General features: G+C 48.9%; 2 protein-coding genes across 11 annotated transcripts in view; one reads left to right on the forward strand and one right to left on the reverse strand.

Moving 5' to 3' along the window:
• LOC123143790 (protein SRG1-like) overlaps positions 1-1,721 on the forward strand; it is an 18,230-nt gene extending 16,509 nt beyond the window's left edge. The window contains exon 4 of the mRNA XM_044562776.1: positions 1,189-1,721. Coding sequence (XP_044418711.1) covers positions 1,189-1,431 — 243 coding nt within the window. The 3' untranslated portion in view covers positions 1,432-1,721. The remainder of the gene's footprint in view (positions 1-1,188) is intronic.
• A 1,580-nt stretch (positions 1,722-3,301) lies between these two features.
• On the reverse strand, positions 3,302-28,648 carry LOC123143791 (FBD-associated F-box protein At5g60610). Of its 10 annotated transcripts, none has more exons than XR_006471052.1 (7): positions 27,709-28,648; positions 27,497-27,628; positions 27,004-27,364; positions 25,620-25,933; positions 6,784-6,898; positions 4,003-4,137; positions 3,302-3,876 (listed from the first exon to the last, which is right to left on the reverse strand). XR_006471052.1 is itself a non-coding variant. In XM_044562779.1 (4 exons), exons 1-3 carry the CDS (start codon positions 28,585-28,587, stop codon positions 27,005-27,007), a joined length of 1,377 nt encoding a protein of 458 aa, XP_044418714.1. In that variant the 5' UTR covers positions 28,588-28,648; the 3' UTR covers positions 25,518-25,933; position 27,004. The 10 variants fall into 10 exon arrangements, 2 of the variants coding, with proteins under 2 accessions (XP_044418713.1, XP_044418714.1); XR_006471047.1 differs by having other exon boundaries at positions 25,830-25,933; positions 27,004-27,370; XR_006471050.1 differs by having other exon boundaries at positions 4,037-4,137; positions 27,004-27,370.
• Between the last annotated feature and the right edge of the window lie 42,994 nt (positions 28,649-71,642).

Raw genomic sequence — 71,642 nt, forward strand, 5'->3', positions numbered from 1 at the left:
TGATGTAACTTTGGTGAGTTAATTAAGTTTTTGTTCTAATATAGAAAGAATCCAAGATGTTGCTAGGTCATTTAGTTAGGACCCTGATAAGTGTCACATGTGTGGCGCCAGCACATGGCAGCTTCAAACATTTTTTATGGCAAGTTTAGTGACGTGAGGATGGCAACTTTAGTTGTTAAGCATGACAACTTTCTTTTTATGGCAAGTTTCAGTGTATTTTTTGAGTTTTTTTTTCTTTTCAGATGACAACTTTTAGTTGTAAAAAATGTCATGGTCGGAGTGCTTGGTGCCATACATGTGGCACTTATCATTTGGGTTAGTTAACATCTGAAATTTGGAATGTGTACCCTTCTTGTCTCTATTTACATTAGTGACCTCGTATTTCGTGGTTGAACTTTGATTCTTTATTTCACCAATAATATAATGATCACATGTCATGGTTTAAAATCACACTTGTCCGTCTAAGAAAACTCGGTGTATGTACATTAGTCCTGGCCATGGGCAGCCCGGCCTGAACGGCCCGGCCCGACCTAACCCAAAAATGCCCGACCCGGCCCAGCCCGACGCTGCTCCCAGGCCGGGCTCGGGCCTATATTTTAGGCCCGAAGACTAGGACGGGCCAGGCCCGGGCCCGCTGTTTTTGCCATTTACTAAAGAGGCCCGGTGTTTTTTTGCAGTGGCGGGCCGGGCTTGCCCTGAAAAGTAGGCCCGGCGGGCGGGCCGGGCTCGGGCCTGAGTTTTCTACCTCGGGCTTGGTCAGGCCCGGTCCGGCCCGGTGGATGGCCAGGTATAATGTACACATATTTCTAAAATATTGCTAAGATTTTCTTCGCCACTAGTTTTTGCCATGGTTTCTCTCTATATTCAGTTACGCACATGGAATGGTTTAATACAGTTTCATTGCAGATGAAATGGCACACACAACATCGTTTTGCCTCGTAGAAAAACATGTTTCTTGAGCACATGCCTTAAAAACCCAAACAAAGATTGTATGGAACTAATATGCACGCATAATACTCAGACTCCTAGATGTATAGATTTTAAAAAAATAGACCAAGAAAACATATTTGTTGAGTCCGTGGCATCTTCTCATAGGCTTTGCCGGTGCTTAAATGGCCTAAAGAGCGGCCAGTGTTTTAGAACAGATAATGCTTTAAGCTCAGCACTGACTCTAGTCTCTTGACTCAGGTAATGAGCAATGGGATATTCAAGAGCCCAGTCCACAGGGTTGTGGCAAATGCTGAGACGGAGAGGACCTCCATAGCCATGTTCTACGGCCTAGATCCTGAGAAGGTGATCGAGCCAGCGGCTGATCTGTTACATCAGAAGCAACCGGCACGGTACAAGAAAGTGAAAACCAAAGATTACATGGCCGGATTCTATGAACACTTTGCTCGAGGAACTAGGGTTCTCGACTCTATGAAGGTCTAAAACAATCATCTAGGAGTAACTCAGAAGCAACTAAAATCAAGGATAAATGAAGTATTCTCATTCTGGGTATAAATTCTAGTTGTATTTTGCTAAAGGCAGTCAGTTCTCTTTGAATAAAGGCAAGTGGAATTGTGGGGTGTATACATTATATCCATAAAGGGTTAAATCATGCTATGTACTCACTCTGTTTCACCGGAGCTGTCTCTAGCATCGGGAAAACATTGTTAAAATACCTCCGGGCTAGTTCTTGTAACATTGCACTTTTTACTTATATTTAATGGTTTCATATATATGTCTGATCAGTTGTAGTATGTTACCAACAAAACCGCTGGAATCAAACAAAGATACTCTATGGTCCTGGCAATTTTATCGTCACAATCATCCTATTATGAAACGAAGCCAGCCAGTCAAATGGGTTTGATCAGGGAGCGGAACGCGGGGGCGGGGGCTGCTCACCTAGCGTGGAGTAGTTCAGTTGCTGCCATCTGTAACCCATTTGCCTGGATGGTTTCATTTCATTTTCAAATGGAGTTTCTTTTGGTTGACTCCCAACAGATCCATTTCATTTTCAAATGGAGTTTCTTTTGGTTGACTCCCAACAGATCTGTTGGGAGTCAACCAAAAGAAACTCCATTTGAAAATGAAATGAAACCATCCAGGCAAGTGGGTTTGATCAGGAACTGAAGCAGGGGCGCCCTCAACACTCACTGTCAAGTTGGTTTAGCACCGCTGATCATCAGCTTTGGATCAAGTTGGTTTACAGTTCCACCTCCGCCATCGGTGTCATTATCGCTAAGAAGCTAACTGAACCCGGAACATGCGCAAGCATACCAACTGAATGCAATGGATTACCAAGGTAACTATAACAGTATAACTGATAACATTTGAAAGCGAAATCTTGAGAACCCGCCAAAGTGCGAGTACAAAATCAGCAAAAATGAAGTTTTACCAGAGAAATGATGTGTCTGTAAGTACAACTAGGGGAACCTCATATGTCGTCTGAAGATTTGTAAAGATCAAAACATTCATATTCAAAGAATTATATAATTTGCAAGGCACAAATTATCAAAGGAATGCACAGAAAAAATGGGCAGCGAGAAACTACGGCCTGTGGAAGTTCAGGTGATAAGAACACGCAGTTCAACAGTTCACCAGCTACCCAGATAACCGAATCATCTACCCTACCCACAACCTAGCAGTTGGCAGCTAATGCTATTCGTAGTGAACCAAGAGAGTATCATGTGAAAAATATTACGAGAACAGTCATTGTTTCTCCAACTTAACTTCTAAAAACACAGACTAACTAAAGGGGATTCATAAAAAACCTAGGATGATCGCACATGATCATCAAGACTAAGAAATCATTGAATATGATTGATTCTTACCTAGAAATAATTTCTGAAAACAACTTGCAGGCAGAAGGTGTGCACAAACCAATAAAATGGATGACCTTGTTATTTCTGAATATGAGGTCCCGGCTGTTAACAATCCTTCGATGATATGATCTTACTGAATTCCAATAGGATGAGACCAAAGCAGGATCGCCTCCAAACATAGCAGCAGAAGTTTTGATTAAAATGACAACCAAACAACTGATCTGCAAACGGAGAATTATGCAACAAAAACAGATCCTCGAGAGTTCAGAGGAGCATCGGCACTGAGAAGAGTACAATAAAACGAAAACGGAAGTGATTCAAAAACCAGCACCCAAACCTTACAAACATGTTTGGTTTTTCAATACAAGCATGTTTTGCAGATCATACATTTTGCATCAACATATTTGCATCCATGATGAGCGGTAATGCCTTTGATAAATCCTTTTTGCATTCATACATTTTGCAGTTTCAACAGAGGTAACTTACTGAGACACGAACACAGGAAATAACTTCTAACCAGAGATCGAGCAGCCATAAATTTGAGTTTAGAAAAAAGATAATACAATTTTCGAGCATATATCCCTTCTAAAGAAGGGGCAAAGACTACACAATATTCGGGCATTAACCCTGTCTATGACACAAGGATTTGAAAAGATCGGCCATTGACGAATCATGGACATGATTCACCTGAAAGAACATTGCATTTAATTCTACAACACGAGCAGTCGAAGGGATCATCCAATAAATCATGAATCTGTTTGGTTTTACCCAAACAGCTAAACTCACTTCTGAATTCAGGTTCAGCATCTCGAGAAGCTCTATCTTCCACTTGTAGCAGCTTGTGTTGATCGTCCACCCATTTAATATCGTTGCCCTTAGGGCTTGAAATTTTGATTTCCTTCAGCACTTTTGCAGTCAAAATAAAGAATTTGGCAAAGTCAGCATCTTGGTGACGGCCTTTGTAATTTTCAAACACCAATTTTTTTAGATGGATCGCGAGGCATTCGATTGGATCTAGTGGGTCACACAGGTGCACATTTTTCATATCCATCTTTGGGTGTTTCTTCAACTGAAAAAAGAAGAAGAGAAAAGTGCCATATGTTAGAGCCATTTCTAACCAGATTAGGTTACTATCAGCTAACTTACCTCAAAATAAAGTTTCACATTGGCAAGGCAATCAAAGGTGAATACTCACAGTGAAATAGAGCTTTTCCAAGCGGGGAAAGCACCTGAGGATGTTTAGAACTGCATTCAACTGAGAGCCAGAAGAGTAGAGAGCCAGAACCTTCACAGTGCATATTGAGTTTGCCAAGCTGACTGGGGACATTCCCTAAAGAAAACAATGAACATAAAAAATAATGAAATGCATGTAGGTACAGCAAATGCAAGATTCAAGAAGGTTGCTACTGCTACCTTGACGACTAGAGTTGCAATCTGGAGTGTGGATACACATGGTGAAAAAAGGCCCAATATCTTCAGTTTAGGTGCACCAATTACGCGGATAGTCTCAAAACTTATGTCCGGAGGATAAAGTGACACAAATCTTTCGAGGCAGGGAGCATCCTCAATGACTAGTTCTTGTGTGCAAGCACTACGAGCACGGGAGCCAATGCTCCTAAGAGTTAGTGAGCGAATGTGGAGGCGACGCGCAGTAAGAATGTCCCACAACTGAAGGCTCTCCAAGGCACGGCATCCAGAGAGCACCTGGTCGAATACATCCTCTGAGATGGAAACGCACCGTAGGATGAGCTGCTTGAGGAGGGGGAAACTCAACGATGGTGAGATCTCGCTGGGGAAATTGCAGGAGCCGATTTTGAGCACGAGGAGGGTGGGTGCAAAGCGGAGCGCAGATGTCGGCAGCAGGAAACTAATATGAGGCGGTTCTCTCGACCATCTCCCGTAGTAGATATTGAGCTCCTGGAGTCCGTCAAGGGCTCGGGATTGGCACCAGCCGTCGAGCTCAGTGCGTCGGCTGTCTATGTCGCCGGGTGTGAACTGGATGAATGGGAAGTGGAAGCGACGGGCGGGGCCAGGGTGGTCGGAGAGGATCCTGTTGATGATGGTGGGGCGCCAGCGAAGGCTGCTAAAGAGGCTGCTATTAGCCTGAAGGTGGAGGGGAGGGGAGCACCAAAGGTGGTGCCATCGGCGGGAGAGGGCCTGCGTGCGTGCGCCGTCCTTGGTGGGGAGAAGGGAGATGATGGTACCGAGGATGGCGTCGGGGAGGCGGCTGATGGGATCCTCGGCAACCCAGTTGCCATCGTAGTTGCCACCGCGTGCCCGATTCCTTGGCCAGCTGCCAGCGATCCCATCGGATTCGCGCTTTCTTGCCACGGCGGTCGGTGCCGCCTTCTCCATGGCTGGCGGCAGGGGAGATCTAGGGTTTGGGCAGTGGTGGCGGAGGGACGCGTTTACTTAGAGCATGGCTAATAATAGCCGCCTGTTGGCTCTGTCACATTGCCATAACATTTACAACCAATTTGATAGCCCGTCCATATGAGAGATACATACTATATCATTAATATCTGACAATCAAGGCTGGGCTATAAAGGAAAAAAGTTAGGAAATTGCAAGTTTTCCACAAGGATTCATTTTTCATTTCACGTGGCATTATTGCAGTTAGAAATTAAAAAAAAACATTTATGTAATTGAAAAAGACATATGATCTGTTGCCAAAGAAAAGAGGGGCATTTGATCGGTGGTTAATTTAAGTGTGTCATATGATAAAATTCCCATGTATTCAGCCCTAAAGTGTATTAAGTGACCTATGCTTTTCTTCTGAAGGTGTGCATTCTGTATATCTTCATTGTTCTATCAAGCCCAAGTCTTATATTCTAACTAAACAACGCATTGCGCATGTTTCTGGCGAGTTTCACCAGGCAGAAAGAATCAAAATCTTTTGTTTTTACTTGACACAACTGCTACAGAGATTTAACTCAAGCCGCACCTATCCCATATCAGAACTATGCAACCTTTGCCTTTTATTAGACACAACCGCTACATAGATTCAATTCACTACAGCAGCAGCTATCCCAGATGAAACTATGTGGATATTTCACATCCCAATCAAAGTGAGAAGCGCAAGCGATAACAAAAAATCAATACTGGATGCAGCAACCAACTGCCAGAAGACCATAGCTTTCAAGGAGAGAGTCGACTTGTACGTGCACAAAACGTAGCAGTCATTAGATTACATTACAGCTTTTGGCAGTAAACTAGTGTTGCATAGTATGGCCCATCAGGATTTACAAAAGGACCTGAGATTATATATATATATATATATATATATATATATATATATATATATATATATATATACAGCCATGTCAAATTTGGGGTTTGGACAAAGAAATAAAATCATTGTGCATCAATCTGATCTATAAAACAAGCAAAAGATAATACAATCTTCAGATACCAACCCATGTCTGTAAAACGAGTAGTCAAAGCGATTCGCCACTGTCAAACCATGGATATGGTATTCTGAAAGAGAATCAACCTTATCTATAAAACGATCAGCGGAAGGAATAGGTCTTTGAAAAGTCGTGGATATCCATGTAGGCATCAACATTAGTGGAACTACTTTTAATTTCGAATTGAGCAGCTCAAGAAGATCTATTTCCCACTTGTAGCAGCTCATGTTAATAAACCAACCGTTTGCTGTTGTAGTTTCTAGGGACTCCAATTTCATTTAGCACTTCTGCATTCAAAATAAAGAAGCTCAAAAAGCGAGCATCCTGCCCACAACCTTCGTAGTTCTTCAATACCACATTTCTTTGATGGGTCTCAAGGCATTCTGTTTGATCTAGTGGGTGCCTATATAAGACTGTTGCTAACTACACTACGGTGTAGGAGTACATTATATGTCAACCAGATACTCATTATGTCACAGAAAGCAAACAAAGATGAATTGTAAAAAAAAAAAGAAGATGAATTGTCACGATGACATAGAGCTTTTCCAGGCAAGGGACTAGGGAAGGACCTCAAGACATCAAGAACTGCATCCTTTGAGGGCGAAAAGACTGGAGAGCCGAAACCTTCACGGTGCGTATTTGACAGTGTTGAGATGATGGTGCCAAGATGATTGGGACCATTCCCTAAATAAAACAATGGGCATAAAAAAATGAGTAATGATCCTCATGCAGGAACACCAAAATGGAAGATACAATACACTTGCTGCTACCTGGAAGACTTGGGCTTCATCGAGGCCCAGTTCTGGTTCACTCGAAGCGGGGATGGCTCTCTCCTCTCCCCTCCTCCCTCTGGCGACGGCGCCGCCGAGCTCGCCTTCTCCCTCCTCTCCTCCGACGCCCTCCCTCCGCTCCCCTCTGGCTTCGTCCCCCGCCCCTCCCCCCGCCCCGTCGACCTCGCTCCGTCCTCCCTGCTCCTCCCCCGCCCAACAGGTTTTGGGCGCTCGACTCTGAGGACTCAGGATCGGATTCCGATGCTCCCCCTTCCCCTCCCCATTCGGTGCTTGTGTGCGGTCTCCCCGTCGTCTCGGCTCCGGGCCGCTGCCGGAAGTTCGCGCCTGGTGGGTGTGGGCGGCCTGCCTCCGCCGTGCTGGAAGCGGACGGCTAGCGGCGTGTGTCCCGTGGGCGTCGCCGTGCTCCTGCTCCGTCTCCGGCGCGGGGGCTCCTGGGCCCTGGCGGGGGCGGCGTGGTGGTGCCGGCCCCGCCCTCTCCCCCCTCCCCGCCGGTGTCTTCCCCTGCTTGCGCTCCGTCGGGGGGTTCGTTGCTGCCTTCGTCGTCGGCGACGGTGGCGTCGTCAACCCTAGATCTGGCGTTGGTGTCTGTGAAGGGCTCTGTCCCTGGGCCGCGGGCCCACGAGTCGCCTGTTGGGCTTGTTGGGCCTGGGGATGTTCCCCCCTGAGCTGCGTGTCTGTTTTCCCCCCTCCCTCTTCTGGTGCCTGGGCCGCGGTTGACCCAGGCCCACCTCCCTGGTCCTCCCTCGGCCCTTCCTACTGGCCCAGGCCTGGCTCGGTCCGGATATATATATATGGATCCGAAAAGGTTCGGTGCCCCCATTTCTAGAGTTCTCTACTTCCTCCTCTGACCTCCGCCGCCGCCGCTCTCCCATCCGCGTCTTCTCCAGATCCATTCCTCCCCTCCTCTTTCCCTCTCGTTTGCGACGGTGGTCTCGATGGACGGCTCGCGCGGGTCCTCCAGCGAGGCCGTCTCCGGCCAGAAGCGGAGGAGGGAGGGCTCGGGCGATGCGGAGGCGGATTTGGAGTATGAGGCCGCGCTGCGCTCCAAGCTCCAGGCGACGCGTGCTCCGGCTGCTGGGACAGCGTCGGCGAAGGGCGGTTCCCCCTCGCCCGGATCTGGATCGGTGGGGGCTGGCCCCTCGGTGCCTTTGGCCAGTGCTGCGGCGGTCTCTGCAGATCCTTGGGAGGTGGCGGCTGCGGCCAGCAGGGCTGACTCCTCTGGCCCGATCCCGCCGCCCCCTCTGCATGGTGCTGCGCCCTAGGGGGGTGGTCCGCTGCGGGCTCCGGCGGCCCCTGGGGGGGCGTCGCGATTCGTGCCCCGTGGTGCGTCGGGGGCGCTGGCTCGTCGTCCCGTTGGCGCTGCTGCTGGTCGGGGTGTCGGACCCGCGTCTGGTTCTGTTGGTGATGGCATCCTTCCCCCTCCTCCTCTTGGATCTTCGCGCGTTCCTCCCCAGTCCCATGTTGCCAACCCTACCCTCACCTGCTTCGCGTGTCATCGTCCTGGGCATTTCCAATCTCGTTGCCACCCCCCCCTTTTGCCTTATCTGCAGAGAAGACGGGCACCTTACTGTTGATTGTCAGAATCGATCCAAACCACCAAGCTTTGTGCATTACGGTCTTGGTCTCCCTGGTTGCTCGTTTTTCGCCTTAGATCATGAGGTTCCTGTTGTTGCTCCAATCCCAGCGCTCTCCAACTCCGGCATTATCTCTGTCCAGTCCAAACGCATCACCTCCCAGACCCTTCTCGGTGAGCTCCGGCTTTGGGACGATGGGGGTTGGGATTGGCAAGTTCGCCAGTTGTCGGATTTTGAATTTGCTGCGACTTTCCCCTCCAAGGAAAGCCTTCGGATGATCTCCTCCTGCACCAGCTTCACGCTTCCCCTCAATCAACTGGTTGTTTCTGTCAAGGCCGCGTCTAATGGTTCTAAAGCGATCACCTCTCTGTCTGAAGTTTGGGTCCTAGTTGATGATGTTCCTCCTGCTCTCCGCTCCACTGCGTTCATCATGGCCTTCGGCGTTCTTATTGGCAAGCCCATCGAGGTTGATCAAGACTCTTTGGCTGTTCTGGGCCCGATGCGCCTGCGGGTGTGGTGCGTGGATCCTCTTTGCATCCATGGCTCCATCGACGTCTTCCCCTCGGCTGGAGGTTTCCGGCTTAGGTTTCGGGTCGAGGGAGACACGGGTCCGGCGTCGCCTCCACCTCCTCCCCCGCAACCTGCTTCCGGTAATGATGACAAGAGCAAGGACGACGATGGCTTACAGGATGATTCCTTCCACGGCAATGATCAGCGCTTTACCCAGTCGGAGTGGGATGGGCTCTCGCCTGAAGATCAGGCCCTGCTTAAGGAGAGTGCCCCGGCTGGTGGGGGTGCCAAAGATTCGCTGCCTGCTGCTGGTGGGGGGGCCACGGCTTCTGGTGGGGTGAAGGGCACACCACTCTCTGCGGTGTGCTCTAATCTGCCAGCGCGCCCTGCCTCTCCTTCTCTCTCGGGCATCGAGGATTTGCCCCGGCCGGCCCCCTGGCCTCGAAGAAGAAGAAGAAGTCGTCCGTCAAAAAGTTCTCCGCTCGCAGCAGGGCGTCTGGTGACTCCAAGCAGTCTGCGGCTGGGCTGTGCCGTAGGCTGGACGCTGACTTGGGTGCGGCCTCGGGTCCGTCTTCTGCCGCGGCTTCCCCCGTTCGTGCTCGTCCGGCGCCGTTGCGCTCGCCTGCCTCCACTGCCTGCAAGAGCGGCCGCGTCTCCAACAGCGGCGAGCGTGTTGCTGATCGGGCGGCGCGGCGCGCTGCGGCCAGGGATCTGCCTCCTTCAGGTTCGCTCCCGTGCTCCCCCTCTCCCTGTCCTCCTGTACTTTCCCCTGTGCGTTTAGTGCTCCCTTAGTCCAATGACCATCTTTTACGTATTTTAGAGGACGTAGGCATTACATGTGATCCTAGTTTCGGTGCCCCTTCATCTTTGCTAGATATTATTAGGGCTAATGAAATTGCTCAGGCGGACATTGCTAAAGCCAAGGAGGCTGTGCTGGGCCCTGTTGCCCCACTGGTTGTGGCCGGTGGGGGTGTGGAGGGACCTGATAGGGTTCAGGTTCCCTCGTTTGTGTCTAAACGTGGAGCTGGTAAACGATCTAAATCCCGCATGGCTCCAAGCAGGTCGAGTCTTCGCATTAAAAACCTTTCTCATAGATGAAGGCCTTATTCTGGAACATTAGGGGTTTCGGCGCTAGGGGGCGCCGGGACCAGCTCAAAGACTTGGTTCGCTCTGAGAATATTGATATTATTGGGCTTGTTGAAACTCTGAAACCTTCCTTCTCCCCAAATGAGTTGTCCGCTGTCACTGGGATTGATAGGTATGATTGGAATTATGTGGCTTCTTCTGGTCATTTGGGTGGTATCCTTCTTGGCACTAAAGAAGACCTTTTTGATTTCGTTGCTTTTGACCATGGGGTTTTCTGGGCTAGTACTATGGTTTCTCATCGCTCTCTCAACTCTTTATTAGAAATCATGGTGGTATACGGTCCGGCTGATCATGCTCTTTCTCATATCTTTTTGGATGAACTGCGAAATAAAATTCAGTCCTGTGACCTTCCTTTACTCATTGGGGGGGGATTTTAATTTGCTGCGTTCCCCTACGGACAAAAGTTCTTCTAACTTCTCGTGGACGCTTGCCGACACTTTTAATGCTTTCATTCAGGACACGGCTATCCGTGAAATTCCTAGGGTCGGTGCCCGTTTCACCTGGACGAACCGCCAATCTATTCCCATTCGATCTGTTCTGGATCGTGTTTTCTTCTGTCCTAGGTGGGATACCCTGTTTCCCCGAGCCGTCCTCAGAGCCCTGCCCATAGTGGGCTCTGACCACTCCCCCCTGATTATTGACGATGGAACTCATTCGGTCTCCTCTCCTCGGTTCTAGTTCGATGCATCCTGGCTCTTGGTGGAGGGTTTTGTTGACTTGATAGCGCAAAAGATCTCTACATTCCTATCTTCTAATCGACGGTCCTTTGGCCCGATGGACGACTGGCATCAGTGTTCTTATTTTCTTCGTAGATTCCTTCGTGGCTGGTATAAGAACCATTTTGCCGAGTCAAGGCGCGACAAAGTTCGGCTGGCTGCCCATATTGGCTCCCTAGATGGTCGTGCTGACGGTCCGGGCCTTTCCCCCACTGAGTGGTAGATGCGCTATGACTTAGAAGAGGCCCTTTTGGCTCTGCATCGTCAGGAGGAATTGTATTGGAGGCAAAGAGGCACCATCAATTGGACTTTAAAAGGCGACTCGCCCACTGCGTACTTCTTCGCCATTGCTAATGGCAGGCGTCGTCGATGTTTGATCGATAGCCTTCTTATAAATGGTGTCAGGATCTCTGACCAGTCTGAGATTATGAGGCATGTGGTTAATTTTTTCTCCTCTCTTCTCTCCGCTAAACCTGAGGTGGGTTTTAGACTGGCTAGTGCTTTTTGGGCCTCCCACGAACAGATATCGTATGATGAGAACGAGGATTTGCTGATTCCCCTATCTGAAGATGAGATCTTTGATACGATTCGTTCTGCCAACTCTAATGCGGCTTCTAGGCCTGATGGCTTTTCCATTCCCTTCTTTAGGCAGTTTTGGCCTCAGTTAAAGGGCCTCGTCCAGGCGATAATCCAAGGTTTTTTGCTGGGAACCGTTGACATTTCTAGGCTAAATTACGCCGTGCTCACTCTTATTCCTAAAGTCAAAGGGGCAGATCTGATTTCCCAATTTAGGCCTATTGCCTTGATCAACAACTTTGCGAAGCTTCCGGCTAAAGGTTTGGCCACTAGGCTCTCTCCGATCGCTCACCGTGCCATTAGCCCTTTTCAATCTGCGTTCATAAAGGGCAGATTTATTCTGGATGGCGTGCTCTGTTTACATGAGATTGTCCATGATTTGCGGAACCAGGGAACTAAAGCGGTGGTTCTCAAGCTCAACTTCAAGAAAGCTTACGATTCGGTGAGCTGGAATTTCCTTCGTCAAGTCCTCCTTGCTAAGGGTTTTGATGGTGCGGTGGTTCACCGTCTTATGCAGCTAGTCACGGGAGGACATACGGCTGTGTCGGTCAACGGGCATATCAGTAACTTTTTTGCTAATGGCAGGGGCCTTAGACAAGGAGACCCGGCTTCCTCCCTTCTCTTCAATTTCGTCGCGGATGCCCTCTCTCATATCCTGTCTCGCGCAGCTCTTGCCGGCCACATCACTCCTGTCAGCTCTCACCTCATCCCTAATGGCATCACTCATCTTCAATACGCGGACGACACCATTATTATGGTTGAGCTTAACGAGGCTAGTATTACTCATTTGAAATTCCTGCTTCTCTGCTTTGAAGTTCTTTCGGGCCTTAAAATCAATTTTTCAAAGAGCGAAGTCATTGTCACCGGGGTTTCTGACTCCGAGGTTCAGCGAGTCGCGCATCTCCTAAATTGTTCTCTTGGGTCCTTCCCTTTTAAATATTTGGGCCTTCCGATCTCCCCCCATAAGTTATTGGCTAAGGATTTTGCTCCGGCTGTCACCAAGGTGGGGAATAGGGTTTTACCGTGGAGAGGACGGTATAATACCTAGGTGGGCAAGGTTGCCCTCACCAATGCTTGTTTGTCTTCTTTACCAATGTTCTTAATGGGCTTCTATCTCCTGTCCGGAGGGATTCACGCGGGCTTTGACAAGCATAGGGGCGCTTTTTACTGGAACTCTCCCGACAATAAGCGCAAATATAGGATGGTGAAATGGAAATTAATCTGTAGGCCTAAGAACATGGGGGGGCTTAGGGATCATTAATACGGCGGTTATGAACAAGTGCCTCGTGATAAAGTGGTGGTGGAAAATCATGTTCCTCGAGGAGCGCCCCCTCTGGCTTTCCTTTTTCAAGGCTAAATACTTCCCGGTCTCGAGCCCCATGTTTGCTTCTTCTTCGGGTGGCTCCCAATTTTGGCTTCAGCTCGTTAAAGTTCATCCGATTTTTAAGTCTTTGGTCAAGTTTGTAGTTAGGAATGGTAAGTCTACTCGTTTCTGGTTAGATTGGTGGGTTGGGGACTCCACTCTCGCGGTGGCTTTTCCGGCTTTATTCTCTTATTGCTCTGATTCGGAGATCTCTATCTTTGAGCTCACGGTGGCCCTTCGTCGATCCCTTTCTCCTGCAGAGTTGGAAGACTGGCAACGTCTTACTGCCTGCTTCCCTGTGCTCTCGGATGAAGAAGACACAGTTGTCTGGCCTCACTCCTCTTCTGGTCGGTTTTCGGTTAAGTCTGCTTACGCTAAGCTTATTTCCGGCTCTCATACGTTGAAATTCAAGGATATTTGGAAGGCTCGTATCCCTCCTAAGATCAAAATCTTCATGTGGCAAGCTTTTCGTGGGAAGCTTCCTGCGGCTGATCAAATTCGGAAAAGGAACGGCCCGGGCTCTGATAGATGCGTTTTATGTGGGGCCATTGAAAACACTGAGCATATCTTCTTTCACTGTTCTTTGGCCAAGTTTCTTTGGAGCTGCATTCGACATTGGCTTCACGTTAATTGGAATCCTTTGTCATTCGAGGACTTGCGGCGCTGCGCCTCTGCTTTATCTGGGCTGACTAAAAGGGTGTTCTGGGTTGGTTGGGCAGCGATTTGTTGGTCGCTGTGGACTACTAGAAACAAGTTTACTATTGAGCATATCTTTCCGGCTAACCCTGTGAGCTGCTTATTTAAAGCTCGTGTCCTATTGCAGCAGTGAAGATTATTGACTAAGGAGGTGGACTTCGAGGCTTTTGACGATATGTTATCTAAGATGCGGTATACGGCTTCCTCCCTGCTGCGGCGATCCCGAATGATGACTTAGTCTCCTGCTCCTTTTGGTTTCGATGTTGGCCCGCGTGCCATGATTGGCTAGGTAGCAATGTATTCGTACTTATTAGAGGTTGTTATGATACTTTGTTGGTCTAATGGTTGTGGTATGACTCTGCCTGGTGGCTTTATTTATAAAGTCGGGCATATGCCTTTTCTCTAAAAAAAGTTCTGGTTCACTCGAAGGACGACCAGAGAAGTCAATGGTGAAGCAGAGTGGAGCGGGCCATCCTTGGCGGGGAGGAAGGCAGATGCGGATGGCATCGGGGAGGTGGCTCACGAGATCGCCGTCGCGGTGCCCCCTCCGTCCCCGCTTCCGTGCGTTGCTTCCGGCGACCCCACCGGATCGCGCTCCTGCCCTCTTCGCCCGTCGCTCCTTGAGACCAATCACCGCTCGCCGCCCCTTATCCCTAGCGGCGTCGCCCTGACCTTGCCTGATGGGCAAAGGAACAGGGAGGTCAGGAGCGGATGTCGGCCGCCACGACGAGATGGCGACGAGTGATTAGGGTTGGGAGGAGACGACAGCCGGGTGGCGGCGCCGTGGGGGCGGGGAATGGCGAGCGCCGGAACGGAGAATCCGGGGGTTCTCGCGTCAAACTTCAAACCGTGACACCGTTCTTTGTAACGATTTGGGTCGAGATACAAAATTCATCGTGGGCCTAGAAATTCCATGTGTCGTGGGTTTGTCACAGCAGATGTCCTAATGTGAGGACTTAGTCGTGGAGCCATCCCGACGGGTTAGCTTAAAGGGGTTAAAGCGGGACAAAGGACGCAAGGAGTTTATACTGGTTCGGCCCCTTGCGGTGAAGGTAAAGGCCTAATCCAGTTAATGTGGAATTGCTAAGGTTTCGATGACCAGGGAGCGAATCCGCTTGACCTGGCTCTCGAGTTGTTGTTTGTTGTCCCTGAACCGCCGCCGGGTCATCCCTTTATATACACAGGTTGACGCTCGGCGGTTTACAGAATCCCGAGGCCGGCTCATACACGTGTCCGGCTCGGTTTCTATCCTTTCCTATCTTACAACACAAGTTATACACCTTATGGCGGTCTATGTCTACGGGCCCTAATCCGCCTTTGGGCCCTGGGCTTTTAGATCTCTATAGTAAAGCGCCATACTCCTTGTCTTCATGGGCTTCAAATATGGATAACTCATTACAGATATAACCCGGCCCCTCCTGGGCGGTTTATACTCAGTAGTTATATCCCCAACATTAGGCCCCAGATTGATTTGAACCTGTTCATGTCAATCTTCAACACTTAGGAAAATTTCTTCTTCAGCGCCTTCGAGTAAACCTTGTAATCCGCCATGACGTCATCTTCCAGGATTATAGTATACCGTCATGACGTCACCTGTTCATTAAAAAATCATATATATACCTTACTTTTATTAATGAGCCTCCGAAAACCGAGGCGACAGCTCTGTCACATATCCATTTTTTCGGCTCCTTGATTCCCGCGCCTGTCGCTTATCCCTTCGTCTTATAAATAGGGCCGAGGGTCCCTTTCCTTTTCTCCCCTTGCCTCTTCGTCTTTCTTCCACCTCGCGTCGCCTCAGTACTCGAGCGCTGCCGCCGCCGTCGACCTTCACCTCTGCCCCAACAACGGCCGCTGCATCAACCTGATTCGACCAGATTTTCGTCCGCACGCCTCCGCATTCAACAGCCCTGGTGAGTCTCTTTGCTCTTTCCCATAGATCCCGTTTAGGGTTTCATCGAGTTCATCGAAGCTTAGTACTGTTCTTCCTTGTTCTTCTCCGTAGCGTAAATGGCGAGTTCAGATCTGATATTTTCCTGTGCAGTCGTAGTTTATAGTTCCCTTTTTCATCATTAGAGCATCCTCTTCATATAGAAAAATCTCATCTGGATCTGATGAAGTGCTTAAACACCTGTATTTTAGGTCTGAATATATTTTGATTTGCTGACATGCTGCAGATCTGAATTTATCATATCAATCTATGAAACCTGTTTTTCCATCACTTAGTTATTTCAGATCTGTACCTTCCATACCCGCATAGGCGGTTTAACTTTAGAAATTGATAATCCGGCAGGTACCATTAGTCCCCTCTTAAACCGCCGATTTGTTTATCTTTGTAACCCCTCCAATGCCAGACTCCGGTTTAACAATGTGTATACGCCTCAACATCTTCTCCTGCTGATCTTGCGACGCTTTATACTTGTCAGTCATGATTCTTAAACCGGCATTTTATCTGTAATTTCAGCTTTTCATTGAAATGGCCAAGCAATTTTATTCCTGCAATTGGGTTCCGTCCCGGGTTACCGAGGAACAACTGAACGGGTTAGTCAACACTGGCGCTTTAGCAAAAAAGGATATCATCCACTGGAGAGTCCCTGGTCCAGAAAATCCTCCTGAACCTAAGGATGGAGAAGTGATTGTGTTCGTTGATCATCTGGGCCGAGGGTTTAGCCCTCCCGGATCAAAAAATTTCTGTGATGTGCTTGCTAGCTTCCAACTCCATCCTCAAGATATTGGACCAAACTCTATGTCCAATGTTTGCAACTTCCAAGTATTTTGCGAGGCTTACCTCCAAGAGGAGCCCACAGTTGAACTGTTTAGGGATTTCTTCTATTTGAACCGCCGTACAGAATTTACAGACGGACCCAATACTGAGCTTGGCGGGATGGCAATCCAGAAGAGGAAAGATGTCAGCTTCCCTCATGCCAAGCATCATAGTCACCCCAAGGACTGGAATTAGACTTGGTTTTACTGCCAAGATACGTCTCCAACTGACGAGAACCCTTTGCCGGGTTATCGTCCTCACCGGCTTACCAATACACATCCATTTCCCCAACGGCTTAGCGCCAAGGAATGATCCAAGTATGCACCACAGCTTTCAAAGCTTCGGGCCTTCGTTGCAAACGGTTTAACAGGCGTCGATTTTGTTCGTTGCTGGATCTCCTGGAGCATTCTGCCTTTAAGCCGACGCCCCGGTTTAATGTGCGAGTACACAGGGGGCTTGAAAGATCCTCAACGACATATTGACATTCAGCTAATAGAAGATGAAGTTACTGAAGCTGTTAAAAAGATACTGGATGAATCGGTGGCTGTCTGCAGCAAAACAGGGCTGAATCCCTTCTGTGCTTCCCATAAACCGCCAGCTGTAAGTATCCTATAACTATTGCTTTAATTCGATCCTTTTATATATCCTCTCAAAATTTCGTCAATCTTTGACAGGGTGATGATCCGTTCTGGAAGAAGAAATCACAGGATAAACCAGCAAAGACACCTCGCCCCAAGACTAAGGTTATCAAGAAACCTGCCAAAAAGAAAACCACTGAGTCCTCCGAATTAAACGTTGATGATGATCTGGATAACCCGGAATCAGAGGTAGAACTTGACTCTCTTGGCTCCCTTTTCATACACCTCATTGACAATGACTATTATCAGGATGACGCTGAAGGCAGCCAAGCTGATGATGTAGAGGTAATTATTCTTTCCTCCGGTTCAGATCCTCTGCCAACACAGAAAATCCGTCAACCAAACTGGAAAGTAAGATTTTCTCACCCCCTAGCTCACTTGGACCCAAACTTTCTTTTGAAGAAGCAGCAACACGAAGCTCGCCGCACAACCCGGCACAGCGGCCAAGTAGTTACTTCAGCCGGTTTACCAAACACTCCGGTCCGGAAACGTCGATCAGAGGTCTCATATATTTTTGATATTTCTTATCCCAAGGCGGGTCATTTCCGACAGCCTCTTAATCCGTCTGATTCAAACTATCAGGGAACACCTATTCATCATCTGGCGAGTCGACGGCCACACAACTTCCAACCCTCGAGACGGTTCCTGGGTGAGTTATGCTTTAAGTTTACTTTTAACACCTTATGTTTACCCAATGTACTGACCTTTATGTTTGTTCTTCTCAGTGCCAAGCCTAGACCCAGCAAAAAGGCCAAGTTAAGTAAACCGGCTGATGATAATGTGGTCACTGAACCGGAAGAAGCAAATGCTGACGCCATGCTTGATGATCCACCACCGCAAGATCATGACTTTTTCGTTGAACAAGTAGAAGTTGATCCAACGGGCCATGTTAATAAACCGACAAGCCCGGTCCGAGCTGCTGATAAACCGTCAAGCCCAGTCAAGGCTGCTGATGACAAAGCGGATGATATTATGATTACTGGCTTCGGCCACACCACCCCTGGCAATCCTGTCGCTTTATCAAAGCATAGTGCCAAGGAAGAATTTTCTGCTATGGACAAAGGCAAGTGGAATGCGGATTTGTCAAGCTATGCCCACCTTAACGCCCAAGACATTCATTCTGGCTTTTTGAACCGTCTGTACACAAGCCGCGACTATGAAGCCGGTTTAGTGAACCTGATGAAAGAGCGATATGAGGTAACTGCTGCTTAACTCTGCATAACTGTTTCTCTCTTGTGTCAAATTTCTAATATCAACTCCAGTAGCCCCCAAGGGCCGGTTTATCTTTTCAAGATGAACCGGGACTTTAGAATATTAATCTTGCAACTTTCGCCTGTGTAGCCCCCAAGGGCCGGTTTATTCTTTCAAGATGAACCGGGACTTTTATCCTGCCAAATTTCTTGTTGAATATCGTTGTACACCAATCATCTAGTAAGCTGGCTAATGGAAGAATACCCGTAATGTTATTTTGAGCAAATATACATTAGCCCCCAAGTGCCAGGAATAATACTTGTATTGAGCTTGGGACTTGTAAAAACTTCTGATAATAAGCAAATAGGCATTAGCCCCCAAGTGCCAAGTGTATAACTTGTTATGTGCTTGGTACTTCAAATATGTGCTGCCAACTCATGATATGTATGTCTCTTATAGGCTGAGCTAAGCAAAAAGGAATCCCAAACCGCTGACCTTCAAGAAAACATCAAGTCCCAACAAGCAGAAACCTCCAAAACCAAAGATGAGCTGACCAGTGCCTTAGCAGCCATGGAGAAGCTGAAGGAGAGTTTCAAGAAGGAACGGGCGGATTGGGACATAGAGAAATCCACATTGCAGAAAAGGGCTGAAGATGCAGAAGCAGCCCTTAAACCGGTGGTAGAAGAGCTGACTGGTTTGAAGCGGCAGATAAATGCCATGACCACTGCTGTGTTTGGTAAATATCCTTATTATAAGCTTTCAACATGTATTATCCCATAAGCTGCCGGTTTATTGATGTTCGTAATGATGCAGGAACTCGCATTACCCATCTGGGCTCTGACATGCAGAAGAAATTGAAGGCTGCCTATACTCTTATAGAGCAATTATATACCGGCGCGTAATGGATCATATGTACTGCCTCTCATAACAAGCCGCCCCCAAGTTTAATCAAGGAAACCTTAGAAAGGTTGTCGATGCTGCCTGCCCGGTTTGAAGAGTTAAAAACATCAGCTGCAAGGGGAGGTGCTCTGACCGCACTAACCCGGGCGAAAGCATGGGTACCTGATCTTGATCCGGCTTACGTGTGGAATGGCTATCCAAGCTTAAGGGAGGACGGATCATATTTTGATAATGATGATCTCCGAGCTTTAACGAGGAAAATGCGCCTTCTTCAGGAGATACGCAACGCTGAAACGCCCCTGTTACACTACAATGATGCAACTCTCCATTAACAATGGTCATTGATTTGGACCGCCGGATTATCTGCCCGGCCAAAGTTTCATCCTCCGGTAACTCGCCCCGGTTCATATACGCCAAATATGGGACCGTCCAATCTAGGATAACGTGAAGAGCCGCCACCAACTGAGCCTTCGGGTCAGGAACAGCCAAATCCTCCTCTGTAGGTAGCTTGACTGACGGGTTATGCAAAACATCCAGAAAAGCATTGGGTGGCACCGGTTTACGTTGGGAACCCAAATGGCTCAAAGCGTCCGCCGCTTCGTTCTTTCGACGGTCCACATGATCAACCTGATAACCTTTGAAGTGACCAGCAACAATATCCACCTCTCGACGATATGCTGCCATGAGCGGGTCCTTGGAATCCCAAGTACCAGACACCTGTTGGGCCAACCGGTCCGAGTCACCAAAGCACTTAACCCGGCTTAAATTCATCTCCTTAGCCATTCGAAGACCGTGGAGTAAAGCCTCATATTCAGCTGCATTGTTAGTGCAAGGGAACATTAAACGAAGAACATAACAAAACTTATCACCTCGTGGGGCAGTTAACACGACTCTAGCCCCCGAGCCCTCCAATTGCCTGGATCCATCGAAATGAATAGTCCAATAAGTATGATCCGGCTTTTCCTCCGGCGCCTGTAACTCCGTCCAGTCATTGATGAAATCCACAAGTGCTTGGGACTTGATTGTCGTCCGAGACACATATTTTAACCCGTGAGGTCCAAGCTCAATGGCCCACTTGGCAACCCGGCCAGTTACTTCCCTATTTTGGATTATATCTCCCAAAGGGGCAGAACTGACCACAGTGATGGGATGACCCTGAAAATACTGCTTAAGCTTCCGGCTTGCCATGAAAACTCCATACACTAGTTTCTGCCAATGTGAGTATCTCTGTTTGGACTCAATAAGCACCTCACTGATATAATAAACCGGCCGTTGAACCGGATATTCCTTCCCAGCCTCCTTGCGCTCCACTACAATGGCCACATAACAACAGCGGCTCTTTATCGACCGGAGCAGCAAGGACAGGCGGCTCAGCTAACTGTTTTTTCAAGTCCTCAAACGCCGCATTAGCAGCATCACTCCAGACAAAATTGTCTGTCTTTTTCATCATCTGATATAGAGGGATAGCCTTCTCTCCCAATCGGCTGATAAACCGGCTCAGCGCTGCAATACGACCCGCCAGAGGTTGAACATCATTGATACACGCCGGTTTAGCCAGAGACGTAATAGCTTTGATTTTTTCCGGATTAGCTTCAATGCCCCTGTTAGACACCAGAAACCCCAAGAGCTTGCCTGCTGGTACACCAAAAACACACTTGGCCGGATTAAGCATCATCTTATAGACTCGGAGATTATCAAAAGTTTCCTTCAAATCATCTATTAACGTCTCCTCTTTCCTGGACTTCACCACAATATCATCCACATAAGCATGAACATTACGCCCAATCTGATTATGAAGACAATTCTGCACACAGCGCTGATAAGTTGCCTGGGCACTCTTGAGCCCAAAAGGCATAGATACACAGCAGAAGGCTCCAAAGGGAGTTATAAAAGTTGTCTTCTCCTGGTCCTTAACTGCCATTTTGATCTGATGATAACCAGAATAAGCATCCAGAAAACTCAAACGCTCTAATTTGATCAATACGAGGGGGAGCAAAGGGATCAGCTGGACAAGCCTTGTTCAAATCTGTGTATCCACACACATACGCCAAGTGCCGTTCTTCTTAAGTACCAGCACCGGGTTAGCCAACCACTCAGGATGAAATACTTCAATAATAAATCCAGCCGCCAAGAGCCTGGCTACCTCCTCACCAATGGCCTTGCGCCTCTCTTCATTGAGGCGGCAGAGAAACTGCTTGAACGGTTTAAACTTGGGATCGATATTAAGAGTGTGCTCAGCGAGTTTCCTCGGTACACCTGGCATGTCAGAAGGTTTCCATGCAAAGATGTCCTGGTTCTCAAGGATGAACTCGATGAGCGCGCTTTCCTATTTCGGATCCAGGTTAGCGCTGATGCTAAACTACTTGAATGAATCGCCAGGAACAAAATCAACCAGCTTAGTCTCATCAGCCGATTTAAACTTCAAAGCCGGATCATGCTCTGTAGTTGGCTTTTTCAAAGAAGTCATATCTGCCGGATCAACATTGTCCTTGTAGAACTTCAACTCCTCTATTGCACAAACCGACTCAGCATAGGCCGCATCACCTTCTTCACATTCCAAAGCGATCTTACGGCTCCCATGTACTGTGATGGTCCCCTTATGACCCGGCATTTTGAGCTGCAGATAAACATAACAGGGCCTTGCCATGAACTTAGCATAAGCCGGCCGTCCAAACAGGGCATGATACAGGCTCTTGATTTTTACCACTTCAAAAGTCAAGGTCTGATTTTTACCGCTTCAAAAGTCAAGGTCTCTGATCTTGAATCATGCTCATCTCCAAAAGCAACCTCCAGAGCTATCTTACCAACTGGATACGCCGATTTACCAGGCACCACACCATGAAAAACGGTGTTTGACGGTTTAAGATTTTTATCTGTTAACCCCATGCGACGGAAGGTTTCATAATAAAGGATGTTGATACTGCTCCCCCCATCCATGAGCACTTTGGTGAACTTATACCCTCCAACCTGAGGCGCCACCACCAATGCCAGATGACCCGGATTATCAACCCGGGGCGGATGATCTTCTCGACTCCACACAATGGGCTGTTCAGACCAGCGCAAGTAACGGGGCACCGCCGGTTCAACGGAGTTCACTGCCCTTTTATGAAGCTTCTGATCGCGCTTGCACAGGCTAGTGGTGAAGACATGATACTGCCCACTATTCAACTGCTTCGGGTTGCTCTGGTAACCCGACTGTTGCTGCTGCTGTCTCCCCTGATGATTATAACCACCCTGGTTGCCCTGACTGCCCTGATTGCCATACCCGCTTTGATTACCTTGAAATCCTGAGCCAGAACTGCCTCCACCATAACCCGGCCCATGAGAACTGGGCCCTGAACCACTAGACGGTCCATGATCATATTGGAAAAGATCCGAATTCTTGAACTCCCGCATAATAAAGCAATCATTCCAGAGGTGCGTAGCTGGCCTTTCTTTCGTCCCGTGCCTTGGGCATGGCTGATTTAACAGGCGCTCAAGATTGACACCTGATCCTCCACCCCGCGGGGCGGCTTACCCTTTCGATGCTGACTATTATTCTGCGTGTTGGTGTTAGCCACAAAATCTAAACTGTTATCTGCTTTACGCTTACCGTTGTTTCCATGGCCCGTCGGGTTATGCTGCTGCCCTTTGGTGTTGCCGCTCTTCTTTCCCTTTCCCGGCTTTTCATCTTCAGACTCAGGGTCCTTGGTACTATCAGAGCCGGCATACTTGACCAGAGCTGCCATAAGCGTCCCCATGTCATCGCAGTGACGCTTGAGCCGTCCCAACTTCAGCTTCAAAGGCGCGAACCGGCAATTGCCTTCCAACGTTAACACTGCTGTATCAGCATTGATGCGGTCCGATGAATGCAAAATTTCTGAAACTCGGCGCACCCAATGGGTTGTCGATTCTCCTTCCTCTTGGACACAGGCAGCTAAATCCACAATTGACATGGGCTGCTTGCACGTGTCCTTGAAATTCTGGATAAACCGGCTCTTTAACTCGGCCCATGACCCAATGGAGTTAGCTGGCAAATTTTTCAGCCAAGTGCGAGTTGTTCCCTCCAACATCATGGTGAAGTATTTAGCACATGCCGCATCATCCACATCCAGCATCTCCATCGCCATCTCATAGCTTTTGATCCATGACTCGGGGGGTAAGTATGCAGTGTAATTGGGCACTTTACGTGGACCCTTGAAATCCTTGGGCAGCCGTACATTACGTAGAGCCGGGGTGAGACACGGTACCCCCAAAGAACTGGAGGTAACTCCTGGTTCCACCAAAGTTGTTGGACGAACTGGAGTAAGCTGACGGGCCGCGTACTGCGCCGCTAACTCGGCTTCTCGACGTGCCCTACCATGATCCACCACATCCTGAGCATTAGCACCACCGCCCGCCGGGTTATGCCCTCGAGGCGGGTTACGGTTCCGCGCACTGCTTGACACAGTCGGTTCATCAATGCGCCTGTTGTAACTCCGGCTTGGGCGGGGAGTGGAATGAATCCCCTCGCGGCTGTATGAATAAGCCTGCTGCTGAGTCAAGGCTGTCTGAAGGAGCTCTCTAGCCCGTCGTGTCTCAACCGCTACTGGAGACTCGCCTTCGATCGGGAGAGCCACCAATCGTGAAGCGGCGGCGACTATGTTATCCAACGGTTTAGAGTAATGACCCGGAGGCGTTGAGACGTGCTGCGACAAGACATTGTTCTAACGAGGCGGATCCATCGGGCGCGGCTGAACCGGCGCCCCCGTTCTAGGTGCCTCCACCCGGTTTACCACTGGCTGGTTACAGGTTCCTGCTCCTGGCGTGTTAAAGAGATTCCTTGCCTCATAAACCTGAGGCAGGTGAGACCGGTACCTTCTCCTCATGACATCATTTGACGCGCTCTGATCCAACATAAGTCGGTAAGCTTGTGCATCCAACTCAGCCCGCTCTGCAGCCATCCTGGTGTCCTCAGCTGCCAGGTCTGCCTTGGCCTGAGTTATCTGATCCTTTACTTTCGCAACTTCCGCGTTATGCTCATCCTGATCCGCCGGGTTAACTTCGCCGCTAGTAGCGTTGCCAAAGCATCAAATAAGTCAGACAAAACCTGAGCCGGCGGCCGCGCAGGGCCTCCTGCCCCGGCTGCTGTCGCCGCTGCTGACCCGGAGATCACCGCCGCTGCAGTCGAAGAGTGCTGCGCAGGCTGTGTACCAGCCATGAAGATCGCAACCCGGCTCGGCGGATCAAAGGGGTCCGAAATACTGTCGCCATCGGAACAGCCCCCAAACCGGCCATCTTGCAGTTGGTACAACGACTCGGTCTCCCCGGTAGATGACTCGTCATCAGAGTAAACGACGGTTTCACCACCAGATGCCAATCTATCCTCAGATTCTGCTCCGTGGATAACTCCCACGAAGGCACGCTTCATAGCAGGCTGCACTCGGGCGGGTCTCGCACGGTGAGCCGTTTCGACGATGTCGGTGCAGATGTCCGGCTTAGGGCCTGGTTCGCCGATCTTGCCAATGAAGACGTGAATGCCGCCGAAGGGGACCTGGACCCGTACTCAATTGAGCCGGCCTCGGGGCCCCAGCCTGCGTCGTCGATGTAGAGCTTGCCGCGACGACTCTTGGTCATCCGGCCCACAGCATATCCCTTGAGCCCTTCGAAGCTGCCATCTAAGAACTTGAAACCATCGTGCGATAGCCCCATGGTGGGCACCAACTGTCGTGGGTTTGTCACGGCAGATGTCCTAATGTGAGGACTTAGTCGTGGAGCCATCGCGACGGGTTAGCTTAAATGGGTTAAAGCGGGACAAAGGACGCAAGGAGTTTATACTGGTTCGGCCCCTTGCGGTGAAGGTAAAGGCCTAATCCAGTTGATGTGGAATTGCTAGGGTTTCGATGACCAGGGAGCGAATCCGCTTGACCTGGCTCTCGAGTTGTTGTTTGTTGTCCCTAAACCGCCGCCGGGTCATCCCTTTATATACACAGGTTGACGCCCGACGGTTTACAGCATCCCGAGGCCGGCTCATAAACGTGTCCGGCTCGGTTTCTATCCTTTCCTATCTTACAACACAAGTTATACACCTTATGACGGTTTATGTCTACGGGCCTTAATCCGCCTTTGGGCCCTGGGCTTTTAGATCTCTATAGTAAAGCGCCATACTCCTTGTCTTCATGGGCTTCAAATATGGATAACTCATTACAGATATAACCCCAACACCTGGGCGGTTTATACTCAGTAGTTATATCCCCAACACCATGCGCTGTGCAAAATAAATACTCCCTCCATAAGTAGTGATAACTGATAATCGCTCTTATATTTCTTCACACAGGGAGTACAACCTAGAGGACAGATTGTCTAAAAAAAACCTAGAGGGCACATATATAATAGCAACGGTAGAATGTAGATACACACTTCATCCTCTCTTTTTCTCACATCTCACATAAATAAATGATCACATCTGGCTGCACAAATTCCTGGTGCCACGATTCATGTCACATATTCCATCCATAAACGAAACAAACTGAAAGCAAGACAAAACAGAGTGAAAGATCAGGCGGAGTGAGCTACGGAGCTTACATGTTTAGACAGGATCTCTGTCTAACTTTAAATTTTAAAACTGAGAAACGTCTGAGCACTTCACATGGTTTGTGACAACTGATGCATCTGGTGAACGGTATCAAGGCATTATGAACCACTACATATGGTTCCACTTCCACGCAGCATATGTTCCACATTGCACATGGTAGTAAGTAGTAAGGCATTTTCTAACTGAATTCAGGGAAACACCTAGAAGGAAATGGCCCACTTATCGGTATTACGGCAGAACACTTGTTCAACATGACACCCTGATGTAAATGTCTCCATATGCAGTTGAGTCCTCGACGTGTTCTCTGCTATTGCCAAAAAAAGACAAAATGGTTAAGAAATATGCGAATAGAGCTGTCAGCCAAGTATCTGAAGTTTTACAGTAATAGACAAGCAAAGGGATGCATGCACTTCGATTGAAATCTAAAATCTATACACTGGAGAAAAGAGAAGCCCTTATTGAAATCAAACACAATAAGCAATCAGCTACAGGGTCCGGCTAACATTTATTTTTGTGCTGCTTCCATATAATATTGCAAATAAAATTTAACCCTCCATAACCTATCCTGAATCTAGAACTATGCATGTCGCTGCCATGGGAAGTGAAAGGAGTTTCTAATTCATGAAGTCAGTGCATAGATTTTAGATTTCAATCGAAGTGCAAACCAACAACACATGAGGCAGTAAGCAAAACGATACATAATGTGTAAATGGCAAGTTAGCAACCAACTGCCACAACAGAGTTGCTTTCATGCAGATATTGACACTGACTTGTAAATTCAGAACTGGGAAAAAGCAAAATCTTCTGATGTAAAACAACTCCCAAAATTGACCGTAGTGAGCAGGGACACTGTATATGCACTGAACTAAAGATTTTGTTCCATTTCTCTCCCTTTAATTTCAACAGAGCAATACACATGCTTATGTAGAAAAGCTGACTAATAGGTAATAGCAATAAATAGTACATCCGCTGTAAACAAATATAAGACATTTTAGGTCACTAGCTTTTACATATCTTATATTTGTTTACAGAGGGAGTACTAACGAACAAGCCATGCCTAAGTAGGAAGATAAAATAAGAGAAGAATTGTGTAGCCTGATCATGTTGCAACTTTTGGCGGTAAATTATTTTTGTATGGCATACCCTGTCGGAAATTACAGAGGAATTTCAGAGTTTAGAATGCAAATAGAGCAGCCATAATAAGTTTAGGTTTTGAACAAAAAATCAAGACAATCTTCAAGCATTAATCTCGTCTACAAAGTGAGGAAAAGACAATATGATCTTCAGGCTTTAACTCCATCTACAAAACGAGCAGTCCAAGGAATTGGCCACAAAAAAAAAATCATGGATATGCTTCTTCTCAAAGAGAATTACCTCATTCAGAAAACAAGCAGTCGAAAGGATCGGTCAATGACAAGTCATGGACACGCAGGTAGTTAATGACATCATCCAAACCACATTTGAAATCAAATTGAGCATCTTGAGAAGCCCTATTCTCCACTTGCAGCAAATCCAGTTGAATAGCCACCCAGTCACCGTTGTTGTTCTTAGGGACTCCAAATTTGATTTTCTTTAGGACCACTGCATTCAAAACAAAGAACTTGGCAAAGCCAACATCCTGCCCACAGCCTTCGTAATTCAGTATCACCAATTCTTTGAGATGGGTCCCAAGACATTCGACTGAATCTAGTGGACCATATAGAGACACGTCTTTCACATCCATCTTTGAATTTTTCTGCAGCTAGAAACAGAAAGAGGAGGCATATGTCAAAGCTGGTGGTAACTAGACTAGATTACATGCCAATCAACTACTAGATTGTATGAGAATCAAATATTTATGTTGAGAATAGCAAGGATGAATACTCACAACAACGTAGAGCCTTTCCAAGCAGGGGAAGCACTTGAGGATGTCAAGAACAACATTCAGTCGAGGGCCAGAAGTGAGAGCTAAAGCCTTCACAGTGTGCATCAAGTTTGTCAAGCTGATCGGCATCGTTCCCTAGAGAAAACACCCGAGCGTAAAAATGTATTCTGCAAAGGAATGTGCAATGCAAGATTGGAGAAGTCTGCTGCTTCTACCTGGAATACTGCAACACCAGCTGACAAAGGGCCTAACATCTCCAGTTTAGGTGCCCGGATTAACTGAATAGTCCCACCGCCTCTGCCCCAAGAAGGTAGCAGCAACCTTTCAAGGCGAGGCACATCCTCAATGACAAGCTCTTTGTGACCAGCACAAACGGAGAAGCCAATGCGCCGAAGAGTCGGTGAGCTAATGCGGAGGTGGCCGACAACAAAGATGTTCCAGAGCAGCAGGTTCTCCAAGGCCTTGCAGCTAGAGAGCATGCCATGTAGGAACTCCTCCGACAAGGAAACGTAGTGTAGTGTGAGGTCCTTCAGGTAGGGGAAATTCGACAGTGGCACGACCTCTTTGGAGAAATTGCAGCCGCCGATTTTGGCCACGACGAGGGTGGATGCCAGGCGGTACAGAGACGACGCCAGCGCGTGATCCGTCTCGGGCCGCGGCGACGGACGAACGAATCTGATGTCGAGCTCCTGGAGGTTGGTGAGGGCCTGGGAGCGGAGCCAGCCGTCGACCTGTGCGTAGCTGTCGCCGAGGTGGATGGAGGGGCAGCGGAAGCGGCGTGCGGGGCCGGGGTGCTCGGAGAGGATTTTGGAGAGGAAGGAGGCGAGCTCACTGAGGTTGGCGCAGAGGCTGGGAGCGACCTCGAGGTTCAGGGGGGCGGAGCGCCAGAGGTGGCGCCACCGGCGAGAGATGGCCTGCGTGCGGGCGCCCTCCTTGGTGGGGAGGAGGGAGATGATGGTGCCCAGGATGGCGTCGGGGAGACCGCTTATGATATCGCCGTAGCAGTTGTCACTCTGACCCCGCTTCCGTGGAATGCCTCCGGCGGCTCCGCCGGGTTCGCGGTTCTTGGCGGTGGGTGCCGTGGCCTTCTCCATGGCCGGCGGCCGGCGAGGACGGAGGGTTTGGTCGGTGGAATGGGGGACGAGGAAATCGGGACCGTGGGTTTGTGGGCTTTTCGTCCCTAAGTGGCACAGACCTGGACAGATGGGCCAGCCCGGCCCGGCCCAGCCCACCCAGGCACGCGTGCCTAGCTCCCTGGCCTAGACACGACTCACATAATATATGGGCCGATATGGGCGCATGTTAGGCACGCCAGTCCGGGTAGGATTTACCTATTGGGTTGTTTTGGGCCTATAATTGAGCTTATTAAGTTTGTACTTTGTACTATCCCATTGTTACATTCTAGCCAAAGATGAGGCCTTCTCAGGGCATGTGTTCTCTGGACCGTCCGATTGAGCTTCCAAACACTCGTCGTCGTTTTTCTTGATGGACTGGCCGTTGGATAGGAGTTGATGTGACAATCAATGAATAGTGCATGTCGTTTTTCACGCGTTCCACCGTCCTGTGTTAATATGAGAGGTGGGGCACAGACGGAGTGAGCCCTTGTTGTCATCGGCTGCAGAAATGGGTCTGGCCGGTTCCGGTTTTAATAGGCGCAGGGCTCATGCCACCGCCAGTAAATTTTGGGTGCCGCCGAGGGCAGACTCAGGATTTCATGTGTTGGCCCTTGCATGGTGTTCCGTAGATGGTTGGGTTGCGAGTATGGTGAGGAGGGAGACCGATTGGTTGAAAACCCTAGCCGTGAATCTCTCCTTCACGCGCGTGCGAGATGCATGACACCGCCGCCACCTGCCCTCCTCCCCACGGCGGCCCTGCCCCTTCTCCTCTTCCTCCTGACTGCCGACGCTTGGCAGGAGGAGCATGAGCTGTGGCGAGCTGCCTCCTATTCTGCAGTGTGCTCGACGACTGCCTCCTCTGAAGCATTAGTGGCAAGCCTTGGACTAGGCCGCGGCACCAGAAGCAGACGACGAAGGCCATTGCAAGGTGCGTTCATCTCCCTCCTCTCTATCTCTATCTCTCTGTGTGTGTGACTGATTATGCTCTTCATATTGTTGCTGGTCCAGGATCTGAGCATACCCGTCGCGTCCGTTGTTCGCCGTCCTCTTGGTCGCAGCCATCCACAAGAAGAGGGGCTGTCACGGCAGCAGGTCCTCATCTATGTACACTCCCTAACCACCATGTTCTGCTTGTAAGGGTGCTGAGTAGCAGCTGAACCTAGAAGCATTATTGTTCTTGATTTTCTAGCTGAAGGACTAATGAAACTGTTTGGATTGGATTTCAATTTTGTAGCAGTTGTTCCTTGTGAGGGAGATAGCATATTATCCTGAAATAATAGTGGGGTGTTATCTTGAACATGTGAATCAGTTCAAGATCTTTGGCTATGAGATGTTTTGTATTGATTAGTTCTAGGACCTAAAGAAATCTAAAGGTGTGGATTTTATCTAATCATGTGGTGCTTCCAGCTTTGAGCTTGCATCTGAACCTAGCTAATCTGGTACAGTTATCAATAGCCGATGGTACTACTTACTTTTATCAAATCTGGTACCAGTATTTCCCCCTCGGCAAAATAAAGAAATAGATTGAGGTCACTTATATTGAACACCCCTTTTTGGTTTTAGTGCAGCGTGGCCATATTGTGACATCAAGTTTTACCTTTGATCCTTGCCATACTACTCCTTTGTTGATACCATGTGAAGATGTATGGACCTGGGTCTTGATAGGTACATCGTTCTTCTATTCTTCAATGCATTTTAGATAGCAAAAATGTTCATAATTATTCTATGCCGCAGTAGAAAAGTTGCATCTGTATATCAAAATCGCTATGTATTTGATTTGGTGCTGCTATAACTGATGTGGATTCTTCTATGCTTGCACTGTTGACCATCTTTAGAAAAAGCTGATGCATTTGTTAATGCCTACAGTACATAATTTGTGATTATGATTGTGCCTGTCAATTTGTATTCATGCTAAATGCATCCTCTTTCCTCTGTTGGTATTGTTTCATTCGCATGCAACTAGCTATCGTCGGGTACAAGTATTTATACCCTCTCCAAAAGATGGTTACAGATTTCATTCTTAGAAAAGAGCAGATGTACATTATCATTTGTAATGAGTATTTCTATTGCAGAAAATTAGAATTAGAAGCATCACAATAAGCAGTCCACGCATAGAAAAAATAGAGTATGGAAGCGAAATCTAAACTAAAAGTACAATGGACAACGGCATGAGGAGATAATACCATGCACTGACTATGGTTACCGTGTCTAACCTGTACCAGTTTGTTGATGCCAATGGGTCTCACGAAATGACAGTATAAATCCCCTATAGCACAGGAATAGCAACAAGTTTAGAATTGACAATTTCACGATGACTACTCGAACCAAAAACTATTACATGGAACTGAAATAAGAAAGAAGACAATTATATGCACTAGCGCAACACTCACTTTTTATATATTTATTTTTGCGGGAGAGTGCCCAACACTCATTTGACATTAAGGGACATGCATCACATGAAGTACCATATCATTTAATTTCCTTCTGGAGTCACCAACGAGCATCACCTGCATATATTCATTTATCATCAGTGATGAAAAATTCAGAAGGCTATAAATAGTAAGGTTAGGATACAAATTAATGCTTATGAACAAGTTAGTTTTATATACTGACATGTCCTCATGATACAAGTCAGTTGGTTTGTTTATTAAAAGGGAACTACAATGTCCAGTGGCAATAGCTGGGTAGAGACATTCGTTCTGACTGAACTGTAGTTTATCCAAATGATTATAACAATATTGTATTCAAATTTAAATAGGTCATGTACCAACAAGCAAACCCACTGTCCACTGCGTTGTACATTAATTCATATATAGGTAAACACATCAGACTGACTTGGATACTTGTGAAACTCATGATAGCTGCAACATGAAAAGGAGCATAGATCGTCGACCCAATACACATCACTAATGATGAAGATATTGATTTGCTGAAAGGTTGCATCGAGTATCATCTAGCTCCAGCCAAAACTTTTTGGTCCAGCATTTGCTAGGCAAAACTTTCTCTGTAAACCTGAGAATATGATTTTTGTGCAAATCAGTTTGACTCTAATTTATAGAAAAAGAAGTTATTCCCCTGCTTAGATTGCATTATGATTGAGAACACTCCAGTTTTATGGTCCCACATAAACCTATTTATTTTCCTTAATTGCAACTATAGATCTTCCATCACACGTAATGTTAACCTTATAGTGCCACAATAAAATTCTAGATGTATAAGCAAAAGGTAAAGATGCATCGCTACCATCTATCACTGTTCTTGAGGCACACGATAAGACTAGTGCGCTGTCCGATCATGTTGGTTTGGGTGCTAGCATTAGTATGGGTGTGGAGGCTCATATAGCAACTGGAAGAAGGGGTGATCCATCCTCTTATAGCATCTGGGTCTGCCAGCAAATGTGGGGATAGATAAAACATACGGTTTCCAATTTTTAATTGAGCGTGTTGTCAAGAGAAGCAGTGGCCGGAAGGAAAACATACTGTCTATCGGGGGAAAGGAGATCCTGCTCAAGGTTTTGATCGAAGCCATACCTACCTATGCAATGTCGGTCTTTAAAATTCCTACAAAATTTTGTAAAAGAATCATCAACGCGATAGCGCATTTCTAGTGGGGAGGTAGGAGAATCAGAAGAGGATGCATTGGATGTCCTAGTGGAAACTGTGTGTTCCTAAAAAGCAAGGAGGAATGGGATTTCGTGATATCCACTATTTTAATTTGGCGTTACTCACCAAACAGGCATGGTGTTTGTTGGATAATCCTGATTCCTTGTGCGCTTCTATCCTACGGGCAAATTATTACCCCCATGGTTATCTATTAAATGCGAAGTTAAAGAAAGGCTCTTCCTTTACATGGAAAAGTATCATGGCTGGCACAAATACATGATACGTCTCCAACGTATCTATAATTTTTTATTGTTCCATGCTATTATATTCAACTTGGGATGTTTTATATGCATTAATATGCTATTTTACATTATTTTTGGGACTAACCTATTAACCCAGAGCCCAGTGCCACTTTCTGTTTTTTCCTTGTTTTTGAGTTTTACAGAAAATGAATATCAAAACGGAGTCCAAATGAGCTGAAACGTGTAATAGGCCAGCCCCCAGGTGCTGCCACGTGTCAAGCTATGACGTCCGCTCGCAGACGGCAAACTAACCAAATAGGCCAGCCAGTGCCCCAGGTTGCACAGGTAGCTGCCGCGTGGCAGATTTGCCGTCCGCTGGCTGATGGCAAAGCTCTTTGCCGTCTTCCAGCAGACGGCAAAGAGCCTGTATAGCCCCTGTTTTTTCTGTTTTTTGTTATATCCTTGCATTTTCAAAAGACATAAATTATATATATAGTTTCAACCTCAAACATAGCCCATGTATCCATCGTCTAGCAGTCCATCAACGCAACAGAACACATAGGGTATTAAAACGTCCAATACATACATAGTTTCACGGAGTTCATCAACATACATACATATTTTCACGGAGTTATTCAACATGCATTGTTTATCAACACAAAATCAAATCAGAAACTAAAACTAGCAGTCCATCAGTCCAGCTTCCATGAAGTGAATCAAATCTGCAAAAATGGGAGTAAGCAAGTTAAAAGGAGGAGGAGAAGAAGAAGAAGAAGAAGACTAGAAGAAGAAGAAGAACAAGACTAGAAGAAGAAGAAGGTTTTTACCCTTTTCCTTCTCATTCTTCTTCTTTTATTCTTTCTTTTTCTTCTCTTTCTTCTTCTATTCTTTCCTTTTCTCCTCTTGTTTTTCTTCTTCTCATTCCTTATTTGTGTCATTTTAGAGCTTACATAGGTAATTATGCCATTTTTTAGCTAACTAAGCTTATTATGTCAATTTGGAGAAAATTAAGGTATGTATAGGTCAATTTTGTGCTAACATAAGTAATTATGCCATTTTTTAGGTAACATGGGTAGAATGGATCATTTTGGAGCTAACCTAGCTAAACTGGATCTTATTGGAGCTAACGTAGGTAAAATGGATCATATTGGAGCTAACTGAAGGAAATATGCCCTAGAGGCAATAATAAAGTTGTTATTTATATTTCCTTATATTATGATCAATGTTTATTATTCATGCTAGAATTGTATTAACCGAAAACTTAGTACATGTGTGAATACATAGACAAACAGAGTGTCACTAGCATGCCTCTACTTGACTAGCTCGTTGAATCAAAGATGGTTAAGTTGAAGGAAATATGCCCTAGAGGCAATAATAAAGTTATTTCCTTATTTCATGATAAATGTTTATTATTCATGCTAGAATTGTATTAACCGGAAACTTAGTGCATGTGTGAATACATAGACAAACAGAGTGTCACTAGTATGCCTCTACTTGACTAGCTCGTTGAATCAAAGATGGTTAAGTTTCCTAGCCATAGACATGAGTTGTCATTTGATTAACGGGATCACATCATTAGAGAATGATGTGATTGACTTGACCCATTCCGTTAGCTTAGCACTTGATCGTTTAGTATGTTGCTATTGCTTTCTTCATGACTTATACATGTTCCTATGACTATGAGATTATGCAACTCCCGAATACCGGAGGAACACTTTGTGTGCTACCAAACGTCACAACGTAACTGGGTGATTATAAAGGTGCTCTACAGGTGTCTCCGATGGTACTTGTTGAGTTGGCATAGATCGAGATTAGGATTTGTCACTCCGATTGTCGGAGAGGTATCTCTGGGCCCTCTCGGTAATGCACATCACTATAAGCCTTGCAAGCAATGTAACTAATGAGTTAGTTGCGGGATGATGCATTACGGAACGAGTAAAGAGACTTGCCGGTAACGAGATTGAACTAGGTATGATGATACCGACGATTCAATCTCGGGCAAGTAACATACCGATGACAAAGGGAACAACGTATGTTGTTATGAGGTTTGACCGATAAAGATCTTCGTAGAATATATAGGAACTAATATGAGCATCCAGGTTCCGCTATTGGTTATTGACCGGAGACGTGTCTCGGTCATGTCTACATAGTTCTCGAACCCGTAGGGTCCGCACGCTTAAAGTTCTGTGACGATCGGTATTATGAGTTTTTGTGTTTTGATGTACCGAAGGTAGTTCGGAGTCCCGGATATGATCACGGACATGATGAGGAGTCTCGAAATGGTCGAGACATAAAGATCGATATATTGGACGACTATGTTCGGACACCGGAAGTGTTTTGGGAGGTTTCAGACATATACCGGAGTACCAGGGGGTTACCGGAACCCCCCGGGGAGAATATTGGGCCTAATGGGCCTTAGTGGAGAAGAGGAGGGGCGGCCATGGCAGGCCGCGTGCCCCCTCCCCCTCTAGTCCGAATTGGACAAGGAGGGGGGCGGCGCCCCCCTTTCCTTCCTCCTCTCTCCTTCCCTTCCCCCTTTTCCTACTCCTACTAGGAAAGGAGGAGTCCTACTCCCGGTGGGAGTAGGACTCCCCCCTTGGCGCGCCCTCCTCCTGGCTGGCCGCCTCCCCCTAGCTCCTTTATATACGCGGGCAGGGGCACCCCATAGACACAACAATTGATCTGTTGATCTCTTAGCCGTGTGCGGTGCCCCCCTCCACCATAATCCACCTCGATCATATCGTAGCGGTGCTTAGGCGAAGCCCTGCGTCGGTAACATCATCATCACTATCACCACACCTTCGTGCTGACGAAGCTCTTCCCGGAAGCTCTACTAGATCGTGAGTTCGCGAGACGTCACCGAGCTGAACGTGTGCTGAACGCGGAGGTGCCGTACGTTCGGTGCCGAGGATCGGTCGATCGTGAAGATGTACGACTAAATCAACCGCGTTGTTATAATGCTTCCGCTTACGGTCTACGAGGGTACGTAGATGACACTCTCCCCTCTCGTTGCTATGCATCACCATGATCTTGCGTGTACATAGGAATTTTTTTAAAATTACTACGTTCCCCAACAGTGGCATCCGAGCCAGGTTTATGCGTAGATGTTATATGCACGAGTAGAACACAAGTGAGTTGTGGGCGATACAAGTCATACTGCTTACCAGCATGTCATACTTTGGTTCGGCGGTATTGTTGGATGAAGCGGCCCAGACCGACATTACGCGTACGCTTACGCGAGACTGGTTCTACCGACGTGCTTTGCACACAGGTGGCTGGCGGGTGTCAGTTTCTCCAACTTCAGTTGAACCGAGTGTGACTACGCCCGGTCCTTGAGAAGGTTAAACCAACACTAACTTGACGAACTATCGTTGTGGTTTTGATGCGTAGGTAAGAACGGTTCTTGCCCAGCCCGTAGCAGCCACGTAAAACTTGCAACAACAAAGTATAGGACGTCTAACTTGTTTTTGCAGGGCATGTTGTGATGTGATATGGTCAAGACATGATGCTATATTTTATTGTATGAGATGATCATGTTTTGTAACGAAGTTATCGGCAACTGGCAGGAGCCATATGGTTGTCGCTTTATTGTATGCAATGCAATCTCCCTGTAATTGCTTTACTTTATCACTAAGCGGTAGCGATAGTCGTAGAAGCAATAGTTGGCGAGACAACAACGATGCTATGATGGAGATCAAGGTGTCGCGCCGGTGACGATGATGATCATGACGGTGCTTTGGAGATGGAGATCAAAGGCACAAGATGATGATGGCCATATCATATCACTTATATTGATTGCATGTGATGTTTATCCTTTATGCATCTTATTCTGCTTTGTTTGACGGTAGCATTATAAAATGATCTCTCACTAAATTTCAAGGAAAAAGTGTTCTCCCTGAGTATGCACCGTTGCCAAAGTTCGTCGTGCCGAGACACCACATGATGATCGGGTGTGATAAGCTCAACGTTCATCTACAACGGGTGTAAGACAGTTTTGCACACGCAGAATACTCGGGTTAAACTTGACGAGCCTAGCATATGCCGATATGGCCTCGGAACACTGAGACCGAAAGGTCGAGCATGAATCATATAGTAGATATGATCAACATAGTGATGTTCACCATTGAAAACTACTCCATTTCACGTGATGATCGGACATGGTTTAGTTGATTTGGATCACGTGATCACTTAGATGATTAGAGGGATGTCTATCTAAGTGGGAGTTCTTAAGTAATATGATTAATTGAACTTTAATTTATCATGAACTTAGTCCTGGTAGTATTAGCATATCTTTGTTGTAGATCAATAGCTCGCGTTTAGCTCCCCTGTTTTATTTTTGATATGTTCCTAGAGAAAACTAAGTTGAAAGATGTTAGTAGCAATGATGCGGATTGGATCCATGATCTGAGGATTATCCTCATTGCTGCACAGAAGATTATGTCCTTGATGCACCGCTAGGTGGCAGACCGATTGCAGGAGCAAATGCAGACGCTATGAACGTTTGACAAGCTCGATATGATGACTACTTGATAGTTTAGTGCACCATGCTTTACAGCTTAGAATCGGGGCTTCAAAGACGTTTTTTGAAATGCCACGAAACATATGAGATGTTCCAAGAGTTGAAATTAGTATTTCAGACTCATGCCCATGTCGAAAGGTTTGAGACCTTTGACAAGTACTTTGCCTACAAGTTGGAGGAGAATTGCTCAGCTAGTGAGCATGTGCTCAGAATGTCTGAGTACTACAATCACTTGAATCAATTGGGAGTTAATCTTCCAGATAAGATAGTGATTAACAGAGTTCTCTAGTTACTATCACCAAGTTACTAGAGCTTCGTGATGAACTATAATATGCAAGGGATAACGGAAATGATTCCCAAGCTCTTCGTGATGCTGAAATCGACGAAGGTAGAAATCAAGAAAGGCATCAAGTGTTGATGGTTGACAAGACCACTAGTTTCAAGAAAAGGGCAAAGGGAAGAAGGGGAACTTCAAGAAGAACGACAAGCAAGTTGCTGCTTAAGTGAAGAAGCCCAAGTCTGGACCTAAGCCTGAGACTAAGTGCTTCTACTGCAAAGGGACTGGTCACTGGAAGCAGAACTGCCCCAAGTATTTGGCGGATAAGAAGGATGGCAAAGTGAACAAAGGTATATTTGATATACATGTTATTGATGTGTACTTTACTAGTGTTTATAGCAACCCCTCAGTATTTGATACTAGTTCAGTTGCTAAGATTAGTAACTCGAAACGGGAGTTGCAAAATGAACAGAGACTAGTTAAGGGTGAAGTGACGATGTGTGTTGGAAGTGGTTCCAAGATTGATATGATCATCATCGCACACTCCCTATACTTTCGGGATTAGTTTTGAACCTAAATAAATGTTATTTGGTGTTTGCGTTAAGCATGAATATGATTTGATCATGTTTATTGCAATACATTTATTCATTTAAAGTCAGAGAATAATTGTTGTTCTGTTTACATGAATAAAACCTTCAATGGTGATACACCCAAGGTGAATGGTTTATTCAATCTCGATCATAGTGATACACATATTCATAATATTGAAGCCAAAAGATGCAAAGTTAATAATGATAGTGCAACTTAGTTGTGGCACTGCCGTTTAGGTCATATTGGTGTAAAGCGCATGAAGAAAATCCATGCTGACGGGCTTTTGGAATCACTTGATTATGAATCAATTGATGCTTGCGAACCATGCCTCATGGGCAAGATGACTAAGACTCTGGAACAATGGAGTGAGCAACAGACTTGTTGGAAATAATACATACTGATGTATGCAGTCCGATGAGTGTTGAGGCTCGCGGAAGGTATCGTTATTTTCTGACCTTCACAGATGATTTGAGGAGATATGGGTATATCTACTTGATGAAACATAAATCTAAAACATTTGAAAAGTTCAAATAATTTCAGAGTGAAGTGGAAAATCATCGTAACAAGAGAATAAAGTTTCTACGATCTGATCGTGGAGGAGAATATTTGAGTTACGAGTTTGGTCTTCATTTGAAACAATGCGGAATAGTTTCGCAACTCATGCCACCTGGAACACCACAGCGTAATGGTGTGTCCGAACGTCATAACCGTACTTTATTGGACATAGTGCAATCTATGATGTCTCTTACCGATTTACCACTATCGTTTTGGGGTTATGCATTAGATACAGCTGCATTCACGTTAAGTAGGGCACCATCTAAATCCGTTGAAACGACACCATATGAACTGTGGTTTGGCAAGAAACCAAAGTTGTCCTTTCTTAAAGTTTGGGGCTGCGATGCTTATGTGAAAAAGCTTCAACCTGATAAGCTCGAACCCAAATCGGACAAATGTGTCTTCATAGGATACCCAAAGGAGACTGTTGGGTACACCTTCTATCACAGATCCGAAGCCAAGACATTCGTTGCTAAGAATGGATCCTTTCTAGAGAGGGAGTTTCTCTCGAAAGAAGTGAGTGGGAGGAAAGTAGAACTTGATGAGGTAACTGTACCTGCTCCCTTATTGGAAAGTAGTTCATCACAGAAATCGGTTCCTGTGACACCTACACCAATTAGTGAGGAAGCTAATGATATTGATCAAGAAACTTCAGATCAAGTTACTACCGAACCTCGTAGGTCAACCAGAGTAAGATCCGCACCAGAGTGGTACGGTAATCCTGTTCTGGAGGTCATGTTACTTGACCATGACGAACCTACGAACTATGAGGAAGCGATGATGAGCCCAGATTCCGCGAAATGGCTTGAGGCCTTGAAATCTGAGATGGGATCCATGTATGAGAACAAAGTATGGACTTTGGTTGACTTGCCCGATGATCGGCAACCAATAGAAAATAAATGGATCTTCAAGAGGAAGATGGACGCTGAAGGTAGTGTTACTATCTACAAAGCTCGACTTGTCGCGAAAGGTTTTTGACAAGTTCAAGGTGTTGACTACGATGAGTTTTTTCTCACTCGTAGCGATGGTTAAGTCTGTCCGAATCATGTTAGCAATTACCGCATTTTATGAAATCTGGCAAATGGATAAACAAAACTGCATTCCTTAATGGATTTATTAAAGAAGAGTTGTATATGATGCAACCAGAAGGTTTTGTCAATCCTAAAGGTGCTAACAAAATGTGCAAGCTCCAGCGATCCATCTATGGACTGGTGCAAGCATCTCGGAGTTGGAATACACGCTTTGATAAGTTGATCAAAGCATATAGTTTTATACAGACTTGCGGTGAAGCCTGTATTTACAAGAAAGTGAGTGGGAGCACTACAACCTTTCTGATAAGTATATGTGAATGACATATTGTCAATCAGAAATGATGTAGAATTTTCTGGAAAGCATAAAGGAGTGTTTGAAGGAAGTTTTTTCAAAGAAAGACCTCAGTGAAGCTGCTTACATATTGAGCATCAAGATCTATAGAGATAGATCAAGACGCTTGATAAGTTTTTTCAATGAGTGCATACCTTGACAAGTTTTTGAAGTAGTTCAAAATGGAATAGTCAATGAAAGAGTTCTTGCCTGTGTTGCAAGGTGTGAAGTTGAGTAAGACTCAAAGCCCGACAACGGCAGAAGATAGAAAGAGAATGAAAGTCATTCCCTATGCCTCAGCCATAGGTTCTATAAAGTATGTCATGCTGTGTACCAGATCTATTGTATACCCTACACTGAGTTTGGCAAGGGAGTACAATAGTGATCTAGGAGTAGATCACTGGACAGCGGTCAAAATTATCCTTAGGGGAATAAGGATATGTTTCTCGATTATGGAGGTGATAAAAGGTTCGTCGTAAAGAGTTACGTCGATGCAAGCTTTGACACAGATCTGGATGACTCTAAGTCTCGATCTAGATACATATTGAAAGTGGGAGCAATTAGCTAGAGTAGCTCCGTGCAGAGCATTGTTGACATAGAAATTTGCATAATACATACTGATCTGAATTTGGCAGACCCGTTGACTAAATTTCTCTCACAAGCAAAACATGATCACACCTTAGTACTCTTTGGGTGTTAATCACATGGCGATTTGAACTAGCTTACTGACTCTAGTAAATCCTTTGAGTGTTGGTCACATGACGATGTGAACTATGGGTGTTAATCACATGGTGATGCCAACTATTGGTGTTAAATCACATGGCAATGCAAACTAGATTATTGACTCTAGTGCAAGTGGGAGACTGAAGGAAATATGACCTAGAGGCAATAATAAAGTTATTTCCTTATTTCATGATAAATGTTTATTATTCATGCTAGAATTGTATTAACCGGAAACTTAGTGCATGTGTGAATACATAGACAAACAGAGTGTCACTAGTATGCCTCTACTTGACTAGCTCGTTGAATCAAAGATGGTTAAGTTTCCTAGCCATAGACATGAGTTGTCATTTGATTAATGGGATCATATCATTAGAGAATGATGTGATTGACTTGACCCATTCCGTTAGCTTAGCACTTGATCATTTAGTATGTAGCTATTGCTTTCTTCATGACTTATACATGTTCCTATGACTATGAGATTATGCAACTCCCGAATACCGGAGGAACACTTTGTGTGCTACCAAACGTCACAACGTAACTGGGTGATTATAAAGGTGCTCTACAGGTGTCTCCGATGGTACTTGTTGAGTTGGCATAGATCGAGATTAGGATTTGTCACTCCGATTGTCGGAGAGGTATCTCTGGGCCCTCTCGGTAATGCACATCACTATAAGCCTTGCAAGCAATGTAACTAATGAGTTAGTTGCGGGATGATGCATTACGGAACGAGTAAAGAGACTTGCCGGTAACGAGATTGAACTAGGTATGGTGATACCGATGATCGAATCTCGGGCAAGTAACATATCGATGACAAAGGGAACAACGTATGTTGTTATGCGGTTTGACCGATAAAGATCTTCGTAGACTATGTAAGAACCAATATGAGCATCCAGGTTCCGCTATTGGTTATTGACCAGAGACGTGGCTCGGTCATGTCTACATAGTTCTCGAACCCGTAGGGTCCGCACGCTTAAAGTTCTGTGACGATCGGTATTATGAGTTTTTGTGTTTTGATGTACCGAAGGTAGTTCGGAGTCCCGGATATGATCACGGACATGACGAGGAGTCTCGAAATGGTCGAGACATAAAGATCGATATATTGGACGACTATGTTCGGACACCGGAAGTGTTTCGGGAGGTTTCAGACATATAACGGAGTACCGGGGGGTTATCGGAACCCCCCGGGGAGAATATTGGGCCTAATTAAGAAGAATTACATTGAGAAGAATATTCATACCACAATTAAGAAGAATTACATTGAAATTATGCCAAGTACCACTCCGCATCAAAAATTCTGTTTTTATCATTTACCTACTCGAGGACGAGCAGGAATTAAGCTTGGGGATGCTTGATACGTCTCCAACGTATGTATAATTTTTGATTGCTCCATGCTATATTATCTTCTGTTTTGGACATTATTGGGCTTTATTATTCACTTTTATATTATTTTTGGCACTAACCTATTAACCGGAGGCCAGCCCAGAATTGCTGTTTTTTGCCTATTTCAGAGATTCGCAGAAAAAGAATATCAAACGGAGTCCAAACGGAATGAAACCTTCGGGAACGTGATTTTCGGAGCGAACGTGATCCAGGAGACTTGGACCCTACGTCAAGAAACAAAGCGCGAAGCCACGAGGTAGGGGGGCGCGCCAACCCCCCAGGCGCGCCGTCCACCCTCGTGGGCCCCCTGTTGCTCCAACGACGTACTCCTTCCTCCTATATATACCTATGTACCCCCAAACGATCAGATACGGAGCCAAAAACCTAATTCCACCGCCGCAACCTTCTGTACCCACGAGATCCCATCTTGGGGCCTGTTCTGGAGCTCCGCCGGAGGGGGCATCGATCACGGAGGGCTTCTACATCAACACCATAGCCCCTCCGATGAAGTGTGAGTAGTTTACCTCAGACCTTCGGGTCCATAGTTATTAGCTAGATGGCTTCTTCTCTCTTTTTGGATCTCAATACAATGTTCTCCCCCTCTCTCGTGGAGATCTATTCGATGTAATCTTCTTTTGCGGTGTGTTTGTTGAGACTGATGAATTGTGGGTTTATGATCAAGTTTATCTATGAACAATATTTGAATCTTCTCTGAATTCTTTTATGTACGATTGGTTATCTTTGTAAGTCTCTTCGAATTATCAGTTTGGTTTGGCCTACTAGATTGATCTTTCTTGCAATGGGAGAAGTGCTTAGCTTTGGGTTCAATCTTGTGGTGTCCTTTCCCAGTGACAGTAGGGGCAGCAAGGCACGTATAGTATTGTTGCCATCGAGGATAACAAGATGGGGGTTTTTTTTATCATATTGCATGAATTTATCCCTCTACATCATGTCATCTTGCTTAAGGCGTTACTCTGTTCTTATGAACTTAATACTCTAGATGCATGCTGGATAGCGGTCGATGTGTGGAGTAATAGTAGTAGATGCAGGCAGGAGTCGGTCTACTTGTCTCAGACGTGATGCCTATATACATGATCATACCTAAATATTCTCATAACTATGCTCAATTCTGTCAATTGCTCAACAGTAATTTGTTCACCCACCGTAAAATACTTATGCTCTTGAGAGAAGCCACTAGTGAAACCTATGCCCCCCGGGTCTATTTTCCATCATATTAATCTTCCAACACTTAGTTATTTCCGTTGCTTTTATTTTACTTTGCATCTTTATCATAAAAATACCAAAAATATTATCCTATCATATCTATCAGATCTCACTCTCGTAAGTGACCGTGAAGGGATTGACAACCCCTTATCGCGCTGGTTGCGAGGATTTTTTTGTTTTGTGTAGGTGCGAGGGACTTGTGCGTAGCCTCCTACTGGATTGATACCTTGGTTCTCAAAAACTAAGGGAAATACTTACGCTACTTTTCTACATCACCCTTTCCTCTTCAAGGGAAAACCAACGCAGTGCTCAAGAGGTAGCAAGAAGGATTTCTGGCGCCGTTGCCGGAGAGGTCTACGCAAAAGTCAACATACCAAGTACCCATCACAAACCCTTATCTCCCGCATTACATTATTTTCCTTTTGCCTCTCGCTTTCCTCTCCCCCACTTCACCCTTGCTGTTTTATTCGCCCTCTCTTTTTCGTTCGCCTCTTTTTCGCTTGCTTTTTGTTTGCTCGTGTGTTGGATTGCTTGTTTGTCATGATGGCTCAAGATAATACCAAATTATGTGACTTTACCAATACCAACAATAATGATTTCCTTAGCACTCCGATTGCTCCTCTTACCGATACTGAGTCTTGTGAAATCAATGCTGCTTTGTTGAATCTTGTCATGAAAGATCAACTCGCCGACCTTCCTAGTGAAGATGCCGCTACTCATCTAAATAGCTTTGTTGATTTGTGTGATATGCAAAAGAAGAAAGATGTTGACAATGATATTGTTAAATTGAAGCTATTTCCTTTTTCGCTTAGAGATCGTGCTAAAGCTTGGTTTTCGTCTTTGCCTAAAAATAGTATTGATTCTTGGAATAAGTGCAAAGATGCTTTTATCTCTAAGTATTTTCCTCCCGCTAAGATTATCTCTCTTAGAAACGATATTATGAATTTTAAGCAACTTGATCATGAACATGTTGCACAAGCTTGGGAGAGGATGAAATTAATGATACGTAATTGCCCCACGCATGGTTTGAATTTGTGGATGATTATACAAAAATTTTATGCCGGATTGAATTTTGCTTCTAGAAACCTTTTAGATTCGGCCGCGGGAGGCACTTTTATGGAAATCACTTTAGGAGAAGCTACTAAACTCCTAGATAATATTATGGTTAATTATTCTCAATGGCACACTGAAAGATCTACTAATAAAAAAGTGCATGCGATAGAAGAAAATTAATGTTTTGAGTGGAAAGATGGATGAACTTATGAAATTAATTGCTAGTAAGAGTGTTTCTTCTGATCCTAATGATATGCCTTTGTCTACTTTGATTGAGAATAATAATGAATCTATGGATGTGAATTTTGTTGGTAGGAATAATTTTGGTAACAACGCGTATAGAGGAAACTTTAATCCTAGGCCTTATCCTAGTAATTCCTCTAATAATTATGGTAATTCCTACAACAATTCTTATGGAAATTTTAATAAGATGCCCTCTGAATTTGAGACTAGTGTTAAGGAATTTATGAATTCGCAAAAGAATTTCAATGCCTTGCTTAAAGAAAAATTGCTTAAAGTTGATGAATTGGCTAGGAACGTTGATAGAATTTCTCTTGATGTTGATTCTTTGAAACTTAGATCTATTCCTCCTAAGCATGATATCAATGAGTCTCTCAAAGCCATGAGAATTTCCATTGATGAGTGCAAAGAAAGAACCGCTAGGATGCGTGCTAAGAAAGATTGCTTTATAAAAGCGTGTTCTTCTAATTTTTACGAAAACAAAGATGAAGATCTAAAAGTTATTGATGTGTCCCCTATTAAATCTTTGTTTTGCAATATGAATCTTGATAATGTTGGGACTGAATATGATCCACCTTTACCTAGAAGGCGTTCCAAAAATTCGGAGTTTTTAGATCTTGATGCTAAAATTGATAAAAGTGGGATTGAAGAAATCAAAACATTAGATGTTAATAAACCTACTATTTTGGATTTCAAGGAATTTAATTATGATAATTGCTCTTTGATAGATTGTATTTCCTTGTTGCAATCCGTGCTAAATTCTCCTCATGCTTATAGTCAAAATAAAGCTTTTACCAAACATATCGTTGATGCTTTGATGCAATCTTATGAAGAAAAACTTGAGTTGGAAGTTTCTATCCCTAGAAAACTTTATGATGAGTGGGAACCTACTATTAAAATTAAGATTAAAGATCATGAATGCTATGCTTTGTGTGATTTGGGTGCTAGTGTTTCCATGATTCCAAAAACTTTGTGTGATTTGCTAGGTTTCCATGATTTTGATGATTGCTCTTTAAACTTGCACCTTGCGGATTCCACCATTAAGAAACCTACGGGAAGAATTAATGATGTTCTTATTGTTGCAAATAGGAACTATGTGCCCGTAGATTTTATCGTTCTTGATATAGATTGCAATCCTTCATGTCCTATTATTCTTGGTAGACCTTTCCTTAGAACGATTTGTGCAATTGTTGATATTAAGGAAGGGAATATTAGATTCCAATTTCCATTGAAGAAAGGCATGGAACACTTCCCTAGGAAGAAAATAAAACTACCTTATGAATCTATTATGAGAGCCACTTATGGATTGCCTACCAAAGATGGCAATACCTAGATCTATACTTGCTTTTATGCCTAGCTAGGGGCGTTAAGCGATAGCGCTTGTTGGGAGGCAACCCAATTTTATTTTTAGTTTTTTTGCTTTTTGCTTCTGTTTAGGAATAAATATTTGTTCTAGCCTCTGGTTAGATATGTTTTTATGTTTTAATTAGTGTTTCTGCCAAGTTAAACCTATAGGATCTTCTTGGATGATAGTTATTTGATCTTGCAGAAACTTTCTGTTCACGAAAATAATTGTTAAAAATCACCAGAACGTGAGAAAATATTGATTCCAATTGATGCTGATCAATATACAAATTTCCTATTTCTTCCTATTGTGGCTGATTTTTTGGAGTTCCAGAAGTTTGCGTTAGTTACATATTACTACAGACTGTTCTGTTTTTGACAGATTCTGTTTTTCGTGTGTTGTTTCCTTATTTTGATGAATCTATGGCTAGTAAAATAGTTTATAAACCATAGAGAAGTTGGAATACAGTAGGTTTAACACCAATATAAATAAAGAATGAGTTCATTACAGTACCTTGAAGTGGTCTTTTGTTTTCTTTCGCTAACGGAGCTCACGAGATTTTCTGCTAAGTTTTGTGTTGTGAAGTTTTCAAGTTTTGGGTAAAAGATTTGATGGATTATGGAACAAGGAGTGGCAAGAGCCTAAGCTTGGGGATGCCCATTGCACCCCCAAGATAATCTAAGGACACCAAAAATCCAAAGCTTGGGGATGCCCCGGAAGGCATCCCCTCTTTCGTCTACTTCCATCGGTAACTTTACTTGAGCTATATTTTTATTCACCACATGATATGTGTTTTGCTTGGAGCGTCTTGTATGATTTGAGTCTTTGTTTGTTAGTTTACCACAATCATCTTTGCTGTACACACCTTTTGAGAGAGACACACATGATTCGGAAATTATTAGAATACTCTATGTGCTTCACTTATATCTTTTGAGTTATATAGTTTTGCTCTAGTACTTCACTTATATCTTTTAGAGCACGGTGGTGGATTTGTTTTATAGAAACTATTGATCTCTCATGCTTCACTTAGATTATTTTGAGAGTCTTAAATAGCATGGTAATTTGCTTAAATAATCCTAATATGCTAGGCATTCAAGATTTGTAAAAAAATAATTCTTATGAGTGTGTTGAATACTATGAGAAGTTTGATGCTTGATAATTGTTTTGAGATATGGAGATGATGATATTAGAGTCATGCTAGTTGAGTAGTTGTGAATTTGATAAATACTTGTGTTAAAGTTTGTGATTCCCATAGCATGCACATATGGTGAACCGTTATGTGATGAAGTCAGAGCATAATTTATTTATTGATTGTCTTCCTTATGAGTGGCGGTCGGGGACGAGCGATGGTCTTTTCCTACCAATCTACCCCCCTAGGAGCATGCCCGTAATACTTTGCTTTGATAACTTGTAGATTTTTGCAATAAGTATATGAGTTCTTTATGACTAATGTTGAGTCCATGGATTATACGCACTTTTCCTCCTTCCACAATTGCTAGCCTCTCTAATACCGCACACTTTTCGCCGGTATCATACACCCACCATATACCTTCCTCAAAACAGCCACCATACCTACCTATCATGGCATTTCCATAGCCATTCCGAGATATATTGCCATGCAACTTACCACCGTTCCGTTTATTATGACACGCTCCATCATTGTCATATTTCTTGCATGATCATGTAGTTGACATTGTATTTGTGGCAAAGCCATCGTTCATAATTCTTTCATACATGTCACTCTTGATTCATTGCATATCCCGGTACACCACCGGAGGAATTCACATAGAGTCATATTTTGTTCTAAGTATTGAGTTGTAAGAAAATAAAAGTGTGATGATCATCATTTTTAGAGCATTGTCCCAAGTGAGGAAAGGATGATGGAGACTATGATTCCCCCACAAGTCGGGATGAGACTCCGGACTAAATAAATAAATAAATAAAAGAGGCCATAAAAAAGAGAGAAAAGGCCCGAATAAAGAAATGAGAGAAAAAGAGAGAAGGGACAATGTTACTATCCTTTTACCACACTTGTGCTTCAAAGTAGCACCATGATCTTCATGATAGAGAGTCTCTCATTTTGTCACTTTCATATACTAGTGTGAAAATTTCATTATAGAACTTGGCTTGTATATTCCAATGATGGGCTTCCTCAAAATGCCTTAGGTCTTCGTGAGCAAGCGAGTTGGATGCACACCCACTTAGTTTCTTTTGTTGAGCTTTCATATACTTATAGCTCGAGTGCATCCGTTGCATGGCAATCCCTACTCACTCACATTGATATCTATTGATGGGCATCTCCATAGCCCGTTGATACACCTAGTTGATGTGAGACTATCTTCTCCTTTTTGTCTTCTCCACAACCACCATTCTATTCCACATATAGTGCTATGTCCATGGCTCACGCTCATGTATTGCGTGAAGATTGAAAAAGTTTGAAAATGTCAAAAGTATGAAACAATTGCTTGGCTTGTCATCGGGGTTGTGCATGATTTAAATTTTTTTTGGTGAAGATAGAGCATAGCCAGACTATATGATTTTGTAGGGATAACTTTCTTTGGCCATGTTATTTTGAGAAGACATAATTGCTTAGTTAGTATGCTTGAAGTATTATTATTTTTATGTCAATATGAACTTTTATCTTGAATCTTTCAGATCTGAATATTCATACCACAATTAAGAAGAATTACATTGAAATTATGCCAAGTAGCACTCCGCATCAAAAATTCTGTTTTTATCATTTACCTACTCGAGGACGAGCAGGAATTAAGCTTGGGGATGCTTGATACGTCTCCAACGTATCTATAATTTTTGCTTGCTCCATGCTATATTATCTTCTGTTTTGGACATTATTGGGCTTTATTATTCACTTTTATATTATTTTTGGGACTAACCTATTAACCAGAGGCCAGCCTAGAATTGCTGTTTTTTTGCCTATTTCAGAGTTTCGCAGAAAAAGAATATCAAACGGAGTCCAAACGGAATGAAACCTTCGGGAACGTGATTTTCGGAGCGAACCTGATCCAGGAGACTTGGACCCTACGTCAAGAAACAAAGCACGAAGCCACGAGGTAGGGGGCGCGCCTACCCCCCTAGGCGCGCCCTCCACCCTCATGGGCCCCCTGTTGCTCCACCGACGTACTCCTTCCTCCTATATATACCTACGTACCCCCAAACGATCAGATACGGAGCCAAAAACCTAATTCCACCGCCGCAACCTTCTGTACCCACGAGATCCCATCTTGGGGCCTGTTCTGGAGCTCCGCCGGAGGGGGCAGCGATCACGGAGGGCTTCTACATCAACACCATAGCCCCTCCGATGAAGTGTGAGTAGTTTACCTCAGACCTTCGGGTCCATAGTTATTAGCTAGATGGCTTCTTCTCTCTTTTTGGATCTCAATACAATGTTCCCCCCTCTCTCGTGGAGATCTATTCGATGTAATCTTCTTTTGCGGTGTGTTTGTTGAGATCGATGAATTGTGGGTTTATGATCAAGTTTATCTATGAACAATATTTGAATCTTCTCTGAATTCTTTTATGTATGATTGGTTATCTTTGCAAGTCTCTTTGAATTATCAGTTTGGTTTGGCCTACTAGATTGATCTTTCTTGCAATGGGAGAAGTGCTTAGCTTTGGGTTCAATCTTGCGGTGTCCTTTCCCAGTGATAGTAGGGGCAGCAAGGCACGTATAGTATTGTTGCCATAGAGGATAACAAGATGGGGTTTTTATCATATTGCATGAATTTATCTCTCTACATCATGTCATCTTGCTTAAGGCATTACTCTGTTCTTATGAACTTAATACTCTAGATGCATGCTGGATAGCGGTCGATGTGTGGAGTAATAGTAGTAGATGCAGGCAGGAGTCGGTCTACTTGTCTCGGACGTGATGCCTATATACATGATCATACCTAGATATTCTCATAACTATGCTCAATTATGTTAATTGCTCAACAGTAATTTGTTCACCCACCGTAAAATACTTATGCTCTTGTGAGAAGCCACTAGTGAAACCTATGGCCCCAGGTCTATTTTCCATCATATTAATCTTCCAACACTTAGTTATTTCCGTTGCTTTTATTTTAATTTGTATCTTTATCATAAAAATACCAAAAATATTATCCTATCATATGTCACTCTCGTAAGTGACCCGTTGTCGGGTGGTTGGTGCGACATATGCCAAGGGATGGCTTATCATTGTGGGAGCCAATAAAACGTCGCCGGTGCCTGGAAACGGGATGAGGCGAAGACATGCACGCCGGCGAATCTTACCCAGGTTCGGGGCTCTCCGAGGAGATAACACCCCTAGTCCTGCTCTGCGGGGTCTCCGCATGATCACTAGACCGATAAAGGGTAGCTACAATCGCTCCTAGAGCTGTTGGGATCAAGGGAGAAGAAGAACAAGGCTAGCTCTTGCTTCTCTCTATCTATGGTGTGTGTGTGTGCTATGCTTGGAAGCCAAACATGCAGAGATACCAACCCTTTGCATGGGTGCTCCGGGGGGTTTATATAGGCCTACCCCCCGGGGGTACAATGGTAATCCGACTGGGATCTGGTCCCAGCCGTCAGTGTCTACGCTCGCCGGCTTCTCCGCCGGCTGCTGGGTCCCGCCGGCTGCCGGCTACTTGGTCGATAGGCCGGTCCCACCGCCTAGGGTTTTGTCGGCGGCTGCTTACTGTAGCCGCGCCTCTGATGATGAGGGCTTTGTCGAGGTGAGCGTGGCTACAGTGGGCCGCCTCGGGGGCTATCACTGTAGCCTCACCTCGTCTTGTCTCCTTAATGGGGCTCCTGCTTCGAGGAAGGGAGTGGCCGGCTTCCGGAGGCCGGCTATACTCTTGGCCGACTAGGAAGAGCCGGGCCGCCTTCACGCCTCTCTCTGGCTGAAGGGGCCCGCAGTCCTTGGGCCGTACAGGAGTGGGTCGTGGATGACGTCGTAGCTGGCGTGGCTACAGTGTCGGGCCGCACGGGAGACATCCCTCCCGTACGGCCTCCTGTAGCCATGCCCGCCTCGGGCTTCGGGGGTCGTGGGCCGCACTGTGGCCATGCCCCGTCAGGTCGTCGTTATGTAGGAGTGGTTGTGATCTTGGCCGGCTTCTAGGAGTCGGCGTCCTTCTTGGCCGGCTTCTTGGAGTCGGTGCGGCTGGGTCGCCTTCCGGGAGTCGGCTTTAGTGGTAGCCGGCCGGGGAAGGCGGCCCAAATGCTTGGAGTGCTTGAAGGCCCAAAGGCCTGATAAATTTTCTGAAGTGCCAGGGGTAGTCGATTAGGCTACCCGTGGCCATTTACCCCGACAGTAGTCCCCGAAGCTGGTTGAGCTTCGAGGTGGAGTGGGGTTCAAGAAGCTCGATCAGCTTCCTATCGTGACGAGCCGGCAGCTGGGAGCCGGCCTCGATCAGGCGCGCCGCCTTAGTCGAATTCTTCTGGAGTCGGGGGGCGGGAACCCACAGGGACGTGCACCGGGCCGCGGGCCGGCTATAGGCCGTTGGCGCGCCACGTGGCCGGAAAGCCTGCCAGCCCACGCGCGTGACGGGACGTCGCCGCGGAGAGGGGGCCCGCCACGTCCGCGCCCCGGCCCAGGTGCGGATCCTTTGCATCCCGAAACCGCCCGCACGTTCCGTGCGGCAGTTTCGGCTCGCACTTATGCGTAATAAACGCGAGACGTGGGGGGAGTGGGCGTAGTTAATCCCACGTCTCCCCCCACGTCCGGCCTCTTCGGCCGCGTGAGGCTATAAGTAGGGGGAGGTGGAGGGCGGCAGGCCCTCGCACGCTCCTCCTACTTCCACCGTCTTCTTGCCTTGCTCGTTCTCGCGACAGCGCCTCGCCGCCGCGCTCTTCCTCCGCACGCTCCTCCGCCGCCGTGCTAGCTTCCGCTATGCCTCCCCACGTAGAGCAGCTTGGCGGGGATTGGGATGGCTCCAACGTCCATAACGACCACATCGACTTCCTCTGCGACACCCGGCGTCTGCCCAGCGCGGACAAAGTGGAGGTCCGCCTCGCGCCGGAGAAGGAAGTCAGGCCGGCGCCGCGGGAGGGCGAGCGGGTGGTCTTCCGCTCGCACTTCCTGCGCGGCTTCGGCCTGCCAGTGAGCGCCTTCTTCCGCTCCTGGCTGGACTTCTATCAACTCCAGCCGCACCACCTCACCCCCAATGCGGTGGTGCTGCTGTCGGCCTTCGTCACCCTGTGCGAGGGCTATCTTGGCGTCCTCCCCACCCTCGAGCTCTGGGGGGAGTTCTTCCAGTCGAAGCTGGGCACGCGCGTGCGGGGCGTGCCGGCTCAGACCGGCGCCTTCATCGCGTCGCGGAGATCAGGCGCCGACAACCCCTTCCCCATCATCACCCTGATCCAATCGGTGAAGAAGTGGCAGAAGTCGTACTTCTACGTGCGGAGCATCGCTCCCCGGGGCGACTACCTCAACCTGCCGGCCTACGTGGCCGGCCCACCGGCGGGCAGGCTCCCCCAGTGGTCCTTCCGGGCCGTGACGCTGTCGCAGGGAGGAAACGCCGCCATCGCCCGCCTGCGGGTGATGGTCCAGTCGGAGGGCCTGACGGGGCCCGACCTCCTGGCCGCGTTCGTCACGCGCCGGGTCCTTCCGCTCCAGAGCCGGCCTCATCTGATCTGTCAGATGAGCGGCCAGCTCGATCCGAGCCGGATGTGCACCAAGGAGATGCCGCAGCCTGACGCCACCGACATGGTAAACTACCTCGGCAACTGCCAGCTTTCCGAAGACTGGCAATTCGGCAAGGAGCCCTACAGCCGCGCCAATCCTCCGCCTACGGTACGCTCCCCTCGTCTCTTTTTCTCTTTCTCTCTCAGCTTGTCGCCGAGTTCCTCTGGGCCGACTCTAACTCAGTCGGCTTGCTTTTTGACAGAGTCCTCTGCTTCGGCCGGCCGGCGGGGCAGACGTGGAGCGCCGCTTCGTCCCCGACCGGACCGAACACGACCAGGAGGACCCCGACCTGGGGGCGGTCCATATGGAGGATGCCGCCGAGCCGGCCGGCGGCCAAGCCGGCGGCGAAGCAGGCGGCTCCGGGTTCACCGCGACCTTCGACGACTGGCCGGACGAGGACGAAGCCGAAGCCGTCCCGCCCCGCCAGCCGGCCTCCGGACGCGGCGCGGGCTCCTCCGGCGCGCAGCCTGCTCGTGGCCGAGGCCAGAAGCGTCGCGCCACCCAGGGCATGTTCGGTAGCCGGACGAAGAAGCCCAGGGGCGGGGCGGCGGCCACCAGGCGGGAAGAGGCGGCCGCGAAGGCGGCTTGCTTCCGCAAAGTGGTGAAGCAGCCGCAGACGGTGTCGGCGTAAGTTCTCTCTTTCCATGTACTGTCCTTCTTTCTTTCCTTTGGTGGTTCTTGAATCTTTGTCTTCTTTTTCAATGGTCAGAGCTCCGCTATCGCTTGAGCGGGCGGCCGCCGGCTCCGTCATCGAGTCGCCAGGGGGCTCTGGGAGCACCACCCGCCGCGTAGATCCCCACGCCGCCCTCCTGGAGGCGACGGAAAGGAACGCGCGGGAGGCGCGGGAGGAGCAGGAAGCGCGGGAGGCGGAGGCACGGAGGGCAGCCGCCGCTCAGGCAGCTCGGGAGGAGGAGGCGGCGAAGGCGCTCGCCGAGGCCGCGGCCAAGGCCCAGGCAGAGGCCGAGGCCGAAGCGGCGGCAGGGGAGGCCTTGATGGTCACCCCCCTGCGCACCATGGCGCCCGGGGACGTGGATCCCTCGCCAGGGGGAGCCAGCGGTTCCCAGCTGGGGCTGGGAGGAAGCGGCGACGACGTCGTCATTTTGGGGGAGGCGCCGGGGCCGACTCCTCCGACTAGGGCGACCCAAGGCCGCCAGCCTGAGCCTGCGCCCGCACAGTCGGCGGAGGGCGAGCCGGCCGCGGGGGCTGAGGTGGCGGTCCGGGTTCCGCCAAGCCGGCGTGCGGGGAAGGCCGCGTCTGAACCGCAGAACGCTGCGTCAGAGCCACAGCCGGCCGTGGGCTCCAGCTCGTCGGCCCGAGACGCGGAGGCGGCCAGCGCTACCTCGGGGTGGACGCCGGGCGGAGGGTCAGCCGTGGTGAACGTCGCTGCACAAGACGTCCGGACCCGGCTGCAAAGCCAAGCCGCGGCGCTGAGGCAGTTCACCGACGAATTCCTCGCCACGCGGGCAGCCATCCGGGTTAGTATTCTCATCTTGTTCTCTCTTGAACTTGGTTTCTCTCGTGGGGGCGCGTCAGCGCACCCACTGGGTGTAGTCCCCGAGTTCCGAGTCGGCTGCTGAGCAGGCGGCTTGGAACTTCTTGGAGATTTTGTTTTTGCTGCTTTTGTTCTCACGTCGGTCTTCTGTCCGTCTTGCAGGACTACCACAACCTCCGAGCGGCCGCCTTCAACTCCCAGGCTCGGGAGCTGACTCAGAAGACCGCCGATCTCACTGAAAGCCGAGGTATGTGACTTGACCTTTTTCTCATGTGGGGGCGCGTCAGCGCACCCACTGGGTGTAGTCCCCGAGATTCGGGCCGACTGCTGAGCAGTCGGCTCGGATCTTCTTCTTCTTCTTCTTCTTCTATCTCTGCAGCGGCCAACGCCAGTCTAAGGGCACAGCTGGGGGAGTCCCAGACTGCTCTTCATGCCAAGGACGCGGAGCTCGCCGCCTTGGTGCAGGAGCGCGACCGCCTGGTCAAGAAGTTGGCCGACCAGGAGGAGGGCCACCAGGCGGCACTGAAGGCCGCGCAGGATCGCGAAGCCACCCTCCAGGCCGAGTTCGAGACGGAGGCGGCCGGCTGGGCAGAGGCCAGGCAGACACTGGTCTCCGGCTATGGCCAGATTGAGGACCTGGTTGACGGTAAGTCATCCACCCCTTCATCCTTTCTTGCCATCTGCCGCTTCGGCTCGTTTTTCTGATTTTGGTGCTCTTCTTTTCTTTTCTTCTTCGCGTAGAGTACTTTCCCGGCTATTCCACTGCCGCCAACCAAGCCATCGAAGCCCGTCGCCAGGCGAAGAGGCAAGCCGGCTTCGAGATCTTGCCAACCGCCGGCCGCTCGCTGGAGCAGCTCCTGGCGATCCAGGCTCGCATTCAGCCGGCTCACAGGCTGCTCCGCCGGCTTCAGCGCGCGGGATCGCAGGTCTTGGCCGCCCTCTAGCTCGGCCAAGTGGTCCCTCGATCCCCCAGTCGGACCGCCGACTGGCTGGAGGTGGCAGTCGGCCGCTTCGAGGCTTGGAAGGCGTCGGCGGCTCGCTCCGGCGCCAGGCGGGCGCTGGAGTTCGTTAAGGCCTGGTATCCCGGCCTGAACCTGGACCAGCTATCGACCTGGCGGCAGCAAGCCGACACGGAGCTGGAGCCGGCGCGGCCGGCCATCATTCGGCGGGCTTCAGCGATCGCCGACTACACCGACACCAACGTCTTTGCCCCCGAGGTGGACGACAATGGAGTCGCCCAGCCGGAAGATTGGTTCGGGCTGGACCCGGCGCATGGCGAGGACTCGACGGAGGAGATCGACTCCAGCGACGAGGGCGAGGAGGAGGAGGAGGAGGATGAAGACGCCGAGCCGGCTGGTGGAGAAGCCGGCCAGCCTGACCACGCCTCCAGCACTACGTCGCGTGCGAGTGCGTCTCCTGCCGCGGGAGGTGGTCAAGCCGGGACCAGCTAGGCGGCCACTCCTTCAGCCGGCGAGCTGCCTTCACCGACCAGCTCGGCCTCCAAGTCGCGCCTTAGTCTTCCTTTTTTTCCTGTCTTGTTATGCTTTTCAGCTGTAAAATCGTCTTAGGAGATTTGCGTTCCATGGTCGCTCCGACTCCTTGCCGGAGTCGTCTCTCTTGCGTGCTCTTGGCTTTTGCGCGTCGATCAAGTAGTAGGAGTCGTTGCCGAGTGCCTTGCTGACGACGAAGGGGCCTTCCCAAGGGGCCGAGAGCTTGTGCTGGCCGGCTGTTCGCTGGATCAGCCGGAGCACAAGGTCGCCCTCTTGGAAGGATCTTGGCTTGACCTTGCGGTTGTAGTAGCGGTGCAGGCCTTGCTGGTAGATGGCGGACCGGCTGAGGGCCAACAGCCGGCCTTCTTCCAGTAGGTCGACGCCGTCTTCTCTTGCTTCTTTGGCTTCCTCCTCCGTGTACATGGTGATCCGAGGCGAGTCGAACTCGATGTCTGTTGGGATGACAGCCTCGGCACCGTACACAAGGAAGAATGGAGTGAAGCCGGTTGACTTGTTGGGTGTAGTGCGCAGACTCCAGAGGACAGCCGGCAGCTCTTCGAGCCAGCAGCCGGCCGATCGCTCCAGTGGTACAACCAGTCGGGGCTTGATGCCGGAGAGGATAAGTCCATTTGCTCGCTCGACCTGGCCGTTTGACTGCGGGTGGGCAACGGACGCTAAGTCCAGTCGGATGCCCTGTGTCGCGCAGAAACGTGCCAGTGCGCCTTTGGCGAAGTTCGTGCCGTTGTCGGTGATGATGCTGTGCGGCACGCCGTACCGAGTAGTGATGTCGGTGATGAATGTCACGGCAGTCGGCCCGTTCAGCTTCTTAATGGCTTGGCTTCAATCCACTTTGTGAACTTGTCCACAGCAACGAGTAGATGTGTCAAGCCACCGCGGGCTGTCTTGAAAGGGCCCACCATGTCCAGTCCCCAGACGGCAAAAGGCCAGGTGAGGGGAATGGTCTTGAGGGCAGAAGCCGGCAGGTGTTGTTTGGAACTGAAGACTTGACATCCTCTGCAGCTCTTGACTATTTCTTTAGCATCCTCCAAGGCAGTCGGCCAGAAGAACCCATGGCGGAAAGCCTTGGCCACGAGGGATCTTGAGGCGGCGTGATGGCCGCATTCGCCTTGGTGGATGTCTTTGAGGATTGCCACTCCTTTTTCTGGCTCGACGCAACGCTGGAAGACTCCAGTGACGCTGCGCTTCACAAGCTCCCTGTTGATTATTGTGTATGCTGCGGCTCGTCGTTCCACTAGTCTTGTTGCGATCTCATCAGCCGGCAGTTCTCTGCTGACTAGGAACTTGAGGATGGGCTGGGCCCATGAGGGAGCTGTGACTTCTTCTGCTGTTAATGTGGCCACCATGACTCGGGTGGGTGGGTTGGGTGTTGCATTGGAGTCGACCACCGCTTCTTGTGTCGTTGCAGTCCCCGGGCCGACTGCTGCAGTCCCCGGGCCGGGTTCTGAAGTCCCTGGGCCGGGTGCGACTACGTCAGTCCCCGGGACAGTCGTCGAAGTCCCCGTGCCGCCTGCGGGATTTCTTGAGCCGGATCCGGCTGTTTCTGGCGCAGGCGGTACGAAGATGGAATCCGACTCTGGAGACGGCTTGATGGACGGCTTGAGGAGGCGCTGGAGGGAGACGCCAGTCGGTATGGCTTGTCGGGTGGAGCCGATCCGTGCTAGGGCATCTGCTTGGTCGTTGTCGGCCCTTGGCACGTGAAGGAACTCGCACCCTTCGAAGTATCCGCTCATCTGCTGGACGAGGAAACGGTAGCTTGCCATGTTTGCGTCCTTGGCGTCCCAGTCGCCAGATGATTGCTGGACCACCAAGTCTGAGTCGCCGTAGCACAGGATCCGGCGTATGCCGAGTTCTTTGGCTAGCCGGAGCCCATGTACGAGCGCCTCGTACTCGGCCACGTTGTTGGAGGCGGCGAAGTGGATCTGCAGCGTGTACTTGAGCTTGTCGCCTTTGGGAGAGGTGAGGACGATGCCGGCTCCCAAGCCGGTGCGCATCTTGGACCCGTCAAAGTGCATCCGCCAATGGGTAGAGTCGGGAGCCGGCGGTAAGTACTGGGTCTCGGCCCAGTCGACGAGGAAGTCGGCCAATGCTTGCGACTTGATGGCGGTGCGGGGTTGATAGAAAATCGTGTAGGGCGCCAAGGCAATGGCCCATTTGGCCACCCGGCCGGATGCATCCCGGCTGCCTATGATCTCGGCGAGCGGGGCAGTGCACACGACCGTGATGGGGTGCTCTTGGAAGTAGGGCTTCAATTTCTTGGCAGCGAAGTACACCCCATAGCACATCTTCTGGTAGTGCGGGTAGTTTTGCTTTGAGCTGGACAGTACTTCGCTGAGATAGTAGACCGGCCTCTGGACCAGCTGGGCTCGGCCTTCCTCCGGGCGCTGGACCACAACAACAGTGCTGACGACTCGGCTTGTCGCGGCGATGTAGAGGAGCATGGGCTCCTTCTCAGTCGGCGCAGCCAGGACAGGCGGAGTGGTCAACATTTTCTTCAACTCATGGAAGGCTTGGTCGGCTTGATCATTCCACTCAAAGTGAGTGGACTTCTTCATGAGTCGGTACAGGGGGAGAGCCTTCTCTCCTAGTCGGCTGATAAAACGGTTCAGGGAGGCTAAGCAGCCAGTGAACTTCTGCACATCTCGCAGCTTGGTGGGAATCTCCATCCTCTCGATGGCTTTGATCTTGACAGGGTTGCACTCAATGCCGCGTTCGGAGACCAGGAAGCCTAGCAGCTGGCCGGCTGGCACTCCGAACACGCACTTCTCGGGGTTGAGCTTGATCTGGAATCGGCGCAAGTTGGCAAATGTTTCCTTCAGGTCTTCCAGCAAGGTACCGCGCTTCTCTGTCTTCACCACAATGTCGTCTACGTAGACGTGGGCATTTCTGCCGAGTTGTTTCAAGAGACATTTCTGCATGCAACGCTGAAAAGTGGCACCGGCGTTTCTCAAGCCGAATGTCATTGTCAGGTAGCAGAAAGCTCCAAAGGGTGTGATGAAGGCAGTCTTCAGGCGGTCAGCCGGGTCCAACTTGATCTGATGATACCCTGAGTATGCATCCAAAAAACTTAACAGCTCGCATCCGGCTGTGGAGTCTATCACTTGGTCAATCCGTGGCAAAGCAAACGGATCCTTTGGGCAGGCCTTGTTCAAACTTGTGTAGTCTATACACATGCGCCACTTGTTATTCTTCTTCAAAACCAGAACTGGATTGGCAAGCCATTCTGGAAAGAACACTTCCATGATGAAGCCGGCTGCAAGGAGCCGGGCTATCTCTTCTCCCACGATTCTTCGCTTCTCTTCTGATAGTCGGCGGAGGGGTTGCTTGACCGGCTTCGCATCAGCTCGGACATGTAATTTGTGCTCGGCGAAATCCTTCGGGACACCCGGCATGTCCTTTGGGGACCATGCAAAGATGTCTCGATTCTCACGGAGGAAGTCGGCGAGCTCGCCTTCCTATTTACTGTCCAAGTTCGCCCCAATCACGGCGAACCTCTCCGGGTGCTCCGGGTCTAGAGGTATCTTCTTTGTCTCTTTCGCAGGCTGGAAGGAGCCCTGCGCATCACAGTCCTTGGGGTTGGGGGACAAGGCCGGCTGCTTGCCGGCCATGGCCACAACCCGTTCCAACATCTTCTTCTCTTCGGCCACCACGAGGGACTCGGCCAGCCGGCTGCTGGCCATGGCACACTCGATGGACTTCTTGTAGTCGCCGGCTACCGTGATGATCCCCTTCGAGCTCGGCATCTTCATCTTCAGGTAGGCATAGTGGGGCACAGCCATGAACTTGGCCAAAGCAGGTCGGCCAAGTAGTGCATGATAGGGGCTCTCCAAATCCACCACCTCGAACCATATTGCTTCCCGGCGAAAGTGATCTTTGTCTCCGAAGAGAACATCCATTTGATCTTGCCGATTGGAGAGCAAGATAGGCCGGGTACGATACCATGGAAGACGGTGCGGCTCGGCATGAGCTGCTTTGCTTTGATGTTCAGCTTGTCCATGGTATCGCGGTACAGTATGTTGATACTGCTTCCGCCGTCTATCAGGACGCGGGAAAATCTGGCAGCTCGCCTCTCCGTCGCAAGGGTGACGTCCAAGACCATAGCATAGGAGCCAGGCGAAGGCATCACCTCTGGGTGGTCGGCCTGGCTCCAGCTGATGGGCTTTTCCGACCAGTGCATGAACTCGGTGGTGCTAGAGGCGACTGCGTTTACTTCTTGGTGCTGCCGGCGTCGGCTGCGCTTGTCGTCGACTTGACTTGTGAAGACGACGTAGGCGTCGTGCGCTTCGGGGAACTCGTCTTGGATGGCGCCGACTGCCGGCCGGGCCGCCGGCTGCTGGGGAGCTGGAGGCGGCGGGCCGGGAGGCGGAGGCGGCACCATCCCTTCGCCCTTGGTGATGCGGGTGAGCCAGTGGCATTTCCGTGTTGTATGGTTGGACGGCTTCGCGCCGCTGTGGAACTTGCAGGGAGCATCGAGTGCTTGTTCGTAGGAGAAGGACGGCTGCCAGGGCGGCCGGCCACCCTTCTTCTTGGGAGCGGGCCGCTCTTCGGGCTGCTCGTCTTCAATTGTGGCCACCTGCCGACTGGAGGAAGTCGGCATGGGGCCCTTGCGCTTGTGGTCGTTCTGGTAGGGGCGCCGGTTAGGGTCGCCAGCCGGCGTCTTGGGAGCCGGAGCAACTACTTTCCCCGAGGCGTCCACTCGGAGCTCGGTCTTCATGGAGGAGTCGGCAGTGGCATACTTGTCGGCGGTGATCAGTAACTCATCGAGGGTAGCCGGCTCGTCGCAGAGGAGTCGGTGCTTGAGGAGGGTGCCCTCTCGGCACCCGGCAGTGAAGTACTCGATGGCCTGGACCTCGTGCACTCCCTCGCAGGAGTTGCGGAGCTCGGCCCATCGCGTGAGGTAGTCGCGGGTCGACTCGTTGGGCCCTTGGACGCAGAGGGAGAGCTGGCGAGGCTTGGGAGGCCGCTTGTAGGTGCTGGTGAAGTTGCGGACGAAAACTTCGGTGAAGTCCAGCCAGCTGTTGATGCTGTAGGGCTTGAGGCTGTTGAGCCACGTGCGCGCCGTGCCTTGCAGCATCAAGGGGACGTACTTCACGGCGACGCGCCGATTGCCGTTGGCGATGCTGACGGCTGTGGAGTAGTCGATGAGCCAATCTTCCGGCTTCACCGAGCCGTTGTACTTGGGCGTGTCTCTGGGGAGCGAGAACCCTTTGGGGAAGGGCTCGTCGCGGATGCGGGGGCCAAAGCATGGCGGGCCGACATCGTCTTCTTCTTCTAAGCGCCAAGGATCGAGCAAGGCGGTCGATCCTGTGGCGGGCGTCGTTCTCGCCGACTCCTTCTCGGCGGCCGAGTCGGTCGCCAAGAGTCGGATGGGTGACAGGCGGTGGAGTGAGGCGTCTTTCTCTTCGAGGCGGGGGAGGAGGCAGGTTTCCTTGGTGTTCTATAGCTCGAGGGCGGCCATCCGCGTCGCGCTCGATAGTAATGCGAGTCCGGCTGCGGCTGGCAGCCGGCTCCTTGTCTTTCTTCTGGCGCGCGCCGCTCGCAGTCGGCGAGCGGGACGTCGCAGCGTGCTCCCGGCGCGGGGGATGGCTATCAGCTCGGGCGCCGGCTTCGTGCCGTTCTGCAGCCGCGTCGATCAGCTGCTGGATCCGTCTTGTCATGTAAGGGAGCTCATCGGCTCCCAGCCCATTGAGCTCCTCTGCAGCCGCCTGAGCGGCTCGCAGATTCTCGAGCGGGGTGGCGTAGACGGGGCGATCTGCGCCCAGCATGCTGGCAACGGCTGCGCCGCGCTTCTGGACGAAGCCGGCTCGGCTCGGGCCGCTAGGCGGCGGCGTCCCGAAGGCGGCGCGGTCGACTTCGCGCTGGTGGGCCTCGGTGAGGCGTCTCATCGAGGCTATCTTCTTGCTCTCCGCGATGAGGGCAAGGCGGCGTGCCTCCAGGGTCTCGGCGTCGGCGTCGGCCGGGATGGGGACGGAGAGGTCGTGCGTCGCCGCTTGCTGAGCGTCGCGGGCGTTCTCGCCCGAGTTGGAGACGTGGCTGATGACCAGCACTTCGGTGACAGCGCTGCTGCCGCTGTCAGCTCGAGGGAGGGGGTCGTCGAAGACCACCACGTCGGAGGGGTAGGCGTCGAGCGACGCGGTGTCGGAGTCGATGAGCATCGGGTCGGTGGAGCCGACCGACTCCATGTCCGCAGCAGGCTCGCTGGAGACGTGAAGTTGGTCGAGGAGGCTGACGAGGCGGCTCTCGGGGTAGTCGGTGCCTGCGTCGGACGCAGGCTCGTCGGAGATGCGAGTCTCGCCGAGCAGATCGGCGAGGCGGCTCGCTGCGCAGGCGTCGTCGACGCCTTGCAGCGCGTCGGGGCAAACGCCATCGGGCGCAGCAGGCTGGCTGCGCTCGCGGGGAAGGAAGAGGGTTCCCGTCCAGAACAGGTCTCCGGACGACGGTGCACCTGGCCCCACGGTGGGCGCCAAATGTCGGGTGGTTGGTGCGACATATGCCAAGGGATGGCTTATCATTGTGGGAGCCAATAAAACGTCGCCGGTGCCTGGAAACGGGATGAGGCGAAGACATGCACGCCGGCGAATCTTACCCAGGTTCGGGGCTCTCCGAGGAGATAACACCCCTAGTCCTGCTCTGCGGGGTCTCCGCATGATCACTAGATCGATAAAGGGTAGCTACAATCGCTCCTAGAGCTGTTGGGATCAAGGGAGAAGAAGAACAAGGCTAGCTCTTGCTTCTCTCTATCTATGGTGTGTGTGTGTGCTATGCTTGGAAGCCAAACATGCAGAGATGCCAACCCTTTGCATGGGTGCTCCGGGGGGTTTATATAGGCCTACCCCCCGGGGGTACAATGGTAATCCGACTGGGATCTGGTCCCAGCCGTCAGTGTCTACGCTCGCCGGCTTCTCCGCCGGCTGCTGGGTCCCGCCGGCTGCCGGCTACTTGGTCGACAGGCCGGTCCCACCGCCTAGGGTTTTGTCGGCGGCTGCTTACTGTAGCCGCGCCTCTGATGATGAGGGCTTTGTCGAGGTGAGCGTGGCTACAGTGGGCCGCCTCGGGGGCTATCACTGTAGCCTCACCTCGTCTTGTCTCCTTAATGGGGCTCCTGCTTCGAGGAAGGGAGTGGCCGGCTTCTGGAGGCCGGCTATACTCTTGGCCGACTAGGAAGAGCCGGGCCGCCTTCACGCCTCTCTCTGGCTGAAGGGGCCCGCAGTCCTTGGGCCGTACAGGAGTGGGTCGTGGATGACGTCGTAGCTGGCGTGGCTACAGTGCCGGGCTGCACGGGAGACATCCCTCCCGTACGGCCTCCTGTAGCCATGCCCGCCTCGGGCTTCGGGGGTCGTGGGCCGCACTGTGGCCATGCCCCGTCAGGTCGTCGTTATGTAGGAGTGGTTGTGTTCTTGGCCGGCTTCTAGGAGTCGGCGTCCTTCTTGGCCGGCTTCTTGTAGTCGGTGCGGCTGGGTCGCCTTCCGGGAGTCGGCTTTAGTGGTAGCCGGCCGGGGAAGGCGGCCCAAATGCTTGGAGTGCTTGAAGGCCCAAAGGCCTGATAAATTTTCTGAAGTGCCAGGGGTAGTCGGTTAGGCTACCCGTGGCCATTTACCCCGACACCCGTGAAGGGATTGACAACCCCTTATCGCGTTGGTTGCGAGGATTTATTTGTTTTGTGTAGGTGCGAGGGACTCGCGCGTAGCCTCCTACCGGATTGATACCTTGGTTCTCAAAAACTAAGGGAAGTACTTACGCTACTTTGCTGCATCACCCTTTCCTCTTCAAGGGAAAACCAACGCAGTGCTCAAGAGGTAGCAGCGCCCCCTTTCCTTCCTCCTCTCTCCTTCCCTTCCCCCTTCTCCTACTCCTACTAGGAAAGGAGGAGTCCTACTCCCGGTGGGAGTAGGACTCCACCCTTGGCGCGCCCTCCTCCTGGCCGGCCGCCTCCCCCTAGCTCCTTTATATACGGGGGCAGGAGGGCACCCCATAGACACAAAAACTGATCTGTTGATCCCTTGGACGTCTGCGGTGCCCCCTCCACCATAATCCACCTCGGTGATATTGTAGCGGTGCTTAGACGATGCCCTGCGTCGGTAACATCATCATCATCGTCACCGCCCCGTCGTGCTGACGAAGCTCTTCCCGGAAGCTCTACTGGATCGTGAGTTCGCAGGACGTCACCGAGTTGAACGTGTGCTAAACGTGGAGGTGCCGTACGTTCGGTGCTGAGGATCGGTCGATCGTGAAGACGTACGACTACATCAACCGCGTTTTTATAACGCTTCCGCTTACGGTCTACGAGGGTACGTAGATGACACTCTCCCCTCTCATTGCTATGCATCACCATGATATTGCGTGTGCGTAGGATTTTTTTGAAATTACTACGTTCCCCAACATAAGTTTCCTAACCATAGACATGAGTTGTCATTTTTAACAGGATCACATCATTAGAGAATGGTGTGATTGACTTGACCCATCCGTTAGCTTAGCACGATGATCGTTTAGTTTGTTGCTATTGCTTTCTTCATGACTTATACATGTTCCTATGACTATGAGATTAGGCAACCCCCGAATACCGGAGGAACACTTTGTGTGCTATCAAATGTCACAACATAACTGGGTGATTATAAAGATGCTCTACAGGTGTCTCCGATGGTGTTTGTTGAGTTGGCATAGATTGAGATTAGGATTTGTCACTCCGATTGTCGGAGGGGTATCTCTGGGCCCTCTCGGTAATGCACATCACTATAAGCCTTGCAAGAAATGTGACTAATGAGTTAGTTGCGGGATGATGCATTATGGAACGAGTAAAGAGACTTGCCGGTAACGAGATTGAACTAGGTATTGAGATACCGACGATCGAATCTCGGGCAAGTAACATACTGATGACAAAGGGAACAATGTATGTTGTTATGTTGTTTGACCGATAAAGATCTTCATAGAATATGTGGGAGCCAATATGAACATCCAGGTTCCGCTATTGGTTATTGACCGGAGATGAGTCTCGGTCATGTCTACATAGTTCTCGAACCCGTAGGGTCCGCACGCTTAACGTTCGTTGACAATCGATATTATGAGTTTATGTGTTTTGATGTACCGAAGGTAGTTCGGAGTCGTGGATATGATCACGGACATGACGAGGAGTCTCGAAATGGTCGATACATAAAAATTGATATATTGGAAGGCTATGTTTGGACACCGGAATGGTTCCGGATGAGTTCGGGCATTTTTCGGAGTACCGGGAGGTTACCGGAACCCCCCGGGGAGTCAATGGGCCTTATTGGGCCTTAGTGGAAGAGAGGAGGAGGCGGCCAGGAGGAGGGCGCCCCCCGAAGCCCAATCCGAATTGGGGTGGGGGCCGGCCCCCCTTTCCTGCTCCCTCTCTCCTTCTTCCTTCTTATCCTACTCCTACTAGGAAGGGGGGAAACCTACTCCAAGTGGGAGTAGGACTCCCCCCCTTGGTTGCGCCCTATAAGGGCCGGCCCTCTCCTCCTCCCCTCCTTTATATACAGGGGAGGGGGCACCCCATAGACACACAAGTTGATAGTTGTCTTAGCCGTGTGCGGCGGCCCCCTCCACAGATTACCACCTCGGTCATATCGTTGTAGCGCTTAGGCGAAGCCCTGCGTCGGTAACTTCATCATCACCGTCATCACGCCGTCGTGCTGACGAAACTCTCCCTCGGCCTCAGCTGGATCAAGAGTACAAGGGACGTCACCGAGCTGAACGTGTGTAGATCACGGAGGTGCCATCCGTTCGGTACTTGATCGGTTGGATCGTGAGACGTTCGACTACATCAACCGCGTTACTTAACGCTTCCGCTTTCGGTCTATGAGGGTACATGGACACACTCTCCCGCTCGTTGCTATGCATCACATAGATAGATCTTGCATGATCGTAGGTAAATTTTTTGAAATACTGCGTTCCCCAACACTAACCTAGGTAAACTTGCTCATTTTGGAGCAAACCTAGGTAAAATGGATCATATTGGAGCAAACCTAGGTAAAATGGGTCATTTTGGAGCTAACTTAACTAATTATGCCATTTTTGAGTTAACTAAGCATATTATGCCATTTTTGACATAAGTAAGCTAAGTATAGGTCTTTATTTAGCTAACCTAGGTAACTAAGCATATTAGAGCTAATTTAGTTAAGTATAGATCATTTTGGAGCTAAGTAAGCTAATTATGTCATTTTGTAGGAAGATTGGCTAAGTCTAGGTCATTATGGTAACCATTTTGGAGGAAACAAAGCTATGTCTAGGTCTTTATGCATTTGTTAGGCAAAACACTAGAGAAATGTTACCGTCATCACGGAGGTGAAGGGTCGGTCGGGTTTATGCCAGTGTCAGACGGAGAAGGACCGGTCGGGGTCGGGCTTGCGCCAGTGCGAGACGGAGCAGGATCGGTTGATGTTTGTCGGGAGGCATGCTGCACCAAAGATCATTTGCAATGTCTCGTTAGCATGATGCAACTGAAATGTGAATACTAGTAACTAATGACCATTCAAATGAAACTCACCGTGTCCGCTATACCAATCTGAGGCATCGGCGGAGGGGTCTGACCGTTTTTCTCGCACACGGACTGCACATTTTGATTTCACGAGTCAGTCATATTAGTTAGTAATGAAACGAACATTACATGCATGATTTGGCTAATAAGCAGGAGAAACTTACCACGAGGAGCTCGTATAGGGCCCGGTGAGACGCGTCGTTCCGGTTCCTCTCCCCTTCAGCATCCTAGCCGTCCTCTGCTCCAGCTCGGTCTCCCTCTCCTTGGCCTGCCTATTTGCCTCCGCCAGAAGCTCGTGGGCCCTGAGCTCGATGGCGAGGTCCACTGGCTGTGGTCGAGGCGCTATGTCAGGAAGAGACCTCGCGTGGCACTTCTTGATCTCCAGGAGACTGCTAGGACAACATATCAGTTCATCCCCAATGGCTACCGAGCCATGTTTCCTCCCATCACCAGAAAGCATCACGAGCTTGTTGTGGGAGGAGATGTTGGTGAAGCTCTCTGGATGATCGAGGTCATCCTCAGAGAATGCCTTGGCCTTCTCGAACGGGGCCATATGGGCCATGGCATAGAGGTCGTACAGCGGTGGCACTTCCTTCTTGTTGTGTTTCGCCTAAAAGAGAGGAACAACATATTAGTTAAGGGATGAAGCTAGAATGAAGAATGAAATTGCATGAATCGTTAAGGGCTGAAACCACATACCCAGTGATCCCCGTACTCAAATAGGTTGGAGCTCCCTTGATGGTGTGGCACACCTCGCATTTGGGAACGCTTATCCCTGGCCTTGTTGTGTTCGGCTAGCCATTGGGGGGAGCACCACTCATCCACCAACGCCTCCCAACAGTCCATCATATCCGCACACCATCTCGGGGGCACCTAAGTTTGGCAAAGATAAATTTCAGAGCTACGCCTACGAATGAAATCAAGGAAACCAAGTACAAGGCCTTAAGAATAGGTAATTACCTTCATGTACTTCTCCTTACTCAGATACTTGAGGCGGCACTTCTTCTTCTCCCTCCTAATGTTAGTCGAGGCGTAGTAGTGTCGAACAGCCTGCACCCTAGCCTCGTGCCATAAGTTCTGAAGTAGGCGCTTGCACTCGGCTTCGAGAACCCTAGCCGCCTCCGCCTCGTGTTCCTCAGCAACCCTGTAGAAGGTCTGCAATCGAAAAAGACAACACTGATTAGTACAATCACTAGGTAATGTTGATTTTTAATTCTGTAAAGTAGAAATTACCCAAAACCGCCGCCTCACAATGTCGGCCACCGTCTCGCACACAACACCGTCGACCCTCTCCTCTGGCGGGACCGGGGCAGCCACGTACAGCTCCCAGCTCATTGCTAGCTGTGGAGCCTGACCCTCACCGGGCAACGTGACCCACCCCGGGAAGTGGTGCCGGACTAGAGTACTGTCACGACCGGATTTTGGGATATAAATTCCCAGAAAAACGGCCTATGTGCTCATCAGCCCCAGGAGTACTGTTAGCCGATGAGGCACCAACTTGATACAAGAATTCCAAGCAAGTACAAAAATATGTAGTACAAGACCATTCAGGCCTAGGAGTACAACATTTTGGTTTGCTAGTGGTTGAGGGCGGAAGCGATTGGGTACATCTGCGTCTATGGGACTCCATTTCCCACAAGAACAGCTGACCAGGATAACTCCTATCTTCGCGAGGCTGCAAACGTCAACGCATAGGTTCCGGGGTTGCCACCGCGATGCTTATCTCTGAGCGAGAAATCTGGCCAAGACAATAGCCAGGGACAAGCCAGTGAGTACGTTTGAATGTACTCGCAAACATTAAGAACACGGGTATAATGAATCAAAGATGCTCCAGGTTCTTATGTGATCACAAGCCTGTCACGAAATATACAAAAATCCAAGATGCACACATATGGTTAAAAAAATACCAAAATAAAATACTGGGTGCCAAACGAGTGTCTGAATGACTCCTCGAGCGGAAAAATGCAGGATAGTAATACTGGTGCCAAACGAGTGTCTGAAAGACTCCTCGAGCGGAAAAATGCAGAAATAATAATGCTGGTGCCAAACGAGTGTCTGAACGACTCCTCGAGCGGAAATGCAGAAGTAATAATAATGCCGCAGTCGGGCGTCTGAGCGACACCACATAAAGGGCTTATAAAAGGTAAATGAATAACAAGCATGCCGCAGTCGGGCGTCTGAGCGACACCACATAAAGGGCTTATAAAAGATAAATGAATAACAAGCATGCCGCAGTCGGGCGTCTGAGCGACACCGCATAAAGGGCTTATAAGAAAAATAATTACAGTGAATATCCAGGAGGTAGGACCATCCCAGGGATACTCAATAATATACATAATATAAATGGTTAGTCCAAAAATAATAAAGGTCACAATCCATACGTGCTATACTCATAAATAAAATTTAGCACAGTCGTTTCTCCATCCGAAAACCGATAATTTAGTCAGGCCGTGTCTCCATCCGAATACCGTTACAGAGTTCTAGATGAATCGTTCTCCATCCGAATACCGTTACAAGACTCAGCTCAGACTGTGGTTTCTACTCAAGAACATGATTATCGAACAGGATATATCCTCTGCAGAGGGAGTACCATTTTCCACGAGTAACGGGTTTACTTAGTCCCTCTGGACTAATTCCGTCTACGGTCTTTTGATTGAAAACACGCCCGATCTGCACACACCAGCTTAACTCACCAGTGTCTGGTATCACCCACGACACCTGCCAAGCAAAACTGTAAGTGGGGAGGCTACAACCTCGACGTAGCATGGGATCACAAAATTTATACCGCGCGCAAACTGGGGAAGCTATCCCCTTCGGCTACAACCGAAACACCCATGCCCCCGGACCGAATGACAGGCTTTAATCCGTGGCCACGGGACCTTCATCACGGCCTCTCTGTACGGTGTGTGCTTTGGACAGGGGTTGACAACCTACTGAACCATACCCTGTCCCCTGCAGGGACAAGCGGTGGTACCAACAAAAGGAAACTATTGGTCAAGACTTGGTCTACAGCCGACTCAGGTGGTCTAAGTATCCACCAACAACATTACCACTAGTGAAATGAATCACCACTCCTCGAGCCTCACCAAGCTATGCCGGGCATACTCGTCTCGACGAGGGATTAGGGACAAGCTCGTGTCTACCCAAGACCACGACTTTCCCGGCTTCCTACCGGTGTGCAAGAGAAGCTCACGAGGATGATCCAAATCAGTAGTGTAACCTTGCTGACCACAAAACAACCCCAAATCGCACTCATGCACGAGACCATATCGGTACATACACTATCACACACTCCAAGCCAAAAGGTGTTGTGATCGCATCCAAACACCACAACAAAATATTATGCCAGAGTTCAGAAATGCTTGCCTTCAAGAGTATGCAAAGGATGTACTTATTGGAAGCTTTCCTTTTCCTCCAAAGATCCTATTTTGCAAAATACACAAATACAAATATTTCAAACACAGTACCAAAACCTGTCTCAAATATTTTTGAAATAAATCTTAAAATAAACTAGATGAAATTTGGGAGAGGTAGGAAAAAGAATCAACTCATTTAGAGTATTATTTTAAAAGTTATAGCCAGTCAAAGTTTGGTCAACTCTGTTTTTTTAAATAAAACCAGAAAAGGAAAACGCATCGAGGGAAATATGCTTACGCAGCAGGGAAAACGCATTCGGGGTTTTTTTTGCGCCTTCACTTAACCAGAGAGAGGGCGGACGTGCGGGTCACTGACAGTGGGTCCAGAGGGCCCACTAGTCAGGTTTGACTGGTCTCCCTCTCCCTCCCTTTTCTGTGCCCGAACGGTGGCGAGGCTCCGGCGATCGCCGGCGACGAACGGCGGCTCCTCGAGGGCAACCAAGTGCGGGGATGGAACGGCAAGACCGAGGCGGTACTTTGGGTGGTTGATGGGTCGTCGGAGGTGGAGGGAATCGCCGGCGGCGAGCTCCGCGGCGGAGAGAAGCTACGGTGGTGAAGTGACTTTGGGGCTCCGGTGGTCTCCGACCGGAGTTGGGTAGCTGGGCAGCTCCGCGAGACTACGGGGAAGATCTTGGTGGCGCTAGATTGGCAAAAGGGTGGCTGGTTGCGACGAATCGCGCCGGGGCTTGGCGGCGGCCGAGCTGGCCGGAGTTGGGGAGGACGGTCCTCTCCGGTCAATCTACTGCTAGGGGAGCTCTATGGGGTGGTTCTGAGGTCGCGTGAGTGCTCGGAGGGGCTCGGGGACCCTTTATATAGCGTGGCGAGGCTGGACCATGGCGGTAGAGGATAGGATCGCCGGCGACAGCCGCTGCTATAGTTGCAGGGCATCTTGGCGGCAACGAACGCGTTGCGACGAGCGGGAGGATAAGCACAGCCTGTGCTCTGAGGCAGCTGTCGTGCGCTGGTGGCTTGGGCGGCGCCGTCCGCGGCGGAATCCGCTGCCGACGCCGGCGTGCCGCCAAGGGCGCGGCCAGCGGTGCAGCAGGACGCCAAAGGGATCGTGGAGCAGGGGGGCGGCTAGTGCGCGGCTCAGCGATGCAGAGGGAGCCAGGGTCGGGTCGCGTCGAGTGCGGCAGTGCGGCGTGTCGGCGTAGTGCGCGCGCGTGCAAAACGTGCGCTCTGGGCGCGCCCAGAGCACGCACGACACATGTTCGACGAAATGCCAGCGCGCTCTAGAGCTCGAGGGTGGAGCTGGCACTGCACAGGATGGAGGTAGGGGTAGCAGGGCACTCAGTGGACAAGGTGGATAGGTCAGGAGGTCAAGTCCACAATGCCAACCAGAGAGCTTGCCAAAAGTGGCTGTGCACACCAGGTGCTCGACAGAATGCCATATGCACTTTGGCAACTCTTGGAGTGGCAAAAACCTCCAGATCAGTGTCTCCTTAGATGCAGGAGGTGGTGGTAAGATTAGTTTGGCAAAAACACAAAGTTGATAGTGCAAGTTTTGCAAAACACCAGTTTTGGACAGAAAGAAAAAGGGTTTAGAACATGCACTTTAAAACCTCCAATGAGCCCAATCTCCTGGACTTAAGAGTTTGGTAGGAAGGGCTACAAGCAGGAAAAAGCCCAGGGTCACTAGAGCAAGGAAAAATATGGTTGCAGTACAAATCATCAAATTGGACCAGAATGCAAAAGAGGCTGATCCACTCAAATTTTCCAAAGAACATCACTGGGTTTTTGCTTGAATATGAATTGTATGTACCCATTGACATCTCCAAACACTTGGAAGAATTTTTAGAAGAAAATTTAAATGGGTTGCAGTGCAAAAGTGCCTACTGGACCAGATTGGAAAAGTTGGTGAAGAGCTCAAAATCTCCAATGGCCAGAAGGTATTTTTGCATAAAAGTGATGTGGAACCCTCACATGACCTCCCCAAATTTTGGTGGAATTTTTAGGAGCATTTATCAAATGGTTGTAGTGCAAATGGGCTCCAAATGCAAAAGAAAACATTTTATAAGAGCAAAGTTTTGAGAAAAATAAATCTTGCAACATTTGAATCCACTGAATAAATAATTGTTTTATTGTAGAGAGAAATCAAGTCCAACAATACCTTTGAAGGTTTTTTTCCCACAAGAGGTATAAAGTCCAAAATCACAAAAGGAAAAATTTGACAATTGGAAAAGTTTTATTTCCTGGCAACATTTTAATCAACAAAAACAAAGCCAAAATTTTGGGTGTCACAACACTACCCCCCTTAAGAAAAATCTCGTCCTCGAGATTTGTTAAAAGTTGTTTTGAACAAGAATTGTTTTGAAACAAAATTGTTCTTAACAAAGAAATCCTTCA

Source organism: Triticum aestivum, chromosome 6D (assembly GCF_018294505.1).
Source record: "Triticum aestivum cultivar Chinese Spring chromosome 6D, IWGSC CS RefSeq v2.1, whole genome shotgun sequence".
Taxonomy (NCBI): Eukaryota; Viridiplantae; Streptophyta; class Magnoliopsida; order Poales; family Poaceae; genus Triticum; species Triticum aestivum.

Coding starts and splice junctions, on each gene's coding strand:
- LOC123143791 (XM_044562778.1), bottom strand. CDS start 5,162: ATGGAGAAGGCGGCACCGACCGCCGTGGCAAGAAAGCGCGAATCCGAT. Junction 4,138..4,220: donor TTGCAACTCTAGTCGTCAAG/GTAGCAGTAGCA, acceptor TGTTTTCTTTAG/GGAATGTCCCCAGTCAGCTT. Junction 3,877..4,002: donor TGGAAAAGCTCTATTTCACT/GTGAGTATTCAC, acceptor TTCTTTTTTCAG/TTGAAGAAACACCCAAAGAT.